This window comes from Malus domestica, chromosome 16 (genome assembly GCF_042453785.1).
Source record: "Malus domestica chromosome 16, GDT2T_hap1".
In the NCBI taxonomy this organism is placed as follows: Eukaryota; Viridiplantae; Streptophyta; class Magnoliopsida; order Rosales; family Rosaceae; genus Malus; species Malus domestica.
The window spans coordinates 3,354,893-3,415,840 of NC_091676.1; the positions used below are offsets into that span (position 1 = coordinate 3,354,893).

The window sequence follows — 60,948 nt, forward strand, 5'->3', positions numbered from 1 at the left end:
CTTATAACATTATGTAATCGTGGCATGATATGCATAAATCAATTCAAAAGAATTTGTGGAAACTATAAAGTTTATATATATACACACACACACACACACGAAAACAAATGCCCACTCACCGATACGTCGATGGATCGTGGCCCCTAGCCTCACTTGTCCTCAGGATAAGTCTCCCCTATATGCGAAACAACTAATAATAATTAATTAATTAACACATACACTAAAAGCTAGGAAAAATTCTCCATAGTTTGCTCAAACAGAAGGTTTAAATATGTGAAAAACACTGTACTCGACTTCACGAACACGTACATGTTAAGCACTCGTCGGCTGGTGGCCGGACGTGCCCTCACGTGCCTGTTAGCCCACGACCACACGCGTCCCCATGCGCAGGTCAGTGGCTAACAGACGTTAGGAATATTTCGTCAGACTTAAAGGAATATTTCATTAAACAGTTAATAGAGTTTAACGGCGCTACCTGACACTGTTAGAATATTCTGTCAACTTTGACAGAATATTCGTCGTCTTTTCCGGTGGACCTTCGTCGCGTCTGGTTTCGCCGAGAACTGGAAAACTTCACAAGTTTCTGGGGAAAAATTCAAATCTTTATAACTTGCTGATTTCTCAACCATTTTTTATGAAATTTATATGGAAATGAAGCTCTTGAGGAGTAGAACAAGTCTATACCTTTTGGAAGTCCAGAAATGGATAGGAAAATGCCTTGAAAGTCTCAGCCAAAAACGCGACTCCTTGAAACTGTGTGTTTCGACATGGTCTCCACACCAAACTTAGCCTGGGGATTCCAGGAAGTTATGTGGATGCTTCCACAACCTTCAAAACTTCATAACTCGGCCGAGATCACGTCGTTGTAAACTCATCCAAGTCGGAGCTTCCGAGTTGACTAGTCAAAACTTAACCATTTGAGAATCGGTTTATACGGTTGGGTTCGTGACGATGAGAAGATCACGATGGTGGTTGTTTTATGCTCGATCTGTGAGGTTTTGATGATGATCCTTGGTGTTGTATAGAAGAGATAATCTTGGGATAGAGAGAGAATGAGAAGATGAGAGAAAGTGAGATAATGTTTTCTGATTGGTGGAAAAAGGAAGATAGGGTGAGTCTGATTGGTAGAGAGATGTGAAGGATGGATTTGATTGGTGGGTGCACAACAAGTCACGATTCCAATTTGAAAGAAGAAAAATGATAGGATTTTGTACAAATGAAGTCAAAAGAAATCTAACATAATCGAACGTACCCTATTGAAAACAATGTTTCCAACACTGTAATATTAGTACTCACGTGTACAAATTTACCCGTTGTTAACACACTTTAACGTAACGTAACTTTTTCGTACAAATCCGATTCGAGCCTAACTCGCGCCCAAGCATTCGTAACAACGAGTACTATTTAATTATGATAACGAGAAAAATAATTTAAAGCCAAAAAACCATGCGTGAGTTAGGCTCGAATCGGACTTGTAACGAAAAAGTTATGTTACGTTAAAGTGTGTTAACAACGGGTAAATTTAATTACGATAACGAGAAAAATAATTTAAAGCCTAAATACCATGTCCATGTCACTTTGCCAATAAGGGCACAAATGTCAATTCACATACACGGGGAGAAAATTACATAAAAAATTAGGGATAGGTCGTCACAACTTGGGCAGTTACTGTTCACTTAAAAGTCATTACTATTCACTTAGTTGGATTGAATTGGCTATTGCCCGAGGCTTTTTAGAGGTGGAAATGCTCTAATGCAATTAATAGGCCATCGCCATTAAATTGTGACAAGAACTCGCATGTCCCTTTCTTTAAAAAAAAAAAGAAAATAAAAAATCCCAAGTTTGAAAAATTAAGAATGAGTGAAGGGAGTTTAAAACATTGTATTTGTGCATAATGAGATTTTGAAGTGCTAATAACAATTCATTTTCTTGATACCAGTAATAATTAAGCTTCCACATAATTTCTCGGAAACCTTGTATTAGTACATAGCTTCCATATAATTTTTTACCAGCCCTTGAAAATTCTTAGTTCTATTTGATATTGTATGTGACTTGTGATCCTCAAATTATTATTCATTTTTAATAAACATATTGTGAACGCTCAAAATTTGCAGGTTAACAAACTAGAATACTAAATCTTTGATGGGCTTGAGATGTGAATTGTAATGAAATGGACATAAAGATTTAAGTGGTTCACTCCTCAAAACTGGGCTACATCCACTGTGTAGCACAAATTCTATTAATTACAAGACTAAAATCGCGCTCGGCTAATACATTAATTCTCTCACTTTTTTTTTCGTCCAACCCCCATGTTAGAGGGTTTCACCCCCTTTACATAGGCCCTTGGTGAATCCCTCACCCTTGGGTTCTTCCTACTTGGCATTCAATGTGCCGCCTATATACGTAGACTAGTTTACTAACACCTTTACACTTGCCAACCAAACATTCAGCGATTAAGTGATGGGTGTCCAATGAAGATAGCACGCATTCCCAATGAAAACTTCACGGTCGACCTCGGTTATCGAACCCAGTCTGTTTGAGTGTGTTCTGGCCCACTTTATGTCCTTATCCTGGGTCCCTATTGCTAACTTTGGGTCGCCAAGTGGCTTGATTGATGTATTAGAGACTTGTGCCATAAAGTTGTCAGTCTGCCCACATGCTTTTGGCAGTCAACAAGCCCTTCATAAACCCTGGTCAGTCGGTGTTTTCCAGGCAGTTGACTTTCGATGCTCGAACATATTCTTTTCTAAGCCCCTTGGACTTTGGCCTCTTGTATCTCTTAAGCTTTGACTTTGCTTTGGGCTCTTCGTGGCTTCTTTCCAGGCCATCACCTGTATGTGCGCCTAAAAGTGTCCAACATTAACAAATACGATAACTAGAAGAGATAACTTTAAATTACTGATATTCTCTCGATATTTTTTTTTTTATGAAAGTACTCATGATAGAAATAAAAAAATAATAATGGTTTGGGGTTTAGTTAGTTTTTTTTTAGGGGTTTAGTTAGTTAACTTGAAAAAGAAATGCAAAACAATGTAAGATGAAAAGATTACTTTAAGCTACGTGCACACTCCTAACACAAATTTTAGGGATAACAAGACCACGCAAGTGTTTTCTAAAAGAACAAGGGTTGCAAAAACTTGTTATTCAACTTTGATTTTTAGTGAAAAATAGACAGAAATAAAAAGCTGTTCTTTTATTTACGTGACATGAAGAAGATTAATTGGAGTAGTAACAAGCGATTTTTCTTGTTTATTGAAAATGGAAAGAAATTATGGTTTAATATGTTACACCACAAAGTTTGGAAGTCATTTGAAAAATTAGTCATGATGTTTCAATTTTTGTATTACACCATGTGATTTCTGAATTGCATCAATTTAACCTCTTTGTAAATTTAATCGTCTAATTAGAATTTAAGTGCTCATGTGACCTAGACTGGGCTCACATTTTAAGCACACGTTAATATTTTTTTTAGTATATCGATATTTTTACACTAAGGGGATGAGAAGTTTGGCAAAGGCACACAATGGTGTTAGATCCCACATCGCCTAGGGGAGTGGATCCTCTATGCCATATATGTATATGCCTACCTTCATTAGCACGAGGCCTTTTGGGAACTCACTGGCTTCGGGTTCCGTAGGAACTCCAAAGTTAAGCGAGAAGGGGGCCAGAGCATTCATAGGATGGGTGACTCATTGGGAAGTTCTGCTCGCGTGAGTTCCCAGAAACAAAACCGTGAGGGCGTGCTCAGGGCCCAAAGCGGACAATATCGTGCTACGGCGGAGTCTAACACATCACCTTGGGGAGTGGATCATCTATGCCTTATATGTACATGCCCACCTCTATTAGCACGAGGCATTTTGGGAGCTCATTGGCTTCGAGTTCCATAAGAACTCTGAAGTTAAGCGAGAAAGGGGCAAGAGCATTCCCAAGATGGGTGACCCACTAAGAATTCTGCTCGCGTGAGTTCCCATAAACAAAACCGTGAGGGTGTGATCGGGGCCCAAAGTGGACAATATCGTCATACGGCGGAGTCGAGCCCAGGATGTGGTGGACCCCGGGTCAGGATGTGACAATTTGGTATCAGAGCCAATCCTTGGTCGAAAGTGTGCCGATGAGGACGTCGGGCCCCTAAGGGTGGTGGATTATTAGATCCCACATCGCCCAGGGGAGTGGATCCTCTATGCCTTATATGTACATGCACACCTTCATTAGCACGAGGCTTTTTAGGAGCTCGCTGGTTTTGGGTTCCGTAGGAACTCCGAAGTTAAGCGAGAAATGTGCTAGAGCATTCCCAATATGGGTGATCCATTGGGAAGTTCTGCTCGCATGAGTTCCAAGAAACAAAACCGTAAGGGCGTGGTCGGGGCCTAAAGCGGACAATATTGCGCTACGACGGAGTCAAGCCCGGGATATGGTGGACCCGGGGTTGGGATGTGACCAATGGGCAGCTTAATTTGATATCGAATTCGTCATTTACAAGATTCAAACCTAAGATCTCTCATTTCTAAGCTAAGAGGAATATCATTAGACCATAGTACTGAGTGGCAAGCACACGTTAATATTAATGTCTAAAAAGAATTGAAAGAGTAAAATGCTAAACATTCAAATTGACGGTCAATGAGTACTTAAAATGTGGGTCATGTTTATGCTACTTCAGCACTAACTGTCTAATTAGACAATGAAATTGATGAAGATGTTAAATTAGTGCAATTAAAAAACTAAGTGGTGTAAGACACAAATATTGAAACGTCGTGATTCATTTTGCAAATAATCTCCAAACATTATGGTGTAAAATGCAATTAATCCTATTGTTTTAACATTGAAAGAACATTGTATATAGATTTGGTTGTTAAAACATTGTATATAGATGTTAAATCAAGTCAGATAATGATAGGGGACAAGGATTGTCTGCCCTCCCACTTCCGATGCGCTTTCATGCCCTCCTGTTTGTGTGGTCACGGTTAAGCCACGTCAACATTTTATATTACTATGCATTTTTGTCTTATTATCTCTATAAAAAAATAATATAAAATGTTGACGTGGCTTAACCGTGACCACATAAAATAGAAGGACACGGGAAAACATTAGAAGTAAAAAGGCAGACAATCCTTGTCCAATGATAGGGACATTTGGTAAGCCAGTCAAGGCAAGAGTTGCCTTCCATGGTGGTAATTAAAAGAAGCTGGCTCTAAATATGGTACAATACCTGTAGCCTATTAGCCTATAGCCTCTCCTCTCTGTGTTTACTGTTACATTCATCATAATTGTCCTCTTTTCCATCGATCTCTCTTTTTCTCTCTTTCTAGGGCACCTATACATAGCCCTCAAAAAATTCGCATAGAGGTATGAATAAGTTTTTGAAGAATATCAAAATCTTCAAAACAACTTACATAAAACGTATTTAACAACTTACAAGCTACAGAATTGAAAGTTAATTTCTTTTCATATATTTCTCATCGAAAACCATACAATTATATACACACAAACACAGAGGATTCTGAAAAAGGATAGCTAGGTTAGGTCGCTTTCTTGCTCCCACCCCTGCACTCACCCACGTGATGTGTCACCGTTCACTTACATGTTCAAATTAAGACTCAAGAGATATCATCAGTTGCACAACTAGCTAGATGTCTACCTTATATGTATGTGTCTGTGTGTATATATAGCTTTACCTAGCTATCATCTTAACTATGCTCTTCCTCTGTCCCCCGTCTTCTTTCCGGTCATTCATTTCCACTCACTTTCTTTCTTCTTTCTCAACCCAGTGCTTCAACTGTTGAGGAGGTCACCATTTGTTGGTTGAATATGTAGTGATTAATGGTGAAGCAAATACCAGTTTCCAGGTCTTGTTTTAGCTCTAAACCAACAACAAAACACCACCATCGCTATCATCAGGTTGTGCACCTTGTGTTTTTTCTTTATGGCTTTTCATATCTAGCTGCGTCCTTTCCTTTTAGGCTCTCTTAATATACATGTAGAAGAACAGTAACCCTCCAGGGCTTCCGCACAGTAGTCGATTTATTTCTTGCCCTTTCTCTTTACTACTACTGTTTGTGTTGTTTTTCCGGCGGTCAAAGCAGCGCGGTCAAAGCAGCACCGAATTAAATGAGACTTGTCATGCATCATCACAACCTTTAGGGTTTTGTGGAGCTAAAGACTTGTCATAGCCAATTATCCATGGTTTCTTCTAGCAGCACCACAAGTAATTTCCAGCTACCTTTTCTATGTGATGACAACCAGACAAATGCTATTATTGATGATTTTCATCAAAACCCTAATTCAATATTATCACATGGTGGCCATCATCAATACTATTCACAGTACTACTACTCTGAAGACCAGCAGCAGCAGGCACCTGAGTTTCTTGAGCATGATGGAATGCTCTTGAGCTACTTGCTATCTCAACAGCAGCTCTTGCTTGGCAACTCCAGTACTACTACTAATGTAGCGACTGATTACAACCCCACTCGAGCTCACGAGAGCACTGAAATTAGCATCGCGGCTTCAAATTCAAACAAAGCAATGGAGGTTATCCATCGTGACGATGAAGATGGTCGCAATGAGCTCACCATTAACACGGCTGCAGCTTCAAAGATTAAGATAAATAATGTGAAGATTAATGGAGGAGGAGGAGGAGGAGAGAAAAAGGCAAATGTTGCTCGAAAGAGAGCGAGTGGGAAAAAAGACAGACACAGCAAGATCTACACAGCTCAAGGCCCGAGAGACCGGAGAATGAGGCTGTCCGTCCAAATTGCCCGTAAGTTCTTTGATCTTCAAGACACGTTGGGATTTGACAAAGCCAGCAAAACAATTGAGTGGCTTTTCACAAAGTCCAAGAGCGCCATCAAGGACCTCAAGCAGCACCTCCTCGTCTCACCCAAGGAAGATTACAACAGCACAAATGGTGGTGCAACTGCAAAGGTGAATTCATCTGAAAATACTACCGGTGAAGTCGTATCGAGAATTATGGAGCCTAGTAGTAGTGCTGCAAACGGTGACATTTCCGTTGGGTTCGGTAGAGAGAAAAGGCACAGGAAGTTGTGCGTGGTTGCGAGGGAATCAAGGGTGGAGGCAAGAGCAAGGGCAAGGGAGAGAACAAGGGAGAAGATGATGAGGATCAGAGGGTTTGATCAAGATCATCAACATTTAACAAAGCAAAGTCCTAAGCATCAAGAACAACAAAACCCTAATGAATTGTTTGAAACAGCTGGAATGATGAACTCAACGATGATGAGCACTAATTGTCGCAACGGTGGTCAGAAAATTGTGGGCAGAACAAGTAGTGGTTGTGGTGGTGCACAAAGATCGTTGTTGAATTTTGATTTTTGGCGACATGTTTCAGAGGCAAGTGGAGCAAATTCCGAGGATTGTGGTTTTCCAGGGAATTGGGGAGCAATCAACTACACCAAGAATATTATTACAGGTAACGTGCTGCAAGTAGAGCAAAACCCTACCTCATACCCAAAACAACAGAACCCTAGATCAATTTTTGGGGCAGGTACCCAAGAGCAAAACCCTAATTCAATTTTTCTCACCACCTTTATCAAGGCTCAAGACCCATAACTCCACCACCTATTCAATTTCGTGATCAATTCAATTACTCTGCAGCCCCAGTTTAATGGAAATTAACGAATCTTCTTGCACCTCCTCCTCTTCCTCCTGCTATATATAGCTAATCAAGCTCAGTATCCGAATTCACTGGTAATTTGTATTGAAGTAGTGTATTAGTATCTTTGAAAGTGCGAGAAAAATGATTTCAGGAGTTCCTTTAAACTTTATTCGAATGCATTGTTGGCAAATGTAATGTGGAGATGTCGTGATTTTCTTGAAATTATAAAAAAAAAAAAAAATCAGTGCAATACAGTGTCAGGTACTATAATAATTTGATTGGAGATTTTATAGTATGCCTAGCATCGTTGTGATTTTATATTTTCTGACCATCTACTTGATTTTCCGTAATATAAATTCTCCTGAATTATTATGCTAGCATATATAGTACATATTAATTGATCATTAACATACAAGTATCCAATCACTGGAAAATAGTGTTGCAACAATTCAGTTTTTCCTAAAATTTCAAAGGAACAAACACATAAACATATAACTTATAAGATGAAACTGGAAAACAAGAGTAAACTGTACCATATGCATGCCACATTTCAAATATTATTTTGCATTAGATATGTATTTCTCTATGTATAGCAAACCTGCAGCAAATAACAATCATTAGGATGATAATAGGCATATATTCCTTTCCCAGCTCATAGATCTCCTATGCAATATATAACCTACCCACCCACAGATACTGTAATGAAAACCATAAGCTTCCGGAGAGAATTTATAAATCACAGGTTGATGAGTGCTTTCTGCTTGGATGGACGCCATACCATGATGATAGTTTTTCTTGCATACACGGAATAAGAGCCAACTGTTCTAGGTAGTCATGAAAACAACTTGATTAGATATTCATTTGTTCTAGTAGCTAGGTTTCAGTAATATAGTTTATCACCCTATTTTATCAAGTTAAAGGTCTAAACGTTATTATGTTTTTGGGAATGATTTTAGGGCAACTAAATAACATGCCAGCCTAACTTTGGTTGCATATGTTTAATTACAGTGCTGCAAATTCAAAGGAATCCAGTATAATGTTCTGTTTATGCTAACTTTTTCTTGTTTGCTGGGTAGCCTAGCTAGATTGAAAAGCATTATATATGTACATAATTTATTTACTATAAATTAAATGTGCGTATCTACCCATATATTTCTTTTGTTTGTGTTTTCAAGCTTTCACAAAGTATAAATTTTGTTTCAGCATTTTCATGACCTAGCTATTCTAGGAAATATTTAGACTGCTGTACAAATTGTGATATGCTATATCTCCTACAAATTAATTTTTTAGTGGATATTGGTTGGATTAAATTATAGTAATGGTTCCTCAACTTTAATCAAATTGGAGGAATGGTCCCTCAACTAAAAATCCATTACCATTGGTCCCTCAACTCATCAAAATATGTAGCTATAGTCATTTTCGTCAAATTTGTCAAAATTTTGTCAAAATGAGTTATGTTGGAAGGACCATTGCTACAATTAGGTTAAAATTGAGGGACAATTTCTCCAATTTGATTAAAGTTGAGGAATCACTTCTCCAGTTGGACTAAAGTTGAGGGACCATTGGTAATGAATTTTTAGTTGAGGGATTATAGCTGCACGTTTTGATGAGTTGATGGACCAATACTAATGGATTTTTAGTTGAAGAACCATTGCTTCAATTGAGTTAAAATTAAGGGACCGTTGCTACAATTTACTCTACTAGTAACCATCAATCAATGAAGAAGTCTGCATATTACTATTTTCGGCCCTTGATGATGAGCACAATAAAAAAATTTAGTATCATTTCTTCTTGGAACCTTCATATTTTTACGCTGGAACTTATTTGCGCAGTTAAATGATAGTTTAGATCGTTCATATTTCAACGAATGATCACTATATTCACATGATTTCTGTGTGCTTTTGTATCTCTGGAAGAGTCCTGAGATAATTGTTCTTTCCACAGAGAGCATTGAGGCTAAATTCTCTTGAGATGATCCACTATTCTGTGGAATTTCATGTATGCCTGTGTTTTCCACTTTGGGAGTTATATTCTCTTTTTCTGGTGAGCTTGAATTTTACAATATTCTTAACTTTCAGTACATCATGTACCCCAAACAAATGAATGTAAAGCGAGGGGTTAGCATATACTATCTTCTTTTTTTCTCTCTCACCTCCTTTTTCTAGCTAATCTTCATTTGGGATCTTGATCTTTCTTGTGATAATTTAGCTTTCAGATTCCTGACCTACCCATGAATTAAACTTGCCTCTCCACCAAAGCTAAGCTTATTGAGAACCTCTTAGATCGTAAATGTTACTTTTCATCTTTCTTTGTTACATGAAAAGTGAATTTCACACGTCATTTTTCTCCTCCTACACACCTTTGTTTATTTATGGTCTTCAGATTGAAGAAACCATAAGAGAATTAAAATGTGTACGGAAATCATTTCCCTTATTATACACATTCATCCTAACAATTAATTTGTATTCTTGTGACAATATTGAGTGTTTATGGGTGGTTAGTTCTGCTGCCTAGACTCCCCCTAGCTATATACTACCTGCTATATATATATATATGGTCTGGATCAGGAGATAAGAATTTTACCCTCTAAGCCAACATGTTACCACTGCTTTTTCGTTCAATTCATTTAAACCCAGCTGCCTTGACTACTACTACTTTCATCCAGAGCTACTACTGCATCTGCATGAATTTCGGATCCAAAAACAACAAACAGTAATCGATGACAAATTAAGACAATAAAGCTCACAAAAGTAATCGATGACAAATTGAAGACAAATTGTCTCTCTTCAGCAACCTAACCTAAACGGTATACCGTTTATTTTACTCTAGTCTTGACAGAATTTATCTGTTAATTAATTAACAGCTAACACGTATTTGTTTTTTAATTAACAGTCATCAATATCTTATCATTATGTCGGCGGTTTTTTATCGCATGGATATTAGCTTTCACTAGTCCAGCAATTGGGATTTGAAGCAAATTCCCATTCTTAATTTATCACATGCATATCTATTGCTAAATCTATCTTTCAAACAAGACAAAAGAAACGTACGATTGAATGTATAACAATACAAACAGTATATCGGGTTGTAATAAAGGTAATGACGAAAAATATAAACTCAATAATTAAATTTTAGAGGGGCGCAGCATATAGAATGAGCTAAAGCATTAACATCCAAGAAAGACAGTCTGCAGGATGATTAGGGTTCTAGTACACTGACCTAGCTACAAAACTTGCAATGATCTCTTTGCCTGATCCAAACCAGGCAGTTCCTCCATCTCCAACTAATCAAGCAAACGCCATGAGCATAAAACAAAAAATGGGTACAGTGAAAGAGACTGTATGTACTTATAATTATCTAGCTGCACTTCTGCACAAAGTGAGAGAGAGAGAGAGAGAGAGAGAGAGAGAGAGAGAGAGAAAAGAACCCTAAAAGATGGCTTTGTGGTAATAGAGAGCTGCCACTCCTGTCTCTCTTTTTCTGCATATATAGGATTTATTTTATTGTATCTTGGATTGGATTTGGTTTTACAAAACTCATCTGTTTGCGTGATTTTATGGCAGTGTTTGGTGGACTTAGGCCCGTGTAGGCTCTACGTTCGTAGTTGTTTTAGATTAAACAGTTGTCCATCAATGGCCTCAGAGGAGAAGACTCTGAAACTTCTATTGTATGTTGGTGTATAAAATAGTTTGTTAAATTTAACGGTTGGATGTTCACTGAAAAATGCAAGAGGATTAAAGTTAACATACTATACGTTGATAGACTTGGGATAAACAAGAAAATATTGTAAACACGAAAATCCTATAACAAATGAGACACGAACATGTGTACAAAGTAAATGTTTTTATTAATGAATTTGTAGGGTTACAATCTCTTTACAACTTGATCCTCTGATTCGATCTCCAAAATGTGTAGATGTGTAGTGTTGTTGATCCAAGGTTCGCGATGACTCGATCTTGGATGAACAAATGCCGCAAGGTTTTGGCTCTTGGCAATGGAGGAACCAGCACGTATAAGGGTGCTTGGTGGTTCTTCATGGGATTTGACAAAGAACACGAAGGAATTTCCGAGTCTTCTTTAGTGTTTGAGTGTTTAGGGGGTTTGAGTGCATGAGAGCTGCAGAGTTTCAAAGTTTCAGCGTTTGAGTGTGAATGATTTTCTGGATCATTTTCTTTGTCTTAGAGCCTCCTATTTATAGACTTTTCAAGCCTGGACTATAGATGGATTTGGCCTTGATTGTGGATTTGATTAATTGACGAAAGAACCAAGAATTGATTTGTTATCGGTTCGTGATTTGACTCCATCAGTTAACATTTGATTTAATTAAATTAAAATTAAATAATTCACTTCCGTCAAGGGTTGACATGTGTCCTTCTTGATGACTCGTCTGATTTTGTTAAGTCACACGCTATGTGTACAATTTGTGCGACACATGTCACATACTACATATGTCTTGGTATATTGAAACTTTAATGCGTTAGCGAATATTTATTTTATCAATTTTGATGTCTACAAAGATATCCTCAAAAGATAGGAGTAGAAAAATGGCGTGCCCATGAAAAAGAGGAGTGAGTCTAGGGAATCCAAACAAGATCTTGGCATTACCAACTACACACAGTGACAGTTAGATACACATTTAATCATACCGGATTATTGGTTTCTTCTTTCTTTCTGTATATATATACAACTTACTCTGCCACACAGTTGTACTGCACCAAACCATGCTTGTGTTTCTCTTTTACTACAAATTACAGAAGCAGAAAATGCTTTTAAGTTCTTGTGCACATTTCTTAATGTAAGCAAATTAAAGTTACCTTAGCTCACGATGATTAAAGTCATTTGCCTTTTTACAAACGATTCCTGTACAGGAACTGCAGCTTATGTCAACCGAATAATGAACAACAATGCATGCATGAACACCTCGATCGATGATCAGTGGATTTATTTTCAAAGGGTCTTTTAGGTTAAGCTCTCACATAAATTAGTCAGACTTTTCGAGCACCGATCATCAAAATATATGATAAGTCTAGCAGACAGATTTTCAATACTACATTTACACCGAGTTTTCTGTCCTAGTTTTAGCTAAGGCAACGTTCCGTATGTAAGTGTTTATGGGAGGGGTCGGAATCAAATTTCCGAAAAGAAACACATAAGAGGCGCTTCTCCATTAATCACCTAAAGTGATTTCCCAAGTAATTTAATGGAAAAGCACATTCCAGAATCACTTCTCGTATGAAAATTATCAACCAAATTCCTCAACAGAAAATGTATGCTTGATTTAATTAGTTATTTTACCCGAGATAAAAAGGTTATCTTTAACAAATCACTGTCAGTAGGAGAAAATGCATCCTAGCAGCCGTTTCACTTCATTACTTAAAATATGATTATTTACAACACCAAATACACGCATACACTATCGAAACCGAGCCAGATCTCCTGCACAGAGGAGAAGAACGAAGGCCAGGGACATGGTAACAAGAAAAACCAAAACAAAAGAATCTGAAAAGACAAGGGCGTTCATATTTTACATGCTCCATTGCCCATATCAACGAGGCAAACCAAAAGTAGAAATCACATATGGTGTTCGATGACTAGAAGCGTCTCACTCTGACTGACGTTCCATTTTGCTTGCCTGAAGAAACCGAATTCTGAGACCATGATGATGGCTTGAACCCCCCTGTAAGTAAGTTGGACGCAGCACCAGCACTTATTCTTCTTCTCTTAGATTGTAGTTCCAAACTCTTCTTATTCGACATAGAACTCCCAGATGAGCCAGGAAAAATTGAAGCAGCGTTGATTAGTGCTTGCTTATTCTTCCGATTCTTTTCAAACTTGGAAACGAACTTCACACGTGACGCAGCAGCAGCATCCTCCTCTGCCACTGGAAGCAGTCGTATACCGAGACCCATCTTCCTTGAAGTAGCCTCTTCTTCCGCAACTCTTTTCTTTTGAGACTGAAATAAAACAATAGTAAATAGTGAGGAAACCCTTTATGTAATGCCAAATTCAACACTCAAGTTCAGTTCATCCGCACTTCACTTGTGAGGCAGAAAAGGACATAAGAGAATCACACACACACACACACACACACAAACACACACAGAAGAAGAGAGATTTCTAATCATATTTAGATCTAAATACTTTATAAGGAAATATGGGTAGGGCAGACTAAAAACTTCTAATCATCTCTCCATGTATTCATTTTTCATCTCTCTGTTAGATAAATCATAAAGGTGAAGTAAAACGTAATAATTTTGACTTTTTTAATATCAACCAATGTATGCTGTGTGAGAAAAACATTTAAGTGAAGAACTAAATATGATCAGGTGACATACTCTAAGTTTGGCTCTGAGGGCCTTGTTGAGGGAGTAGTCATCTAAATGCCTGTCATCAGAAATTCGCTGTAGGCGAACAAGTACTGGCTCGGCTTCTTTCTTCTTTTGCAAATCCTCTTCTTGGTGTTCAAGTCGATAAAATGGATCTGCAAGCTTTCCTCTTTCTGGAGAACAAAAAAAAAACACTTCTGCTAAGAGAGCGAAAAAGGAAACATCAAAAGAATCCAGCAAGTGGTCCAACATCTCTAGAAGAATAATTGAACCCTTTTGATCACACAACTGACATTAACAAAGAGCGGTGAATGTACTCCATTCACTCCCTTTCTTTTACTTCCCTTTTTGGTTGAGTTCAAGTTAACTTAATTAGAGAACAATAAGCTCAAAATTTCAATAAGCCATTATAAAAGTCACCAAAGAGAACACTATTTGCATCGACTTCTAAACCAACCTTCATCAGCAGGAAGTTCAAAGGTTTCCGCATCCTCAACGTCGAATTCCTCATTCTTCTGCGTGGCCCCACTAATAATCACATATTTGCAATTCTTTGGATCTGTCTGAATAACAATCTCTTGTTTGCAGCATGGAGACTTCATGGTAAAGCTCCATATCTGGCAGGAAGTAAACCCTGATCGTTAATAAATGCATTTAACTAAAACCGGAAAGAAAGAACGAAGAAGAAAGTTGTAAGAAAAGACATTATGCGTGTTAAAATGATGAATACATGGATTTCCATTGATCAAAGGGTAGCAAAACTAATAATAGCCAAGTAAATTCTGAATGAAAAAGTCAGAAGGATCGGCACCAGTTGGATGGAATACATACCTTTGTAGAATAGTAATTTCCAACTTGCTTTTTTTCTGCATTAAAACGAACACCCTTTGCAATCATAGAATTGCAACCACCGCACCATATATGGTAAGGCATCTCGAACCTGAATGTATGACAATCAATTATCAGAATGACGCACATATATTAGCCAAGATTTCATTAAATTTCCCATTTTCCACCCAAACTACCGAATATCATTCAACCTAGTTTGCACGAAACAGCACATAACTGCAAATGCTTAAAGTAGAGTACAGTACAAACCACAGATTTCACATACAAGTGTGTCTGGACATATTACAAACAGTGAAACAGTAGGCACTATACCAAAAAAACACTATTCCAAATAGATTAATTCCGACAGAGTATAATATACCAGCAGAAGTAATTAATAGTTCAAACAAATCCTAAGTAAAGTTATCAGTAAAACGAAGTAACTAAGTTTCCATGTTCCATTTAGAGCTTGTCAGAGCCATAAATTGGAAAATGACATAAGTGAAACTATCATCACAATAATCAAATCACTTATGAAACTAAAACAAGAAGGAATAAAGAATTCAGTTTGTTAAAAAGGCTTTAATCTCACAAAAGGTATCCCATAGAATCTTCTCACTGGTGAACAGTTTAGTAAGATAATAACAAAGAAACGAAAAAAGATCTCATCTCTCGTTATTAGCTATTACGAGGAAGTCACTCAACCACATTAAAACTTTACAGTACAAAATGCTTCTTGAGACACATTTAGACTATCTAACAAACAGGTAACTTACGAGCTTGAATTGTTACCTTATAATCAAAATCCCCTGATCCAATTTCCTTGCTCTCTCCCTCAGAGCATGTTGACCATTGAACTTGTTCAAGGAACCCTGAAGCAAAAAGCAACGTTAGAACTCCATAGACCAACCACCACACCATGGCATACTCTAACAGGAGTACAACAGAAGCATACCTTCTTTGGCGACCATTCTGGGGGATAATAAAAGTTGTCTGCCCTAGCAGCTGCAAGTGTAGACTGCAGAGAACCAGGTAAAATATTAGCAGATTGAATAAATCAACAAGCAGAAAGAAAAAAAAAATCCTAAATATTACAAAAATACAAATTGCCAAAATACAAAAGATTCATCTCAAGCCCAAGTATTTGTATCCGTCCTTTCATAACGATCACATACATTAGAAAAAAACACAACATCCCAATTTTTCTTTCCTGAAGAACCATATTTTTATATATAGCCTATACATTTAAAAATCGAAATAGCATCGCCACAAAATCCTCTTGAGCTCATTGGGTCACCTAAAATCTTAGACGAGCAACATTGTAGATTAATTTTTAAACTATCAGTAATGAATCAATGCGATCGTAGGTTCTCAAATAATCACAATCGAAAGCAGAATCAAAATGTGCACAATTAAAAATTAAAATCCAAACACTCCAACAATTGTATATATTCAATGTGAAAATTCAAACTTTAGAACCCTAATCTTACATTGAAAACTTCGTTTGACAGTAAGTTAACAAAATTCAGATTAATTAACTCGAAAAGAAACCCCGAGAAAAGCTGATATTGCAATAGCTTCAATAGCGAATAAAAAAAACCCTAATTTAATAGAGATTGGGGAAAAGAGATGAACTTTGCATACCATTTTCTCTTTCCTGAATTGCTACTCGGTCGCCGGAGAGGTTCCGCTCGATTCAATCGCTATGTTTTTTTTTAAAACCGATTCAATCGCTCTGTTGAAGTTTTGGTTCTTGAAATTTTCTTATGCCCCTTTTCCTAGTCGGTTCTCAATTTTTTCCTATTGGACATACGCGGCCTTTTTTCTTCACAATCCTACAAGAATATGGAAACCCAAAGTCCTACAGGCCCACCAAGACCAATAAAAAAAGTTGATGTTATCCACGTCTATTTTTACTTCTCATACAGTTTTTTTAATTTTTGGCATTCAGATTGAACGAATTAAGATCAATGGATAAAAATTAACAAGAATGCATGGAAGGTAAGAGGACCTTGTGAATTGCACTATCCTAAAAAGATCGTCAAACAATTTGAGTTAGTCGTATAATTATCAAACTCAACATTTATATCAGTTGAATTTAAGACTTTTTATTTATTAGTATCTACGAGTGTGTTATGTTACATATTAAACATAAATTAAATATAAAATACTCACTAATAAATTAAATATAAAATACTCCCTTTTCATTTTATTTTATTTTTTCTCAGTTTTTACAAAGAAAAATAGATGTTGAAATGGGGAGAGAAAATTTGAACTTAAAACTTTTTAAAACTATTTTTTTCCCAATAGAAAGAAAGATTCAAATAAATTAATTCATTAAATTGAAATTAACATTATAACTGTGGAAAATCACTTCATATACACAATGGAGAGAAGGTACATTTGAGTGGCATGTGCATGGATCATATATTTCATGATGAATTCTTTTCTTACAAAAGATAAGTAATAGGTAGGGATGACATGATTTAAACTCGTGACATTTTATTTAAAGAAATGGCATGGTATTATCTAGGGCATTTGTCATATATGTGCAAATTCAAAAGCGGGTGGATATTTACTTGTTTGAGTGATCAATGGTTGCATGTCAAAATTAGATGACTTCTAAAGCGCCTTCAAATGAGATGTTAAATTGTAAACATAAAATATAATTTTGACAACCTATGCGACACTTTGACATCTTTCAAGGTTTTGCTCTCCACCAAATATGTTAAATTAAATTATTAATTTATTACATTAAACTATTATAATAAATGTTAAAAAAAACAATAATAAAATTAATAAAATGCATTTGATAATTAATTAAAGAAATTGGAGATGCAGACAAATATTGGCCACAAGGGCGAGGGCTGCCAATTCATGTCATACCATATTATATTTGGCTTTTTTATTAGAAAACATTATTACTGTCTTTTTTATACTGTTAATACTGATTTGGACATTTTGATATCGAGATGCTATGAAACCCTTGCCTATAGTTAACATTTTTCACCCTGCAACTAATTATTATAGTTAGGCTAAAATCCTAAAAGTGTGATGCACAGATCAATCAGTTGGCCGGGGGTAAACAAACTCCATGATGATTTTTTATAAGAAATTATAGTTTTACATAATTGCGAATCCCTTATATAAACAGTCAAAATCAATGAAAAGTTGTGTCTGTCAATCATGGGTTCAATTTATTTTAAATGTAATTTTTTATGTTCAATCACAAATTCACAAACTAAATGTTACCATCCCTTAACTATCCTCATCGTGGCCTCACATATGATTATTTAATTAGTGAATTATTTCTAAAGTATAGAGTTTAAATTTTTTTTTTTTAATTGTGATGTTATAAAAAATTTATAGAGCACATTTAACCGACAAAGCACTTACTTTTCGCTCTTTCTGAGGTTTGGACTACTTCATCTTGATTTTGAACATGAAATTTCCTCTTTTGAGGTAGCAGAAGAAAGAAAGAAGAATTAATTCAAGACATTCATATGTGGATGGAAAGAGTACCACTGTCCTAACGACTCAAAACTCGTTATTTGTTAATTAAGCAGGGCAGTACCAAACTCTTTTTGGTATATGAAAAAATCAGATCAAAATTTGCAAAGTATTGCCTTTTCCACGTCCCACTTTTTGTAGCAGTTCAGGAAACATTGTTTTGTCCCTCACTTTTTCTAAACAGTAGATCCCACATTGCTTTGACAGTAGATAATGTGGATTGCATATCCCCCACTCTTTTACTTAGTTGCAATCCACTCAACTAATTAACCTACGGAGTTTTACTTAGCAACCATTAATTGAGAGAAGTTGACATTAATCCCCACACTAATGACATATTCTGCCTATGCATCAAGTATATTCTAGAAACAAAATTTAAGCTTAAATAATAATTTAACATATGATTTAGGGTTTGACAAAGAGATATTATAACCTTTTTTTTGCCTTTATTTCTAAGGAACTTTATTTGGGAAAAGGGTCTACCGCCAGGCGAGCCCTCTCCTTTTCTTTATTAGCATAAAAAGTGGCAAGTTTCACATGAAAGGCAGGAGCACCAGGATTTTCAAACACACTTTTTTTTTTTTTTGTTACACAGGAAAGCCTAAATATAAAAACAACTAAATAAATCTGCCTCTAGCGACCTCCCATAAATCTTTCTGAACTAATCTAACAACACTATTGTGATTAGCCACAAAAATATGAGTCATACTCCAAAGAAGGACCAATTCCTGCTAATTTATCCGCAACATAGTTTTCTTCCTTATAAGTGTGTTGAATTCTACGTCTGCCACCACATTAAAGATTACAAGAAGCTACCAAGTTAAAGAGAAGGTGCAGAGGATCACAAGCTAACTCACCAAGTATATCCACTGCACTTTTAGAATCAGACTCAATAATTTTCTAGAAATTTTTTGTGTAACTGAAACACTGTTACATGATATATTATTCTATTAAATAAACATGTGCGAATTTTTTTTTTTAATATACCTCAGAAGTTGAACATGTTAATTATATTATTTACTCATATTATAACATGTGAAATGATACACCACATAATATATGTTTCAAGTACATAAATTTTCTTTTTCTCTCTCTCATCTCCTAAATATATATATATATATATATATATATATCTCTCTCTCTCTCTCTCTCTCTCTTTAGCAGATTAAATTTGATCAACCTAAGCTGTCAAGAAAAATTGGGAAATCTTTATCTCTATTGGGTTCCTCCTCATTTAACTGATCCATGCTTCCCCTTCTCACCCTTCTCCTCTATCTCCTCCTCTTATTCCACCATGCCCTTGAGAATTTCTCATCATCTTCTCCTTTCCACCTTTCTTTGCCTCTCTCTCATCTTCTTGATCTTGTTTCATGAATATTTCCACAACTACTCCAAGATTTCCACCATTAATATTCACAAACAAAGCATAAGGTCTTATTCGTTGTCATCGTTTTCTCATCATGATCAGCGTCGCCCTATTACGATCAGCAGAAAAGTGTTGGCAAGCAAAATTGACTTCACTTCATTTGTACATCCTCACCAACAACGCCAAAGGTCATCAAAAACTTCACCGGATGATCACCATCACATGCAAGCACTATCGAAGGCCCCGAGCGATGATCTGACGGAGATTGATCCACGTTACGGTGTTGAAAAGCGACGTGTTCCCACCGGTCCAAACCCTTTGCACCATTGATCATCTCAGCATTCATTTCTCAGGTGATCAAGTACTTCGCATGAAGTGAAGAAAAGATAAATAGAGAAAAAAAATATATGTATATTAATGTTATTAGAGCGTTTATTATCACCTACATAATGATGTTATTCCAACTCTTTTAATTTTTTTTTTCTTGTTGATAAAAACATCATCTAGGAGTTTGAGAAGTAATTTTTTTGGTGATATGGTCAAGTGATGTTATTATTTTATTTAAATTATAGTACCTAAAAATTTATAGATTTTTTATGCAATTTTTAAAAAATATATCCATCTAGTTTTTTAGGGGTGTTGTATGAAGGGATGGTAGATTGTCAACATTATAGAGAGTTTTTCATTGTGTTCGTAACACGATCTGAAAAATGTTATTTGAACATCAATTTTATATCATATTTCTATACTATCTTAGGTGGCAGATGAGCTGGACAAGCTACATCATTTAATTTCAATCTTTTTATTAATTAAAACACTTAAATAATCTTAGGTGGAAGAATGAGACTTCTCGTATACCACAATCATCATTTAATTAACAATATTTTTATTAATTATTGATTAACATTTTGAAATTAAATGCTAATTAATTTAAATGATGTGGCTATCCACATCAGATGCCACCTAAGATAGTATGCAATTGTAGTACAAAAATAATATTATTGGTCATAATATAAATGATTGAAATTTTTTCTTAAAGTATCAAATCACTTGTATTATGACATGATGTGTTAGCCGTATTCTCGGCATATTGAAAAATCTATAAACACTATAATTGTTTTCGTAATGAAAAAGAAGAATTAATTAATACTCCAACTGTTAGGTTCCAGGGCATGATTACTATGATATCTATATAAACGTTATTACAATTTTTGGTAAATGATCGATTGCAAGGAAACATGAGTAGCTGTGACGGCACGGCAGACTTTGAGAAGATTTTTTACTAGCTTTTCTATGAGATCAAATCTTCTATATTTATTTTGTATGTTGTCTTTATGTGATTTCTATCATTAATTCACACGTGTTAAGTTTATGATAACAAAGTTAAGAGAGTTAAGTTTATTAACACATGTCAATTTAATGATAGAGACCATAAAGAAACTACACACAAATATGTCCAGAAAATTTGATCCGTTTTCATAACCATAAATTAAGATATAAATTAATTAATAAATGAGGTTGGTTAGAGTAAAAGCCTTTTCTTTCTTTGCATTGCAGATTGATTAACCTCTGTATTGTAGGTCGACAACATGTGATGGGTTTGGTGCCACTTAATTCACCACCTCTTTTGGAATTTGGATGAACCGATTCATCACAATACATTAATGTCGTCAGGAATACTGAATATATTCAGTTTTGAGAAAATACTAAGGAAGCTCTTTTAAAGTGGGATTTTTTAAAATTATATGTCATTTCACGATTACATTAATTGTCACATCCCAGCCCAATCCTCCACCACATCTTAGGCTCGACTCCGTCGTAGCATGATATTGTCTGTTTTGGGCCCCGACCACGCCCTCACGGTTTTGTTTCTGAGAACTCACACGAGAACTTCCCAGTGGGTCACCAATCATGAGATTACTCTAGCGCGAACTCGCTTATTTTCGGAGTTCTGATGGGACCTGAAGCCAGTGAGCTCCCAAAAGGCCTCGTGCTATTGGAGGTGAGCATGTGCATATAAGGCATAGAGGATCCACTCCCCTGGGCGATGTGGGATGTTACATTCATTTTCATGCCAACCTTATAAAATATGATACCAAAAAATAAGGTGAGAACGAGTCCATAGAAAATCTCACTTTTGAGAAAGTCTTTTTAACATTACTCATCAACTTTTTTTATTGATTCAAAGTAGAATTTGTGTAGGAGCTTCTAAGATAACTTTTGACTCTTTTTAATTAACTTTTAACTTGAAAGAGAGCATGATTGGTCCAACAGTATATCTAAATGAGGTTTTTTTTGGCTACTATGCAAAAAAAAAAAAAAAAAAAAAAGAGCTCCAACAGGCTAGCTAAATGACTAGCTATCTTAATTTTGCGAATAGTATTTAGCTAAATATAACTAGGAGTATAGAAAAAGGAGTTAAATTTTGCTAAACATTAAAAACTATAAAATTGCATTGTTTGTAGGTTTCAAGAGAGGAAAAAGTGAATGGGTTGTTAAATTTAAGAAAAATTAAAAAAAAAATATTTTAACTTAAGCTAAAATAGTTAGTATTGTTGAAAGTGATGGCTATCTAAATTAATATTTGAGTCATTTTCGACTAGCTAAAAAAACAGACTAGTAATTAATATTAGGAGTCCTTTGGAGTTCCTCTCTATGACTATCTAAATTTTGTATGTTCCTCGTTCTTGTAATGGAGTGGCACAATGCTTCGCCAAGTTAAGTTTAAGTTTTAGCTCTGATGTAGTTTGGTTTGAGGAACCCCAGGTGATATCCTCTAGAGCTTATTGTTGATGTGCTCTTGGAGGATGTCTTATCATTGTAATGGACTGAGCTTTTGCTCATCTTTTGTAATGCTCTCTTTCTATGAAATGAAATCTATTGCTTTTTCTCCAAAAAAAAAAAAAAAAAAAAACAAAACCCCGATGCTATTCGGGACATACTCAACTAAGATATGTTACCCCCTTGAGTTTATGAAATAAAAGCTATCATATTCCACTCAAAAAAGAAAAAAAGGTAAGGAGTGTAAATGAAGATCAATTTCTCCCTAAATTTAAGTTAAAATATCATTTAAAGAGCCCACTAAAGATATATATTAAAATTTGACGTTAAGTTCATCATCAAATGGTTTGACGAATCCACTTTTATATGTGTTGGGGTAAAAGAACAATTATTCTCTCATGCTATCAAAACTCCTATTTGCCATTATTATTTGGGGTTGGACGAAACTATATATTAAAACAAATTATTAAGGAGAGAGAAAAATTTCGAACACTCGAGATACATAAGAAAAGCAATATATGATATTAAATTATACTTCTTTCGTGCTAGCCTGTAGCTAGGTATATTTTTCAATCATCGCACCTACAAGGCTGCAACTAAAATGCTATGTGCCAACTTATGAATATTGTCGCGCAATATTGTTTTCCATTAAAACCATGCATGCAAATGCAATATTGGCCTCCCACTCGTAACTCACTCGCCCACGTCTTAGGCGTACCAATTCAAAGGGTTTGCCGAATTTTGCTTGCATTTCTTTACCTATTTTCTCAACTTAATTTTTCAGCGTTGCCCTAATTATAATAGTTTTTAATTGTCAAACGATTAAGAGATTTTTTAGTGTGTTCGGAACATAAGACAAAATACCACATAAATTCATATAAATAAATAGTTTACTAAGAAATTTTAAAATGATAGAAATTAAAATGACGAGATTTTATTTTTTAGAATTTGTGAATTTTCTTGTTTGGTTAACTTAAAAGAACAATGGAATTGAATAGGGAATTTGTTATTTTTAAACTCTCAATCATAGAAATTGGGAAACGACACATATTTACATGGAATTTAAACTTGGGAATTTGAGGTCCCAAATTCCAAGTTTTTTTTTCACGCATAAATTCTAAATTTCTACGTTTATGAATCCAAACAAGGGAATTGGTGTATGTCAACTTAAAAATTCTGATTTTTATCTAAATTTCAAATTTATTTCCCTCATCCAAACATAGTGTAAGGAATAAGAAATAAATGGGTCCACATTAATTTTGAATATCCCATACCATTTCATATATGAAAATGAAAATGCCAGGAAGATCATGTTTTCAAAACATATTTTGTAAACCACATGATTCGCTGGTTGATAGTTGAATTCCTTCTTTAATGATTTAAAACAGGAATAAATTATCAACAGTCACATTCATGTGTTTTAATTACAAAATATAGTTCAAATAGATCACATATGTAGCATTATCACTGAAAACCTAGGTAAGGATTAGCACAAGAAGAGTTGTTTATCACATATCAAATCCTTCATATTCTCATTATCCCCATATTCTTTCTCATCGTAAGTAAACATGCTCGTGTATATGCATGTTTTGCAAACCTAATCCTAATTAAGTCAGCATACAAGATCCAACTAATAACAATACAAATTAATAAATTACATCTCCTGAGACTGACACATAACAATATTGTTAGCACTCTACAATATTGTCAGCACTTGACAGAGACTATATGGTTTTCTGCATGTACTACAGAAGATAAACCACAACTAAATTAATCAATAATTAAAACAGAAACACACAATTAAGAGAATAGTAGAGGAAGCATACAAATTATAATTAAACAAGTTCCCCCCCCCCCCCCTCTCTCCCACCGGCCACAACTAATTCAAACAAAATAATTAAAGGAAAACTAATGAAAAAAAAATTTAAAACTTTAAGTTTTAACGATAAGGACAAAATAAAGGGTAAAGTGAATGGTAACATGTTTGACTTTTTAATGTAAAAATGTGGTTTTTCGTTAAAGTGAACAGTACCGAAAGCTTTTCGTTATAACTCCGAATAATTAAACCTATATCCCATCTCTATATAAACCCAAGGTGGAGCAGGTTTAGTTTTAATTATCTTAAAATATCAATTATATTTCACAACAGGTTAGTCCAATATCAGAGGTTATTGCAGCCAACAACTTCGCCTCAATGCCACTAGCAATTGTTAGGTACCGTTTGGTACGCAGACGGGACAGAACGAAATGGAGGTTCGTGTTATATTTGGTATGCATAAGACGGAATGGTTCAGATTTCGTGTTAAATGACTAACTTAGCCTTGTTTGTACACCTTCTTCCCTCCGACCCACCAAACTGTTTCACTCTCTCTCTCCCCAACCTCTTTCTCCAAATTGGGCGACTCCGTCCTAATCCAATGGTCCGACATCGACTCGCCCTCCCGACGCGACTGGCCCGGCATCTACTCGCCCCCTTCCTCCCACCACGACAACTTTATAGGATACAAGTTCCTCTCCTCCGCCCCCACATGGAAATCTGGGTCGGGCTCCATTTCCCTCCCTCTGGTCAATCTCCGATTCAACTACTCATTCCAGATTTTCCGCTGGAACGAGTCCGAGGTCGACCCTAACCACCTCGATCAGGACCACAACCCCCTCCCCGGCACCGCCCACCTGCTCGCCACCTCAGATGACGAGCTTAGCTTCAAATCGGGTCGTGTTCCGGATCAGATCCACCTCGCTTACACGGACGGAGATGACGAGATGCGGGTCATGTTTGTGACGCCAGACGGCGCCGGAGAAGAAGAGGGTTTGCTATGGTGACGTCGTCGTCGTCTGATGGGTTTGCTAGGATTGGGTTAACAGTTGGGTTACTGGGTTTGTGGTGGAGGAAGATGAGGGCTACGAGAGAGACGAGGGTAGAAGAGATGGAGGTTACGGGAGAGAAAATGAGGTAGACAATGTAATTAATGAAAAATAAGAGGGGTATTGTTGTCCAAAAAAATATAATTTTGTGTTCCACGGGATGGAAAAACCCGTTCCGGGGGGGGGGGGAGGGGGAACCAAAATCTAACCCATTTTCGTTCCGTGGGATACGCGTTCCACATAATTTTAGCGCACCAAGCGTGGGACGGAACGCGTTTGTCCCACTCTGTTCCGTCCCATCCCACGTACCAAACACACCCTTAAAGTCCCACATCAGTGGGTGGGTGCAAGAAAATCAAAGGTTTTAAATATGATTATCTCACTCTAATTAATATTGAGATTTTTTGTGGTAAAACTATACATTTGACGAATTGGACATGTGGTAAAGTTAGGATGGGTCTGGCGATCCAAAAATCCAATATGGTATCAGAGCCCATGGTTTGGGCCCGTGCAAGCCAATGAGCTTGTCACCAAGAAAGAAACAAGTCTGAACTCTTAACATAAAGACGATCAAAGGGGTTTAAATATGATTACCTCACTCTAACAAATACCGAAGCCTTTTGTGGTAAAACCCCACACCTGACTGACGGATTAGACAGGTGGCAAAGTGGTAAAGTTGGGGACAATATTGGTAAAACCCCCACACCTGACGGATTAGGCAGGTGGTAAAGTGGTAAAGTTGAGGACAATATCGGTGCCGTTAGAGTAGGCCTTTTGTGGTAAAACTCTACACCTGACGGATTGGACATGTGGTAAAGTTGGGGATAGTATCAATGTCGTTAGAGTGGGGCGGACCTGACGATCCAAAAATCCAACAACAATCGTAGGCAAAACCCCACAACTAACGAATTAGGCAGGTGGTAATGTTGGGGACAGTATCGATGCCATTAAAGTATGCATTTTGTGGTAAAATTCCACACCTGAAGGATTTGACAGATGGTAAAGTTGAGAATAGTATCGGTGTTATTAAAGTGGAACGGGCCCGACGATCCAAAAATCCAACAGCAATCGCCTTGGTCGTCTCGATCTCCGCCATTGTAGCTCTATGCGCCAAAGCCAACCATGCACGCCGCTGTGCACTGCCCGGAAAACAAACTAGTGACACTAATAAACCGCCCTCGGCGGCCTCTAAGCAACTTGCGGGCAGCCTCAGCAACAAGGCAATTACATTCGTCTATAAAACTAAATTGCAAGGAATTGAAGTTGAAGAAGGGTTTGGAGAAGGAGGGGTATGGCAGAGGTCAATTTTGATGGGTGAGAAGTGCCAGCCACCTGAATTTTCAGGTGTGATATATTGTGATGAATGTGGGATACAGCTTTCTGAGCTGCCACCAAGGTCGCCTAGGGTCGCCAGTCCATTGCCAAGCTTTTTCTCTCCTGTGGCTAGAGATATGCAACCTTGCTAGCTAGCTAGTTGATCAATTTATACGCATGAGATCGATGCTTTAGACTATGATTTTGTGCAAATTCCAACAGCCAATTCAGTGTGTTCATCAACTTCATATTTGCACATTTTGATGTCAAGTTGTGAACTACTAGTTTAGACCTTAAATCTTGGGGTGTGATATCCACACACCCCTTTTTACTTCTCCCACACCTTTTTGGTTTTCGACCGTCGGATCGGAAGAATTGAAGAAAATCAACGGACAGAAATTAACAAGGGGTGTGTGAGAAGTAAAAATGGGTGTGTGGATAGCACATCCCTAAATCTTTAGTTAACATGTGGACCATTTCATATCGGTTTGATCATCGACAATATCGAAATGCTATGACATGTAATAAAACCACTTATTATAGTAAAAATATTTTTATTTTCTTTAAATTTTATGAAAGTTCCCATACACTCCAAATAAATCAATTCACACTTTTTCGGAGAAAATGGAAAAAAAATACCTTTCAAAAAAAAAACAAAAAAGTAAGCCCTGTTTGTGCCACATCATGAAAATAAATGGTCATATACTGACAGACAAATTAACTGCTCCACCTAATTGAGCGAATTTCGTAAGATCATGACACTAAATTGGTGAAACTAAAAGTGCATGTGGGATACACGTGCCCAAAGGAGCAAAGACGCTTTTTTTAGTCTTTTATACACTCATGCTTAATTATGTACGTAAATTCTGTTTGACTTACTTAATTAGATGTCCATAAATAAAAAAGCTAAACGTAAAAATTACCTCCCAAATGTTAATTAACCCAATAGAAAAAAAAAAAAACTTAACATCACTGGAATATTTGTCAGTTAAAAGGAAAGAACTGTATGATGAGTTTGATAATAAAAACCATCCCCCACCCTTGCATAATTAAAGGGCCGTAAAATGTGAGGGCTTACTTACAGACATCATATATTGACATGAATCACACGATCTGTGCATAGGTTGTACTTGAAATATCTGCGGAACGTGGCTGAGAAAACCGGCATTGGGAGGTTTGCCGGCTCTTCAGTTCTAAGACTTGTGAACGAAGCCATGAGTATAAGCAGCAGTACACCCCATCTCAATGGGAAAATGAGTGCAGAAATATGGGACAGTCTGGAGCAAGTGTTGAAGGTAATTTTCATTCCAACTTCCTGCGACTACAGTTTGTCAATCCAATGAGATCCTGCAATTGTTAGTATGTGTGACCATTATTCTAAAAATTTCTGCCTATGGGACTCGCTTAGGTGCTAGGCGACTAGTCACAGCACACATTAATCCTTAGGCGTTTGAAGTTAGGAAAATGCTGCTAGACCTGCCTAGACTCACATAGTTCGCGACTCTCACTTAAACAGAAAATAAAAAACTTCATTTTGCATTTTATTGTTTTAATAAATTGCAAGAGACTTGTTTAATATTTGGATGAACATTCATTATACGCTTGTTCCTTATGTTTTCAATATGTTCTAGTACTTTATAATTTATATTTCATTCCATTTTACAACTTATGTATCTCAATACAATATAAATAGACATTATTTATGTATTTATTGTTGTAAAATTGACGGTGTGTGCAGTTGAATAAATAAAACAAGACACAAAATTTACGAGGTTCCTCTACAGTCAGTGTGACTGGAGTACGTCTTCGGGGCAGCGGTGGTGCTTTCATTATAATTTGGAATAATAGGAGTACAAAGATAACTCTCCATATTATCTCTCTATTCTTCCTCTCTTCTCAGCCATGTTGCTTCTATCCTCTTTCGTATCTCTCCTCCTTCTTCACCTCTCATTCATTTTACAAGCAAAGAGAACACTATTCACTTTACAAAATTTCCACAAATGAATAGTGAAAATACTGTACATAAATAGTAACAAACTATTCATGTGAACCATCCACGTATTATTCACTAAATAATTTAATTAAAATTAAAAAAAGGGCTAAACGGAGGCCGCTTTTAAAACCTTGTGTGTGTCGTAGATGAAAATTTGGCTGCTTCCAGACAACCCAGCATCTGTTTATGCTGCATTAAGCTATTGGGGTTGCATAAAAACACAGAATCGGAGAAACACTCGAGAAAAACTTTGCACCCCTGGCTTTTGCTTCAGTGAAAGTGCTCGAAATCTGCTTTCTTTGCCAGCAAGTGGCATCAGCAGCCTAACGTCCTCGGTAAAGTTGGACAAGAATTGTCTGCCCTCCACTTCCGATGCCCTCCCCATGCCCTTCTGTTTTATGCGATCACGGTTAAGTCACGTCAACATTTTATATTGTTTTTTTTATAGATAAAATAAGATAAAAATAAATAGTAATATAAAATGTTGATGTAATTTAACCATGACCACACAAACAGGAGGACACGGGAAGGGCACCGAAAGTGGAGGGCAGACAATCCTTGTCTGGTAAAGTTGGATGCAGCCAGAGAAAATCAGTAACCCTTTTCTTGCTAGGTTTTGACAAGACAGAGGTCGAGCTATACCAAGTATGCTAAACTATACCTTCTTGCTGACAATTTTATTTCTGGTTTTTGGCGCACATTTTTGGCATCTTTGGTGTGATATTGAACATACAAATATCTGTGAAATGCAGTATAGGGGAGGATCTTAGGTGTGATATTTTACGACATTAAGCGGCAACGATGAAATTTAACAGCAGATAAAAGAGACAAGAGGACAGATAAAGAAAAAATTTCAAATAAATCAAGATTCCTGATTAGTTTCTTCTGTTTGTCCATGGACACGTCCCCTTAGCTCTTCGAACGCCTTCATGCTCTCTGCATCAAATCCTCCAGCAAACTGGAAACAGTTCCAATTTAGCATTCCAGTTCTATGTATTTTAATCTAAGATTTCAAATCCTTCACATTTGAATTCTCTGAGTAATGGGAATTTCTACTTCTACTGTCTATTTTTACCTAAAGAACGAGAAAAAATCTGTTATACCTGATGAACTCGGAAAGCAAAACGCACGCCTTGAAGTAGTGTAAACTCTCTGTTTGGTTCCTTCTCAGGTCCACTCAATGCATCAAGTTCCGAAGCTACACGTTTCATGTACTTTCTTGCCAATTGCACAGATGAGAGCTTGATCTGCAATGGTAAAACTCTTACATGAGCTCAATTTTGCCAGACAATGCATAACATAATCATACAAAATATTAACAGCAACTAAGCACAGTAAAGTTTTTTTCTGAGTTTTGAAGCATACCTTGCCGACAACCCCTGAATCCAATAACCAATCAACTGGAATTCCAAACTCCTTGCACCGAGAAATAGCCATGTCCCTTGTACGCAAGAGAGCATATACACTCTGTTCCACCCTGGAAGCATATTAACAGAACACTTGAGAATAAAGAAAAAATTCGAAAAAGCATTTCCTCTAACCAGCACTTCAATGCATGAAAACAAAGTTCGTACCTCTCAAGCAACGAATACATCTTCTTCAGAGCAGCTTCACATGGGAGTTTGGGATCATCAACAAAAGTGGAGACTCGTTTCTCCAATTTCGTCAAGTCTTGGTACTCAAAAGCTGCTTCTCTTAGTGCATCCACTTTTCCTTCAGGCCAATCAAAGTGCTTGAGGACAGCCCTTTCGTCAACCTACCAAGGGCAGCAAGAGATAGCTAAGTGAGTCTGGTAGGAGGGTTTGTGAGTATACAATATCGAAAAGAATGCAATACAAAAGGAGTTCAGATTTAACGGTTTAGCAGTTGAGTCTGCTAGCCATCTGAGGAACCTTTGAGTGCAATATATGATCAGGTGGATATGTAATGGCATACCAAAAAGGAGAGCTCTTCATCTAGCCAGTTCACAAATGCTACAAGATCTTCTATGTTTGTGAAGGAAGCTGCTCGAACTTCAGCTGCCAAAGACATGACAAAATCACCTTGAGCTTCTACATCAGCTTTCACCTGTATCCAACACATAAAATTTCAATCTTTGAAACATTTGGGTACTGGGCCCCATAGTTCATGCCTCATATAACAAGATAAATGAAATACAAAACAAAGTTCTACTCACAGCTAAAAGGAATGATGATTTGTTCTCAATCTCCCCAATCATATTGCTCCTCGCATCAGATACATTAGATGATGAAGATATTAAAGACGATGTATCCTTCTTGGCTTCACGTTTCATCAATGACTGATAGAATTCAACCAGCTCAGGCGCACGGTGTACTTTATCACCACTGCTTCCCCCCTTAGGCAGGCTTCCTGGCGGAGGCGGTGGACGAGGTGGTCCACCAGGTGGTGGTGGTGGTGGTGGTGGGCCACCAGGTGGAGTAGGTGGTACTCCACTTGGCGGACCGGAAGTTATACCAACAGGGGTACCTCCAGATGCTTTAGGAGGCGGGCGAGGTACCCTAGGAGGCCTCTTCTCAATTTGGGCAAGTTTCATCTTGGTTATTGATTGAGGATCAACAGCATTACCATCATTAGTTTGGTTGCTTGAATCGCTGGAAATAACTGCCTTCTCCTTGATATGGGCAAGTTTTGGTGGTAAAGCTACTGATCTCTCCTTTTCAGCCTTGGGTCTAGGCTCGTAGCTCAAATTTACACTTGATTTGTCACCAAACTTCTCTACTCTTGCTTGCTCTGCCCTTTCCTTAATTTGCTTCTCTCTCTCTAAGGCCAACTTATGCCGGTCTTTGTAAGCAGGATACTTCTCATCTAGAACTCCTTCAACTGACTTTGACATCAACTGGAAAGATGCTGCCACAGAATTAGGTGAGTCGCTTGAAGATATCTGTGTTCTAATGTTCGGCAGAGTGGGAGTTTGAGGGGAGTCATTAAGTTCCGGATCCACCTTCCCAAATGTAGTGATGGCCACACCATCACTTGCATTCCTTATCATCAAGGATTCCAGTGGGCCCCTTGGTCGAACGCTCGTACTTGGTCTGCTTGGAGAGCCTCCAGAGAGAGATCTAGCCGGTGATGAAAGAACGCTAGAATCATCTTTGCTTTTTCCCCACCTTTTCAGCTTTTGCATTATACTAGGTTTCTTGCTGAGACTACTATATCGACTCGTAGAACTATCAATAGAAACATTGTCAAAATCCTCACTTCCAGGGGAGGATGGATGAGAGAAGTTGCTCTCAAGATCTGTATCCCCTTGCCCACGTTCTGATCCTGCATACTCCAACATCAGTTGTTTGGCCTTCTCCTGCGATTTGGGGCTCAGATTCTTGTTTAGATCACGAGCTGATACCTTTCCTTGAGGTGTCTGATAGTTCCGGAGCTCATACCTCAAGCATGCGTTCACCCAACGAAGGTACACTAGCTCTTCAACTTCACTGAACCTGTTCAACTGAAGACCTTCCACTTGCCTTGATAGGTCCTCATTCACATGCTTTAAATTATTGACCTCCTCTCTTACATTAGCAACCATTTCAGTCTGAAGAAAGCGTCAGAAAAACTAGTGTAACTATTGTTTCGTTCATAATACTTGTTAAACAGCCTGTGCGTTTTCCACCAGCTTGCTGAATTATTTTCGATAAACAAAGAAATCATTCAATTTTTGCATCTCTAGGTTCTAGTCTCAAGTATCATTCTAGTCTCAATTATCAGTATCAACCCGTAACAGTCAGGGGCTACAGCCTAAACCAAAATAGCCGAAGCTAGAAGAAAAACTATATATCTGGTCAAGAAAAAAACGAGAAACTTACATGCCAATGTTTTAAATCTTCTCTTTGTCCCATACACACACACACACACACACACACACACAAAAAAAAGAGAAAAGAAAGACGTGCACATAATGCAATGCAAGAAAGCAGTAAGACTAACCTCCGTCATGTTGGAGAGCATTGCTACTCTTGCTTCAGCAGCATCCAACTTGATGATTAGTTCTCTCTTTTCGATTTGAAGTTCTTTGTTCTTTCTCTTAAGCTCCACGACTTCCACCTCTAATTGATTCACAGCTTTCAGCTTCTTTTCAATTTCAGCATCTTTTTTCACCGCTTCTTCTTCTTTTGCCTGTAAATTAGTTACTTGTTGTTTGAGCAACAGTAACTGGCCTTTTGTCTGGTTAGCATCAAGCTGAATCTGCCTCTGCAATTCCTTGATTTTGTACCGAGCTGCCTCTAGCTCCTTCTTGGCGGAAGCTCCCTGTGTAAGCTCTTCTTGAAGCTTCTTCCTCTCCGCCTGCAGAGAGTTAATAGTAATATTGAGCATGCCAATCTCCACTGTCTTAATCTTGAGTTGTCGTTGTAATTCATCAACGTCTGATTCTTGTTCCTTCAATCCATAGTACTCAAGTAATTCACCTTCAAGCTTTACTTCTCTTTCCTCCAATTCCTTTACCAGATTACGCAAATGTTCCAGCTCACTTGCATTGTTTGCCATCTCAGTTTCATATATGTCCTTCTCTTTTGTATCTGTCTTGTTAACAAGTAATGGGATTTCAATCTCCCCAGATAAAAGATCTTCAAATTCAGGTAAAATATCTTCATCTTGGATATCACCAGGTGAGATATCACTAGCACGGTTAAAAACACTGCTAATCAACTTAACCTCTTCCTCGTCTTCCTCCTCCTCCTCTTCTTTCTGCAATACGTACCACTCTTAGTTAACTAAAAACAGATTTTTTTTTTCAAAGTAAAACAAATTCCAAAACCGACAGGTAAAGGAAGGGAACATAAAATTTACTGTCGATGTTATGATGTTGCAAAAGAGATGGGACTTTGATAAAAGTTTTTTTGTACATACATGCTTTTCTCTGAGGCTATCATTAGAATATGTAAGTCGCTCTTCGTCTTCCTTCTCGCTTTGATGGTTACTGTTTGCTTCACCATTTTCTAAGTCACAATATCACCATAAGAATTAAGATTATTAAAAATTTGCAATAAGAAAGGGAAGTAAAACTTAACTTGTCTTCAAAACAATATTTACTAAATATGGCTCAGTTGCAAACAATATTTACATAATATAATTTGTTTTTCCAAAATTTTTAATAAAGAAGTGACATTTATGGAACTCATAGAGATGAATACCTGAATGCCTGCCTGTTGAGGCTGATGAACCAGAGTTTTTTATGCTGTGCTGCCTTGCTGCAATCGCTGCAATGGTAGCAGCAACCAGGAGGCTTAACCTGACTATCATGAAGGTATTGCAAATGTGGAAAGCTCAAGCTCTCACTCATCTATAAAGATAACCAACTTCCAAAACACCAAACTGCCGGCTTCTCCCCCAACACACAGAATCTGTAATTCCCAAGAGAGATTAAGAAAACAATCCCTTTCCTATATACATATCCAACTGCACACATCCCAGACCGTTCGCATAAATAAGTATATTAGTAGCCAAATCTAATTATGAAGTATAAACATTGCTGACACCATCAGCTATCACCTTCTGAGGTTTGTAGACCAAACATTAAAGAACGCTTGCTTGGGCCGGGAAGTTCCAGATAAGTAAACAATCCAGCACAACTCTTAATGCTAAGAGCTACAGCAACCACCAATAACTAGTGGCCAATCTTCTCCAAAAGGATTGAAAGTTCACAATTTGGTGGGTCCAAACATGTCACTGTAAAGATTTTAAGGAACGTTAGCAGTTAAACAAGCCAAAAACCAAAGCTGAAAAGTTAGAAAATGTAAATTTTAACTGCAGTTACATGCATTCCTTACTTGTTTTAGGTAATATCAAGATACCATTTTTATTTGGGTGGTCGTATTGTCTCAAATGCCCAATGAATCAAGCTTTAGATTTATCTGAAGCTCGAAAGACAAAATATGGCCAATCAGTGCCCTCTGATCCATTTGACAAACTTGGTATCTGCAGAAATCAAACATTGATAAATGGAATCCCAAATCAAAGGATATTTCAAGTAAGCAATGTTTTGTTTGACTGAAATTTTAATTCTCAGAGGTAGCTTAACACAAAGCAAAACAAACCCAACTTTTGGGGGTGATTGACCTGCAAACCCACTTGCTTCCCTTTTTGGCATTTCCCTAAAAGCTTGTATCTTTGTGGTTGGTTTTGTGTGTAATCGGTAAGCAAGTGTTGCATATGATGGGTTGAGCATGCAAGACATGATTTTTACCAATAAGTATGTTCACATAGCGTAAAATTCTACTCTTTTAGTGGAATGTTCGGGATTTGCTTCTGAAAAGGCTAAAAACATTTCTTCTGACTGCGTTTGACAGAAAACGTTAGAAGTGCTTCTGAGCCCCATGGAAGATTACAAGGAAAATCGTTTTCTGGGTTATAAATCATGTGGGCTCCACAACCCACAGCAGAAGCCAAATTCCCATTATCTAAACATGGGTTTTTGGGGCTCGAGTTTCTCCATATGCTGGCTCTCAGAGAAGAGGAAACTGCAACATACGCGAAAATTCTACCATGCTCCGGTGTATTTCTATGCACCAGGATTTTTGGCCGTTTAATATTGGTCAATGGATCAATGACGAAGAATTTAACGGCCAAAAACTCCGGTGCATACAGGAAAATTTCACAAAGTACAACTACGAGATGCGTTTTCACCAGATGAAACAAACTGTGGTCACTTTCGGATTATCCAGTAGATAAGAAACAAGATGAAAAGGAAAAAGTAGGTAAATTTGGAGGTGGGTGAAAATGCATACCATCCGGGCTTCTGAGAGACTCTAACAGCGGGCGAAAATACTGCTGCTTGTGGCCGGAGCTGGGATTTTTGACCGGAGAGACAGAGCAAGTGCAGTAAACGGGAGGAAGTAAACAACCGAGTGGGCATAACTTTTTCACCGCCTTGCGTTCCTACTTTTGTCACAGAAAACGGCCGACTGAATTTTGACCGCGACGCATATGAAGTTACCCTTTTACCCCATCTCGGATGTGATTTTTTTTTTTGGCTTTTTAGCCAAATTGTCCCTGATTAGGGATGGGCAAATACCCATCGGTTATAGGTAATCGCGGTTACCCGTCCATTTAAATTTTACGGTTACGGTTATGTGTATAACCGTTTACCCACGAAATTTAAATGAGCGGTTATGGGTATTAACCGCGGTTATAAACGGGTAACCATTTACCCATTTATTTTATATATGTAAAATTAACACAAACCATGTTCCCTATCAGACAAAACTTAGATCAATACTATTGACTATAGTGCATGATTTCTATAGCTAATATAATATAGTTTTCCTTAACCACTTTAAATTTCTTAGTCCATTATATATATTATGTTAATATTTCACTTTCCGAGTCAAATAACCCAAGAATATTGTCTTTTAACAGTTTTTGTAACCCAAGAATACTTAGCAAATTTTATATTACCTTCATTGCTAACAGTTAAAAATATCGTCTGTAAATTATTATTTCAATTATTGGAATGGTATACGGACTTAAAAAATTAAAATGCAGAAATGTATAATGAATGTACCTATAATAGTGTTTAATTGTTAGAAAAATAAAAGTATGACAAATTTTTCTTTTTTAATTTTCAAGTTGTTAAAAAAACACGTAGACGGGTAAAAAATGAGTAAATGGTAAAAAAAGAAAGGATAAACGGGTTTAAAAATGATAAGTAGGTAAACGGGTACTAAATTGTTACGGTTAAATGGGTACACTGTTATAAGTATAGTTAACCATTTGGACAATTACCCAACGGGTAAACGGTTATGCGGGTATGAGAATAAACGGTTATGGATAAATAACCGCGGTTACCCGTCCGCCATAACCGTTGCCCATCCCTATCCCTGATATTGATATAACTTCTTACTGTAGTTTTTGAGATTTAAAATCGATAGGAGCAGTCATGAGTTTGTCTACCAACAATTATTTTGCGAGTTTGTTTACCAACAATTATTTTGCTCATTCCGTGAAAAATCTCTGTTGAATTGAGAGCATTTTTCACGGAAGTTGAGGGGTTGATTTGACAAAAATATCTTTAATTCAACGAAAACTTTTCACGAAATGATCCAAATAGTTGACGGTGAACAAACACAGGAACTACTTCTATCCATTTTAAAGCCTAAGAATCAAAGTAAAGAGTTATGTCAATTTTAATGACTACTTTGGCTAAAGAATCATTTCTTGTAGTGGTGAACGATGCGATTTTCTCTGAATGAATCTTTGTCTCATTGCCAATTCTATGTCATCGTGTCGTGTGGTATGAAAATTAAACACATAATTATGTACAACAAGTGACATCTCAAATCTCTCCCATCCGAAAGTAGTTAATATTATTGTCAATAAAAGATATTTTTGACTAGTAAGTATTCCAAAAAAAACTAACAATTCGGCGGCAAAACCGCTCATGCCGGGTAATGCAAGAGAAGCCATTGATAAAATACTAAAAATCATAAATATTTTTGAAATTGCGATAGTCATTCCATCCAATTACGTCAAGATAAACAAGACGTATTCTATCATAACTCGTTATGGCCAAGAAATAAGACGCAGCGCCAACAAATCCGTGAGAGATTATGGCATATTGGGATTGATTGTTTGGTCAAAAACTTTACACTTCAAAGAGTTTTATGAAACATCACCAAAAGCTTCAGATATCACATTTCAACTGCGTTACTCAAAAGCACAACTGCCATAATAAATATCACATTATTTTCCTGATTGATTTTTCTGGATACACATAATGGACAAATCATTCAGATTGCTCATGCCAATGGCATTCAGATTGCTCAACTCGTGATCTTAAAAAAAGAAAAAGGAGGATTAAATATCTCTACATCCCGTCAAGGGGCCTGGTCATCCCATTTCCACCTTCGTCCTACCTCCTCAAGTACCTTGGCACGAGCTTGGCTTCTTCTCGCTTCATCCTCCACCCACGACCTGCATCATTTTGTAAAATTATGAGGAATTGTATATCGTATATCCATGCCATGATTAAAGTTTTCGGTTTTTTATGAAGCTTCATAACAATTTCCTGTTGTATGTTTCAGAAAAGTTGAAGCTACTAGATGCAGAACGTGCTTTAGAAAGAAAAAAATCGAGAGCAATAACTAAACCTAAGCTCGAAATGTTCCTAATTATGACTACATTTTAACACGCTCTCAAGTAAAATATGTGTCCATGCATTATTATGAATAGCCGCAGAGATGAGTGATACCTAAGGATCCGGATAGCTTCTATCTCAGCTTCAAGTATAGATTTCCTATCAAGCATACTTTCCTGCTTTGTCTCTAAATCGTTGAGCGTATTCTGCAAATCACAATTCTCAGCAACATAAGTTGACCTCTCAGATGCAAGCTTTTCGGACATCTCGTTGACCTCTTCCTTGAGACTGAGAAGTAATTGCCTCTGGCAGTCCATAGCTGCCTTCTCCTTTAAAATCTCGGAAAAATTCTTTTCTTGGATAATCTTCTCCTGTTCCAAATCACTAAGGGCAGCAAGATAAGCCTTCTCCACCTCAAGACCACGGGTTTTCTCTGCATTCCTTCTCTCATCCCAAAACTTTTGTATCTCTTCCCTATCGAGCAATTCGGTCCTGATAACTTCCATCTCAGCCTTCCTTGCAGAATTTTCAGCCTTTATTCTCAACAATTCACAAGAAATTGATTCCGCAATCCTGCCACTTGTCAATGCCACTGCTGCTTGTGCTTTTGTTGAAGGTTTGTTTGGCTGAAGCCGCTTGCACTGTCCTGCAAGATAATACGACATGGGGTTCTTAGAATAGACCTCGTACATACAGAGAAACATAAACATTCATGTGATCCTATATATCTGCCTGTTAGTTTTCAAAAGTAAACATAAGTAATTCATCAAGTTTGATAGCAACTAACAGATCTTCCTTCTCTCAGTTTAGTGCCTTTTATCAAATCCTCACACTTGCTTTTCTTCTACCTTTAAAGACCAAAGCAACCTAACTTCCCTAGATTGTACTTCAAATGACAGCAGTAGCAAAAGCTCACCAAAATGTACAAATAACAACTCAAACACATGATATATGCGTGTTTAATTTTATGCATATTTCTTTACTCGTGCGCGATGTGTGCATGCTTGAAATTGTTAAATTAATTTATGGACAAAGAAACTGGGAAATACCAAAAACTTTTCTGAGTATGCTATTTTCCTCTGTCAGCATGTCTGCATATAGTCCTGCTGGTGCATCTGAACTGATCTCTTTCACATCCATAAAACCTACTGTTGCTGTGGTTGATATCTGGACTGTAAATAAGTCAGGTTTTAAAACCAATGAAGAGGCATACTTTACTCTTGGGGGAAAAATCAGAAAAATCACCCATTGATGATAATGTTTGATGCCTTCTTTACCTTCTGTATTACTCCGGGCAAAAAGTCATACTCTAAATGGGCCTTCCAATCAATTAGATCTTGTCGAGAGATAAACCTGCAGCACAATGTACTGTTTGAGTATACATTATAAAAGGAAACTCAAGATATTAAACAAAAATCAAGCATATTTTCTACCTCTCAGGTGAAAAATTGATGTTTCCATGGTCATTTAGACCATCATTACTAAAGCTCTTCTGTGATAACTTGCTAGGAATGACACCAGCTTCCGCCAGGGCTTAGGGACACGATGCAGAAGCAAAGTTTCAAACTTCAATCTCTAAAGAACAAAGACCTATCAATTGCAGGTAAATGAATCAATCCTTACCTTGAATGGACCCAAAATCTGGGTCTTCGATATTCACATCATCAAATGCAGAAACTATGGATCCAGCAAGTGAAACTGATGGGACAAGCCTGTGCTTTGCATTCCTACAAAGTAAATAAAAAATATCTAAGGAAAGACCACCCTTAAGATCTCATCAAAACAAATAAAATATATTTCAAGGAGTGTATGTATAAATTACTACCTTTCCAGTGATGAGCTTAATTGAACTAGCCATCTTGCATATTCCCTTCTAGCACACAATTCATCAGCCTTGACATCATCATCAATAATCTGTGTACCTTAATTACAGTTGACAAAATCATGCTCAGAACTCAACCCATAGCCTCAGTGATATAGAACATTAAGGACAAGAAATTGTCGCAGGTCCAAAATTTCAAGAACGTAAAAACGTCACTGATAGTGAAAAGTAAAATAATCCTCCTTTACAAATAACAATTGTAAGTTCCATGGGTATTCAAAATTATTATTTAAACACTGTTCCAATAAACTTGTTATTAGTGACTATGCCACTCATATCTCAGCACCGTTTTGGTTTTTAAGCTTCTGTTCCTTGGTCATTACTTCAAAAATGCAGACAAGACTAAGAAATATCAGCACCTTAAAGGCCCTACTTAGATGCACTTAGGCATTGAAATGGACAAAAGCTAAGAAGAAAAAGCAGAGAGACTCAGTACAGACTTGACAGCGCTCAATAAAGAAGCACACCTTCAATTTCTTCAAAACTGCCAGAGCTTCCTGTTGAGTAGAATCCACAGCAACTGGGATTATAATGCGTTCAAGCTTCTTCACGGATGCTGAATTAGACAAAAGACAAGAAAATCTCCCGGAATTCATTAATATAAAGATAATTCAGATATTGAAAAGGAAGTTGAATTGTTAAAGAAACGTTCAATTTGATGTACCTGAAGTAACATTTCCGCTATCAGCTATAGGAACAGTCTGTGGACTTGCCTCAGGGACCGTGGCATCCTCATCCAATGCTCCTTGGTTTGCAGTTTCAGTATCAGAGTCCCGACTCAAGATCCCGTGAAAAGCATGCAACGGACTCGTAATTTGAAACTTAAAACCTACAAAAGGAAAGCAATGTAGTATGCCCAACACACAATTTAGCAAATGCCTGATCATTCAAAACTACTAGAGCTGTTACCCCAACATCAAGTAACCAAATTAACCTGATTGAACAATAATTCACTAAATGGGAACTTAATATCACTAGTAACTCATCAAAAGAACCAATACATGGAAACGCAGACCTTTCTTAGGCAGCGAGAAGTAAGCAATGGCGGCGACTACTACCGCCAGTGAAGCCCCAATGCCCCCAATTACAAATTTAGGCAACCCTGCAACAACCCAACAAATTAAAACAAAAGTCTCAATCTTTATGTGCAATTTTACGAAAGTAATTAAATTTATGAGTAATCAAGACCTGGGTTTTTACGGGGAACCGGAGAATCGACGATTGCCCAACCGCCATAGTCGCCGTTGGCGGATTGGTCCGAGGGGAACCATGAAATGTCGAGGTTTCGCTGGGCGAGCGAAGCAGAGAAGCGCGGTCTGGGCCTTGTGGATTTGGGTTTCAGGAGAATTAAGTTCGGGGAGAGAGTGCGGCGTCGTAGGAGGAAGGAAGTGTATGTGGGAAGGAAAAGGGAGGAAGAAGGTGGCGCACAAGATGAGCACATGATTATTGATTGCTTTTTAGTTGAACGAGATTTGGGGATTAGGGTTTTGGATTTACGGTGGGAACTGGGAACGTGAGAAATGCCGAAATTTGTAATTGCAGAGAGAGAGAGGGGGAGAGGGTTTTAGGGTCGGGGAAAGGGAGGTGGGAAGTAGCAGGTGGCAATGGCATCTGTTTGGTCAAAAAATGTGCACCTATCTCGGCCACAACTTCCGTCAAAATTACTCATGGAAGAATCATTACTGCAGGTTAAATTTGTCCTTTAATTCAACCTCACGTGCGGGGCACGTGACTCATTTGACGGAGTTGACGATAGCTAGATTGCATTTTTATTAAGATGACTAGATGCGTAAAAAATAGAACAAAATATGATTAAGAATAAGAAGACATGATCCCTTGATTCAGTATGCGTGGCACGTGACTCATTTACCGAAAATTTTTCCGGAGTTGACAATGACTAAATTGCATTCTTACAAAGATGACTAGATGAGTAAAAAATCAGAAAAATTGTTTAGACACATTCCTCTTTATTTGTAAGAATGTCAACTTCTCCAAAAGTCCCGTTTCTACCGTTGCCACCGCCAGACCGTACATGTAGAGTCCGATGAAGACGTGCCACGGCAACACCCTTACCCTCACCGCGCGAACTTCCCCTCGATGCCAGAAGCTCAGGAATCCCATCAACCACTGCAAATCGGAAATCTAACAAGGTTGAGGGCAGTTTGCGACTTCTATAAGAAACATTTATGCTCATAAGCGTGTCGGAAATTTCCATTGAAAATTCAAGTGCTTTCTGATGTAGCACCACCATAAAACACTTTTACTGAAAAGGTTTTTAGCTTAAGCTAATTAATTGTGGCTTAAGCTTATTCCATTTCGTCAAGTTAATTGAAAAAAAAAAAAATTGGTAACTTGACTGTTGCGGAATTTCAGCCACAACAAAGAAAATGCCAAGTTTTGAGCAGGCCGGCAATTCCATATCAACCAAGTTAACGATGTCAAATTAATAGTTTTATGACCAACTTGACGAGACACAAAAATGAAAACACAGAGCAAAATCACACAGTTGCAAGTTGTGTTTTTGTGAATATAACAAATTACATTTGTGTATTTGTTGCATTGTTATTTACAGATAAAGAGAAACAATTTCTTACGTATAACGCAAGATGCGTCTTACTAATTCGTTGTTTAGATTCGGAAATATTTTTGGTCCTCGGAATACGACTTTAACCATAACCATAACACAACCACAACGATATCCGCTGGCCATCGACATCCCCATGGCAAAAATTATCACGACTTCAGTCAGAAAGAATGCCGGTAAGGCGGTCAGTTCTAAAACCCGAATGCCAACGGGCGCCATGAATCCATCAAGAAGAAATTAAACAGAAAGTTTCTTTCACTAAACTCTCTGCTTCTTGATCAGGTGTCAATAAAAAGGAATGTTAAAAGTCAGGGAAGAAACACATACAGACCGACGGTCAAATTCGATACTGAAAAAGGCATTTACTTCTATTTATTTTCTGGACAAGCAGAAATGAAGAGGGGAAAAAACACAACACTAGCATAGCCCTATATCTGTTTGCTGTTCTGAAAGGCAGACGAGGCTTTGGATTTTACCAATATTAACTCTCATAGTTAGCACGAGCGGGCATGGCCCTGCCACGGCCCCTTGGGACATAGCCGCCGCCGCCACCACCTCCATAGCCACTACCACTTCCATAACCCCTTCCATAGTAGCCACCACGACCACGACCACCACGCCCAGGACCACGGCCGCCTCTTCCACCCCGATACCTTGAAAAAGTGCCGAAAGTCTGCACCCATATACAAGCATCCGCATTATTAAAATAAATAAATAAATAAATAAAACTTCCCAAAACTAAGATGGCAAAAACAAAAAGGACACTACCTCCGTATCTATCTTTATTTGCTCAGAGTATCTAGTCCTTCCATTCTGGTCATGACTCATAGAGTTGCACGAGATGGTATCAAAGAAATCATCCTTATTGTAGACGGGCTGTGGCACAAAAACAAAATTAAACAAAATCAGGTGATAGAAGTAATAAGATTATTACTAATAGTAGAACTCATCTAGCTACAATGATAAACAAGATAGCCAATGCCACCTTGATCTCAACCTTCGATAACTCAGCCTCGTCTTCATCTTCAATATCATCTTCATCAGTGTCATTTCCATCACCCTCTTTGTGAGCTTTGTTACTCTTACCAAGATGACCCCAAACCTCATCCTTGTTGAACTTCTCATTCATTGCCGTGAAATCAAATTCTTCAGTGAATTTTGTTATGGGACGTGAACTCTGCACACCAAATGTTAATTATTTGGCACTGTCAGTGTCAGTGATGCTGAGAAAAATAATATTGCAACAAATTAATTCGTAGGAGTAAAGTTAATTCGTGGGGGAAAAGAGCTTCCTTACCCCAGTTGCTTGTCCTCTTTCACGCCCTCTATAAGTATAACCCTGGCGATTTTGATTTTGGTATGGAGCTCCATTTGGCTGAGAACGCACATATTCCTATTTACGGAAAGAGGGAGAAGCCCATGTCAGAACTCCTTCCAACCGGACCAGAGAACACATAATAAAATTCAAAACAGGAACTTTAGTCCTAAACCCTGACCACTAGACAAAACTGAGTTGGTAGGAATAAGAGAAACCATCAAGCTAAAAATCTCTATAACCATTCAGTGATTTAAAAAACTGAATCAAACAAAAATATGTAACAAAAAGAAACTCAAACAAAGAGGCTGGCCCACAATTCAGATTCTCATTGGGAGTGGTAACCAACACCATCTAATCCTGATTAATAGCAACATCTAACAAGCCTGTTGACGAATCGAAAATCGCCCCATTGAATAACAATCTTTTTTTTTTTTTGGTGCACCCACCCACATATGAACAGACATACAAGCATAAATCACAATAAAACAGAATAGTCCAGGAGCATGCAAGCATTTGTGTGTGTGTGCACGTGTAACACATGCATGTATGACAAAACAACCTTTTGACCAGCCCGCGCAGGTTGTTGAGGTAGTGGCAGTATTGGTGGCTGCGGTTCTGCGGAAACTGGGACCGATGTTTCTGATGAGGTTGGTGGTGAAACTTGAACAACCTCCACATCCTTGTGAGGTGTTTGCAAAGATTGAGATGAAGGGACTGTAGATCCAAACTGCAACAGCTGGCCTGGGGTTACCAAAGAAGGCACTAGTGTTTCCGAGCGCAAAGAATTAGATGTCCCAGCAACAGAAGAAGTAGTCTGAGTTACGCTTGGATAAGGCAAGGTGGGACCAGAAATTGCATGAGGTTTGTTTGAGATTGGTGGCACAACAGTACTTATATCTGGGCTTGAATTAGCCAGAGAAGAAAGTGCTGGCAAGCTTGCACCAAGCATGGTTGCAGAAGGTGCAGAGGGGGCAGAACTAGGTGCCTTGTTAGGCATTGAGCTTGGCAGAGTTTCAAGAGATAGTGTTGTTGAAGGCACTGGTGGCAGATTTGTTGGCAATGTTGACGTGGATAAAGAAGTAGCAGTCAAACTAGAGGAACTAACACTAGCAGCAGGAAGCAAAGGCGCTGGAACTTCAGGCAAGTTTGAGGGCAAGTTTGAAGCTCCTGTGGGTAGGGAGGGATTAAAATTGGGGTACTGCAGTGGCTGCTGCAGCGAAGAAGGCATTGACAGCCCAGGTGGAGGTCGAAGCAATGACTGCTGGTGTAAATGTGGTAGCCCATTTGGAGGGCCATAGTATCCTTGCCAATACATTGGCATAAGTGCGCCACCATTTGCACTTGGAGGAGGAGGCGTAGCCCCCCATGATGCTAAATTGCCTCCGGGTTGATATAATGGCAAACTACCTTGGAAGTTTGGACCAGGGAGTCCCATCTGTGGAGCATGGGAATTAATATCCGTCAAAGATCCACTAGCTGGAGCAGGCAAGCTCGATGTTGAAGGAGCTGGGCGGGAATAATGAGACTGCAAGAGAGGAAAGAGAGTTACAGAGAGAGAGAGATAATAAATTAGTAGAGGTTAGCAAGATGCAAAAGTTAAAATTCCTTCTCTTACCTGGATAATAGCTGGATCATTGTTTATAGGTGGTGTAGGCTGAACAGGTGGAGAAGACTTAACCTGTAAATCCTGGAAACAAAAATAATAATGGAAGACTTAGGGTCTGGAAAATTACATGAAAATATAACCAGTAGTGAATCCAGGCTACATAGTTCAAAACTGGTCACCACATTACAGAATCTATCTTTACTATTACTAAACAACTAAAGTCTGCTACAATTGAAGAAAACTATCATTGCTGAGTAATTTAAACTCATAAAGTCGAGATTTTGGGGTTTATTTTTGTAAACTATCAGATATAAATATAGAACACTCGTTGTGCAGTCCTACAATCTCAGGCATCTCAGTACCAACCTTGATATCACTCCCGCGAAATAAAATATACTCATAGACTTTGTCTCCCGGTGGGATTTGTGGTCCATCCTTTTTCCTTCCTTCTGTTCCAAAAGATCGTACTGCCAGTGCCATGTAAAAAGTAACAAATTAACATCAATTCATGTACCCATATTTCAACAATAACACTTAATGATATATTATGATCATGAGACAAACAATTCATACAAGTATTCCATAACCCTGTGAAGCAATGCTTTTTCAAAAAAAAAAAATCAAAGTGAAACAATTTTATGAAGAAAACCATGTAACCCTTCTATAAATACAGAACAGATAAACCATTTAGAATCAAAGATTGTACTTTTTTTACACCCCAAAGCTCAAGGAGTTATGCAATATATACATAGAAGTGTATTGAGCCACACCAATTCATAACAATATCGTACTTTCTAACTCAATTCAAAGAACACGCTAGTTCCTGAATCTTATACTTTACATACCCAAGCACACATGCATGTTTCCCAATTCACAATTGAGTAAAATTTCAAAAATCCGGAATCGAAATCAAGAATAATTAAATCAAAATGCCAATCTAGACGACAGAACTAGTAATAAACTAATAAATCAATTCAATTTAATCAAATGGTACATACAGAAAAATGAATGATTCAATCAAAGCAAAACGAAACAATTTCACAAAAACAAAAACCAACATAGAAAAGATAAACTATTTAGAATCACAAAGGCCTACATTTTCACAGGAGCCACAAAATTTTGCAATAGAATACAAAGATGCACATTGAGCCACTGACAGTCAGTTTTAATAGCAAATTCACAGTTGCCGAAAATTCAAAAAATCGGAAATCAATAATAATTAAACCCTAGAAAATGCCAATCTCGACGAATTAACTAGGAATAAACTAACAAATCAAATTAGACCTAGGTAACAAGACCTAAACGGAACCCAGAGAACGAAAAATAAAGATTAAACTCAGGGGAGTTAAACGGTACCGTTTCTGAGTCCAATACTGGACTCCTCGGTGTTGATGTTATATAGAACGCCTTCGTATCTGATCTCACTCTTGGAAGTCAAACTAATCAAGCTCCCTATGTACGAATCCGCCGCCGAGCTCGATCTCGCAGCAGTCTCCGTAGCCATGGCTCCGATTTCGAAACCCTAGCGCGAGAGGGAGGAGGAGGAAGAAAGAGGGGAGAGAGAGAGAGAGAGAGAGAGAGAGAGAGTAGGGTTTTGGTTTTGGGGGTGGCTTTTGAGATTATCTGGTTCTCTCTCTGTTCGTGGGAGAGAGGGATTCGTGGGGGAGAGGGAGAGATCTGTCTGCCTGTTTTAACCCCTGTGATTTTTCGCTTTGACGATAATGACAGGTTGGCCAATGAGAATGCGACACGTGGTGATTGTGACTCATCGGTCTTTTTCGTCGGAATCTGAGGAGAAGTCGGTCCAATGGGTACTGAGTCTAGTAAACGACGAATTGGCAGTGGTTTTCTTTTTTTTTGCTTTCTCGAAAAAAATAAAAAAAAGTAATCAGTGGGTAGTTTTGTCGTAACAAATTTTTTTCGATGTTAAAAAGGTTTATAGAGATATTTTAATCTTTTTTTTGCTATTATTATACGGTTTACTTGCATCAGGAATCAACCGATGCCGTGTTGGCAGCGTGTTCATTGTGGGTGCGTTTGGTACGCAGACGGGACGGAACGGAACGGGACGGGACGGAACGAAGGTGTAATTTTTGAAAAATACATGGGGTATATTTGTCTTAAAATGGTAAAACAGTGTGTTCCACAGATGTGGAACAAACCCGTTCCAGGGGGGAGGTGGGACGCAAAAACACCCAAAATCTATCCCGTGGAACAGCCCGTTTCACCCATTTTTGACGTACCAAACGCGGGACGGAACGTCTCGTCCCGTTCCGTCTCGTCCCGTCCCACGTACCAAACGCACCCTGTACGATTTATTTACGTTAGGAATCGACCGGTGCATGTTGGCAGTGGGTTTTGAGACCTGCGGGGGTGAGAATCGTCTCGACAATGAAATGACGGTTATGCCCATGGTAGTTTGGCAAAGGATGATAAAGTCTGTGACAATGATGTGGTAATTTCGTCATTTTGCCTAAAAATGTTCTTCTCTGGTTTTTTTGGTAAACAAATGTTCTTCACCGTTTGGTATGCATAATTGTACATTACCTTTGCCGTGGGCCCACCAATTGACAACATGTTGGTACGGACATTCCCAATTAGGGTTTTCAAGAATTCACCCAATTCAATTTCTTGTATTGCAAGTGCAGCCCACTGTAACTCGATTATTAGTAATACGGAGTTTGGGTTTCGTAGTGGCGTACGATGTTCACGCCGCAGAGGAAGGCGTCGACGGCGGCTCTGTCGCTGACGCCGAGGAGCGGCGGCGGCGTTGTTTCGAACCCTAGGAATACTGAGAAGGGTAAAGCGGTGGTACTTGTGGACGGTCCGCCTCCGCCATTGGGCTCGCTGAGTGAGAGCGGACCTTATACGACTGTGGGATTTGATAGCGGTGATATGGACGATTGGAGGGCGTTCAAGGAGGCCGGGTTACTTGATGAGGCGGCCATGGACCGCAAGGACCGCCAAGCTCTCGCCGAGAAGGTCTCTAAGCTTCAAACAGAGGTCAGCCACTAGATTTTGATTATATTAACATTGTTAATTTTTGGGTTTATCAAAAATGATTAAGAGAATTGTTATCGATTACAGAACAAATATTTAAACTTTCTGAATAAATTCTGAAGTATTTGTTGTTGGGCAGCTTTTTAGTTACCAGTATAATATGGGGCTTCTTCTGATTGAGAAGAAAGAGTGGGCTTCGAAGCACGAAGAATTGACCGAAGCTTTGGTTGAAACCCAAGAGATTCTTAACCGTGAAAAGTCTGCGCACTTGATTGCAGTATCTGAGGTTGAGAAACGGGAGGAGAATTTACGGAGAGTCTTGTTCGCTGAGAAGCAGTGTGTAGCTCAGGTATACTGCCTTTTGTTGTTTGTGAATTTGTGTAATTAAATTTTGCTTTGTCAATTTTGTAAAATAATTTTTGTTACTGCAGCTCGAAAAGGCTTTGCTTGAAATGCACGAGGAGCATGCCCAAATAAGGCACGAGGCCGAAGCAAAGATGGCTGATGCAAGTTCATTCGTTGTGGGAATTGAAGAAAAGTCTTTGGAGACAGATGCAAAGTTGTGTGCTGCTTATGCCAAGCTCGGTGAGGTCAACAGAAAGAGTTCAGAGTTGGACATGAGATTGCAAGAGGTGGAGGCCCGCGAAAGTGTGCTTCGAAGAGAGCAATTTTCCTTAAGTGCGGAGTATGCTTTTACAACCATGACACTTGCATTTAGGATATGCATTCTCCATATATATATATATAGCTCCTCCGTTCTTTGCTGAATTGACATCTTGTCATTTATGATGTAGTCTGTTTTTGGATCATTCGACTTTTAAATTAAATCTGACTTGTTCTTAATCTTATTAGGCAAGAGGCTCACAAGACAACTTTTTACAAACAAAGGGAAGAATTGAAAGAATGGGAGAGGAAGTTAGAAGAAGGGGAAGAGAGGTTATGCAAGCTTCAGAGAACTTTAAATGAGAAGGAGGAAAAGTCAAATCAAAATGATATGATTATGAAGCAAAGAGAGAAGGACATTGAAGAAGCACAAAGGAAGATTGAAGCTTTGAACACTATGTTGAAAGAAATGGAAGCTGATGTGAATAAACGGCTAGATGACTTAGTATCAAAGGAAAAGGTGCGTGACTAGTGTAGATTAGTTTATTTTGTTCTTTTTCTAGAAAAGTATAATTGCACTTTTGTCCATTTGACTGATGTCAATTTGGTTGCAGGAAGCTAATTCTGTGAGGAACGTCTTAGGGTTGAAGGAGAAAGATTTACAGGAATTTGAGCAAAAACTAAGTTTGCAAGAAAATGTGAGTCCCAACTGATATTTAAGCTATGTAACTTATGACACATAAAATTGTATTCTCTGTTTTCTAAAATGTTATATTTGTGTTTTCTAAATGGGTAAATTGGTGTTTGGGTTATATTTCTGTTTTCCAAAGGGGTACATTTGTGTTTTTTTCTGAAGGAGTACATTTTTGTAAAATGTATTGGATGTACGCCAATGTAAATGTTGGCTAACTGAAAATTAGAAATCATGTTTCTCGAAGGTGTTGGTATTCGAAGCATTAACAGATTATATAATAGAGGAAAGGTGAGGAACAAAATAAGAGCGGATGCATATCTTTTGTTTTTAATCTCAAACTAAAAGTACAAAAAGAAGATAAAAAGGTCGTACCCAGTGCACAAGGCTCCCGCTTTACGCAGGGTCTAGGAGAGGTGAATGTCGGCTAGCCTTACCCCCATTTATGGAGAGGCTGCTCCCAATAAAAGTACAAAAAGAAGATGGATTGCAAAAATTCATGTGGTGCAATTTTCTGTTTAATAAGGCTCGAATGTTTTATATTCATACAACTTGTCTAGAAGTCTGATATGGTCTGTTCAGGTGGAGATTCAAGAGGTGCTTGACAAGCACAGAGCTATTCTCAATACGGAAATACAGGAGTTTGAGTTGGAAATGGAAGAAAGGAGGGAGACTCTGAACAAGGAACTTAGGAGCAAGGTTGATGGGGTGGAACAGAAGGAATTGGAAATCAGCCACAGGGAAGAAAAGTTGTCGAAGAGGAAACAAGCACTGCATGAGAAATCAGAGAGGTTGAGTGAGAAAAATAATGAACTTGAAACAAAGCTGAAAACTTTGAAGGAGAACGAGAAAGCCATCAAAGCTAATGAGAAAATGTTAGAGGTGGAAAAGCAACAATTACTTGCTGATATAGAGTGTCTTCAGAATCTTAGAGATGAAATTCAGAAGATAAAGGATGAAAACCTTCAACTGGAGCTCCAGATTCGTGAAGAGAGAGAGAAGCAGGTAATTACTCAGGAAGAGAGGTCAGAGCACCTCCGTTTGCTGTCGGAATTGCAGCAGGAATTAAGGACTTATAGACTTCAAAATGAGTTGCTTTTGAAGGAAACTGAAGATTTGAAGCAGCAGAGGGAAAAGTTTGAGGAAGAGTGGGAGGAATTGGATGAGAGAAAAGCTGAAATTAGCAGAGATCTTGAGAAAATTGTTGAAGAGAAAGAAAATTTAGAAAAATTACAGGGCATGGAGGAAGAAAGGCTGAAAAAAGAGAAACATGCAATGCAAGATTACATACAGAGCGAGCAGGACAGTCTCAAGCTTGAGAAAGAATCATTTGTGTCTAAGATGAGAAATGAGCAGTTAGCCTTAGCTGAAAAGGCCCAATTCGAGCATAGTCAAATGGTTCAAGATTTTGAGTCACGGAATAGAGATCTTGAGGCTGATATGCAGAATAGGGAGCAGGAAATGAAGAAAGGCCTGCAGGAAATGGAGAGAGCATTTGAGGAGGAGAAGGATAGAGAACATTCTAATATTAATTACTTGAAGGGAGTCACTAATGAGCAAATGGAAGAATTAAGATCTGAAAGGCATAGAATGGAAAGGGAAAGGGAAGAACTTGCTCTGAACAAGAAGCAGCAAGAAGTTATCCAACTTGAAATGCGCAAAGACATTGGTCAGCTTGATATCCTTAGCAAGGGGATCAAGCAGCAGCGGGAACAACTTATTGAGGAAAGACGACACTTCCTTTCTTGTGTTGAGAAGCTGAAAAGTTGCAAGGACTGTGGAGAAATGACAAGGGAATTTGTACTTTCTGATCTCCAGGTATCGGCAGTGTTCCAAGTTGAGGCTGTTCCTCTGCCGAGGGTCAATGTTGATTTTTTAAAGAACTCTCCAGCTGATTCAGGTGTTCCTGAATTGGAATACACAGAATCAGGATGGGGAACATCTTTGCTGCGCAAATGCAAGTCAATTGTTTCTAAAGTATCTCCAATTAAAAAACTGGAGCATATTACTGATGCAGGGTCTTCAGAGTTGCCCCCAGTATCAACTATTCAAGTTAATACTGAAGAGAAAAGAAACGAGTCTAATATGCTTATTAATGAGGGAGCAAGAGGGCACATCGGTCATGAAGATGAAGCTGGGGCATCCTTTAGGATGCCTAATGACTCTAGTGCTCAACCACTACCATCTGATAACACCACCAAGGAAGTGGATGATGGGTGTGCTCCATCAATTGATGATCATAGCTTCATTGACAGTAAGGTGAAAGATGTTCCTGATGATTCTGAGCAATCCGAGCTGAAGAGTGGTCGGCAAAAACCGGCTAGGGGACGCAAGTCCAGACTGTCTAGGACACGCACCGTGAAGGCAACAGTTGAAGAGGCAAAGAAATTTCTAGGAGATACTCCAGAAGAACCATCAAATGCAAGTATGCTGCCTAATGATAGTAGTTACAATCATGAAGAAAGTCGGGGTGATTCCAGTTTTTCTGAGAAAGCTAATAGTAGCATTGGGAGGAAACGAATGCATGCTCAGACCTCTAGGATTACTGAAAGTGAGCAAGATAATTGTGACAGCGAAGGATGTTCTGGCAGTGTCGCAACAGCTGGTGGGCGCAGGAAGAGGCGACAACCCATTGCTTCCTCCGTGCAAACACCTGGAGAGCAGCGATATAATCTCAGACATCGCAAGACGTAAGTTGCTTAATGTGTCTATGAATTTATATGGCACAGTGGAAGCTAATATGGAAGTAAATAACAAATTAATGTTTGCAGTTTCTATGGCGTGATACATAATATTAGGGCCAACTTGGGTTAAGGTTGTCTATCTATATAGACTTCTTGTCGGTCTGTTATTCTTCATGCATTGTTGCATTTGTCTCCAATCAACTTAAGCTTTTAAGGACAATTGGATTTCAATACAGTATTAATTTTGGATTGTTTATTAATTTCTGGTTGAACTCTGGGTGTATCTTTTTGCTTTCAGTAGTTATGTTTATATAAAATTGTTGGGCTCCTTTTTTCCCTTATCAATTTTAGTTTTGAGATTAGTGATATTCTGATGCATACACCAAGTACGGATTTGAATGTCAAACTTGTGCTCAATCTTATCACTGTAGTCCATTTGATCCTTTTTCCTTTTTGGGCTGAGAAGAACGATTCTTTGACCCATTTCTGTTCTTGCAAGGGAATATTAACTGAGCACTTAATTTGTCCAGGTCCTTTCAGTCAATGCATGAAATAGAATGTTTGTTAGAACCCAGAATAATCTATTCCATAGTCTCCAGTAGGTGCCAAACAAATAATTTCCTAACCAGCTTCGGATTAGTCCTGGAGTGACACTTTTACTGACCGTTATTCTGAAATATTGCTCCTTGATCAATTAAAGCATTCGGTATGTTCTGTCTAAAAAGAGAAATTGCTTATTAAGTTACTTGTTGCTAAATTGTTACTGATATGGAGAATAATTTGGTTCTTTCTGATGGTTTGGGAAAATGTAAACATAGAAAAACAAGTAAAGGAAGATTAAATGATAAACAGGGATAAACTTATGTAGTTAATAATTGAATTAACAAAGTGTCTGTATTGGAAGACGTGAATTTTTACGGTTTTACATATGACCTCATCTGTCGTAAACTGTCCAAATTAAGTGATCTTGCATGAGGTGTAGAGTGTTTGGCATTTTCTATGCTCTACCATGTCAGGAAATGTTCGGGTTTTTTTTTTTTTTTTTTAAATTGGTCTATGAACGTTGATCAGTACAGGATCAGTCACAGCAGCACCAGCCGCGGCTGACCTGAAGAAGAGAAATAAGGAAGAAACTGGAGGTGGTGGTGTAGAACCAATTCCTGAATCTGTTTCTGTATCGTCGTTGGGGACGGCTGGTGAGAATGGGCGGACTACACAGTTGATGCAGGTCACCACATTGAAAAGTGTGGAATTCTCACAGGAGCGGGTTGTGAGGGTAATGTCCCTCTTACCTTTTTCGGTGCTTTGTAATTTGTGACGGTTTTAGCCGAAACGTCTAAAACTATGTGGATAAGGTCTGGTAACCTGTGTTTCATGTACTGCAGTTTAGAACACCAAAAGAAACCGTTGATGACAATGCCGAAGCTGATGCAGCAAAATCAGTTGAAAATACAGAGTTGAGTGCAGAAGATAATGGTACACCGGAATCTGGTGGCGGCAACAATACAAATGGCGAGAGCGACGATGATTACGATGACGAGGACGTTGAAGAGCGTCCGGGCGAGAAGTCAATAGGAAAGAAGATCTGGACTTTCTTGACAACGTGATGGCGAACACCCACTCTCTCAGTACCATCTTGTAAACGTTGTAATGGCTAGCTTCAGTGTGATTTCTTAGCTGTTTTTCGTTCTCATTTTGTAACTCTAATGTCGAAATGGCGATTTCGTCACTCTTTTAGTCTTTTTAGATTGTCATATATTGAAGCACTCTTGGAATTTTCTTAAATTTGAGATTAAATGATACATAGCATTAAATGCTGCGGAAAATGAATGGTTTAGATTAAAACTAAAAGTTTTAAAGGTTGTGGAAATCAAATCTAGCGGTTAAAACACTTTTAGTAATGAGTGCTAAGTAGCATCGAAGCCACAACTATGGAGTCATAACTCAATGAGATTATCGAAAACATGAAACTGCAAACTTAAGACCCATATCTTTCAACCGATCTTAAAAGTGTTCACAGCTAGCTACAGAAGCTTATGTAGAAAAGGACTTATCATCCTATTGTACTAGGCCTGCCCAGAAAACAATTAAGTAGAGCTGGGGCTATGCCTTCTGATAGCCCTCCATCTCTCTCCCTCCCCATGTCCCCAGCCTCCACTGAGACACTGTGGTCCTCTTCCTCCGTCCTCCCCATCAAAAACTCCAAAAGTGCTTTATTTGTTTGATTTTTCCACAGCTGCTTCTGCTTCTTAACCTTTCTTTCCTTCATCCTGTGGACATAACTTTTTCCCCAACCTTCTTAGAGAGAGAGAGAGAGAGAGAGAGAGAGAGAACATCTTGGAAGGTTGGATTGGACCATTACTCTTTGTCCTGTCTTTTATTATCTTCCCTACTTAATTATTAGACTATAGATTCAACGATGGCCTTAATCCTGTCCACAAAAATTAAGGTCATAAGCAATTAACAACAATAATCAAGCTTTATTCTATTAAATAAAGTCGGCTATGAATCTTAAAACACTACTACGCTTCTTTTGTTTAGGCAAATGAGAATGGTGAGCTAGGAATTGTCCAAATTCGGTTATGTTGCTAGGTATATGTTTAGTAGTACGAGAACAATTTTAAACATGAGATGTCATTGTAGTTGTATTCAATGGCGAATTTATAAAATTTTCACAAAAAAAAAATTTCATGTAAAATATTCCTTTTTTTTTGTTAGACAAAACATACGTCAAAAGTTAATAATACTATTATCATTCAGGATTCACAAAACATGCAACAATACAAACTCCAAATGTCTACGACGAGTTTTATCCCACAAGTGTCTCATTATAATGTTATCAAAATAGGTAAAAATATGAAAAGTGATCATTTCAACTATTGAGATTTGATACAATCAGATCCTCATAAGTTTTGGAGTTAGGGCCTATTCGAAATAGAATCCAGCTTTCTATCAACTTAGACATGAGTGCTTTTCCTTGCTAAAAATACACTTCTAGCCCTCGCTCAATGTAAAGACGTCGCTCAACCATTAATCTCCATTATACTAGAGAGTGAACTTTTAACAAAACTCACAATAAAAATCCCTAAAAACACAAAAATGTCCATACAAATTGATTTCGTATAATTCCATGAAGGAAAGTCAAATTAATTTATATTTTGGTATGGAAAATACTGAGCATTGACGGTATTTTAAATCAATTATCAACTGCTATGCTAGAAAGTTAATAAACGTGACAATGTTTGTTTAGTTTGAAATTTTATTACAGTTTCGTTTTTCTCATATTTTGTGTATAATTACATCTTTCAAACAAAGGAAGGATGTTGTTTTATTGCTCTTGGTCATGAAGAAAGGAATAGGCGGAACAATTGGTATTTGGTAACTATGGTTCAATTCCAAGATACACCATAGCAGTATGAACTTGAAGCGTATTTCTCAAACCCATCTGGAGCCACACAGTCATTTTTTTCTTTTGGAGATTCAATGCAGTTTTTGTCGTGTTCCTCTCCATGTTTCAGAAAGCACTTAAAACCCCAAAAGCAGAAAAGCCCCAACCTAGAGAAGAAGGCAGCATTGAGAGATAAAAACACGTCTGTTTGTCTTGCATGTACTTGCATGCACCCCCACCTCTCTCTCTCTCTCTCTCTCTCTCTCTGTTTTTGCATGGAAATATGGTCCCCTATTCCCTCTACCCCAAATCCTGCAAAACCCTAGAAATCCTTATCCCTTTAACATAACTAATCTCACAATCTTAACAACCCACCTCCAACTACCACACCCATTTAACTGGCTAAAGTAACCATTTTTACTGAACATAATGATGATACAACAGCAACTAACTTTCATTTTGACTAGACATAACTTTGAATTTGAGTGCAATGAGACGAGTGTCTCAACCGCACAAGTAAAATCAGTGTAGAATTGATCGTGTAACTAAGTTATTAAAGTAGACTTAAAAATGCGTCTAGCTGACTAAACTAGTGTTCTCTCTCTAAACTCAAGTTTAAACCTGATTTTTCGTAATTTTATTTATATCAGATTAAAATATCGTTCGAATTAACAGATAACGATAATCAATAACAATAAATTAAAAGTTTGATAAGACTATCACGAGATTGAAAGCAGCGCCGAATCCTTTCGCTTTCACCTTCTAGTCCTTACAGTTACTACTCTATTCTGATCTTAATGATAGTCGTTATTACTTTGTTGCTCTTCGAGAACTGTGCTTTTGATCCTCTCTCTCTCTCTCTCTCTGCTCTATATACTTTCTTAGCTTTTCCATAAGCATAACAAGTAGACCAGAGAGCTCAGCTTTCTTGCTTCCGCTTGTGTATTTTTCCTCTTCTCTTCTTCCCTTTTTCCTTCAAACACCTTTGGATCTTTCTCAAATTCTGCTTGGGCCCCAAACCACTCGTGATTTTCCTCATATAAACATATATATAGATATATATACAAGGGGCCCATGTCGATATTTCTCATGAATATCACATCCATGATTGTAGTTTCTGCTTCCTAAATCCATTTCTCTTTTGGGTCAGTGTCTCATGGTTTTCTTCTTCCCATAAACTCCCATCTCTCAATTCCTTTTTTTATAACTCTGTGTTAATCAAATTCCCCTCTGGATTTACCCATTTTTATTGACTTTTACTTAAAATCCATGAAGGGTTTTGCTCCTATCAGTCTTGTGATTTTGGTAATCTTTCTGTTCCCTGTGGGTGTTTGGAGTTCTGAGGAAGCAGATGAAGGTGTAGCTCCGATGGAGAAAACAGAGCAGGAAGCTCTGTACTCTGCAGTACAAGGCTTTGTGGGTAAATGGTGGAATGGTTCAGACCTCTATCCGGATCCTTGTGGGTGGACTCCTATACAGGTACTTTTTTTTTTTTACCCCCACCACTCTCTGTACTGTCTCTCTGCAACATTGCTTCAATCCAAAGTTACCAACTATATATTCCTTTTTGGTTTTTACTTGTACTCGCCAAGAGGTTAAATGCCAATGTTGCATTTAACGCTTTGCTGGCAGCTTAGAATCACTAGAGTTTCGAGAAATTTAACGGGTGAATCTGAGTCACTTAAATGACACGGGTTTTTCATTTGAAGTCGATGTGTATTTTTTATGTTAGGGTTCAGTCAGTTAACATGTTGCGTGTTCGTAATAGGTCAAAAGTTGTAACCTTTCTAGTGTTTGATATGGGTTTTTCAATTTCTACTGCAGGGGGTGTCTTGTGATTTGTATGATGGGGTTTGGTATGTGACCACCATGAATATTGGACCTATTCTTGACAACTCCCTAAATTGTTCCCCAAGTGCAAAATTTAGACCACAACTGTTTGATTTGAAGCACCTAAAATCCCTATCCATTTTCAATTGCTTCCTCTCACCCCACAAACATCCAGTTCCAATCCCCTCAGAGAACTGGTGGAACCTTGCTGGCAGCTTAGAATCACTAGAGTTTCGATCGAATCCGGGCCTCACCGGACAAATTCCTACAACCTTTGGCAGCCTTACAAAGCTCCAATCATTAGTGCTAGTAGAGAATGGATTAAGTGGTGGACTACCAACAAATATCGGTGAATTAGTCCGATTGAAACGGCTAGTTCTAGCCGGCAACTGGTTTACGGGCCAAATCCCTGATGGGTTTGGTGGATTGAATCAGCTGTTAATCCTTGATTTAAGTAGGAACTCACTATCCGGGCCTTTGCCAATCACCATTGGAAGCTTGACTTCACTCTTGAAGCTTGACTTGAGCAGCAATCAACTGGAAGGGCAGCTACCATTGGGGTTTGGTAATCTAAAGATGTTGACTTTATTGGACCTCAGGAGCAACAATTTCTCAGGTGGGTTGACCAAATCACTTGAAGAAATGCATTCCTTGGAAGTGTTGGTCTTGTCCAAAAACCCAATTGGTGGAGACATCAAAACCCTAGAGTGGCAAAACATGGAGAAATTGGTAATTTTAGACCTCTCTGGATTAGGTCTAATTGGTGAGATTCCAGATTCAATTTCAAACCTAAAAAAATTGAGATTTTTGGGTCTGAGTGACAACAAGCTCACAGGCAACCTCTTGCCAAAGATTGCAACTTTGCCCTGCCTCAGTGCACTCTACCTCCATGGCAACAACCTCACAGGGGAGCTTAAATTCTCTGAGTCGTTTTATCACAAAATGGGGAGTCGTTTTGGGGCTTGGAACAACCCTAATCTCTGTTACGTCAGTGGAATGGTGCCAGCAGGCCATGTCCCATTCGGGGTGAGGCCATGTCAGCAGGGGGAGGAGGAGGTCACATTGGTTGAAAAACCCAATTCAAAAACAGAGTTGGGTGATGAGATTTTGAATCAGAATTCACATTACACTACTTCTTTGGGAATCTCAAGCTTTGGCATTGATGGGTTCTGGTGGCTTAGTGGATTTCTGCAATTACTGATGTTTCTGTTATTGACTTGATCCCTAAAGATCCCTTCTTTTTAGAGCTTTACAACATAACTTCTCTAGTTAGGAGCAATTGTAACTTAGAATGTTATTGCTTACTTTGTTATGCTTTCTTTTGCCTCTTAACATGAACTCACTCAATATATATGCTTTCCTTTTCCTTTTCTCAATCAATCAAATTTAGGGGTGGACACAAAGCTGACCGAATCAGACCACTCTAAGTGGTATGGTTTGCTTTTAACATTGAAATGTTTAATCTTGGAACAAAGCAAATCGCATTGCTTAACTGTTAGTAAATTTGGTAAAAAAAATGGCCAAACTTGGGGATGGACACTAAACCAAGTGAATCAAACCACTATGATGGGTTTGACTTGCGTTTAACATAAAAATGTGTGTTTTTAGACCAAACCAACCGTTTCGCTTAATAGTTAGTAGATTTGGTGGTGAAACTAATCCAAACCGAATAGTGGTCATTTTTTACATACGAAGTGGAACGCAACTCTACTGCACATGTGACATGGATAATAATGGTACCATAGAAAATAAGAACATAGGATTGGGCAGTCGCTTTGCAAACCACTATACAGCTAGCAAAATTCATTTGGGTTTCTTGCTAAACAGAGCAACCCCAACTAACTATAAATGCTGGGAATTTTTGCCAGCGGTGGGAAGTGACTTCAATGGAATTTGGGTAAGAGTGCGATCCTTTTATTGCTTTTTTCCCTTCGAAAAAAGGTGCAAATAATGGCTTGGCTTTAATACATTGAAAGTGAAATTTGGGTCACTATTGCTTGGTAGCTTCATGCATGGCTTTTTACTTTGGTGGCAATTGGTAGACTTTTGTAGGTTGTGGAAGCACTGTCGACATAAGTGCTTAGGTGGAGCTCGTGTTTTAAAGAAGACTGGTATGAAGGATGATTAGGTTGGATCCATAAATACAATTCCAGATCCAATTGAAGTTAAATGCTGTGTCCTAGGACCTATGTCAGTTTCTTTAATTTTCTTGGGTTTGATTGATTGGGTTCTGAATATTCCGTTTGGGAAAAGATATGGTTTGCATGATTCCAAGTCATTGTATACACCCTTTAGTTTATCTCTCGTTTGTGAGCGTATACAACTTCTAGTAGCTAAGAATCTCTCTCATTTGCGAGCATATACAACCTTTGGTAGGTAAGAATCTTGTTGTTTCAAACGTTATTATCACAGTTGAAAGTATCAATCTCACATCTAAGAAATGATAAACCTTGAATGTGCTTATAAGAGGTTAGGCTACTCTCCATATTTTCAATTGGTTTTATAGTGAAACCCCAACTTTCTTCACAATATAGAGAGTAACCCAACCTCATATAAGCCCTTGCAGGTTTGGTCCCTCACCGATGTGGGACTTTGTCCTCACATTCTCACATGTTCACTCACGCATGGTGAATTTTCAAGCCTAACACGTGAACAACACAAGCGAAGTGACGTGGAGCACGTGTAGCCGTTGGGCTTCACACGTGGGCCAATATGTTCTAATACCATGAAGAAAGTTGGGGTTCCACCATAAAACCAATTGATGTTATGGTGGAATCTCTGCTTTCTTCAATTACTCTTTCTTCCGTTTGCCCTAATGCTACTACGTAATGCTTTTCTGATGCTTTTGCCGCAATAATTGAATGGATTTTTGTTAAACAAGATCATCATTTATATACAAGAGTTCATATGGTTCAGTTAACATGTCATGTTAGCCAAAGTATACTAACTACAAAAGATTACATGGTGGCGATTTTTACGCTCCCGTACTTTTCTCCGACACTATTTTCATTGTATTTTATTTGATTCATTCAACCGAAGAGACAAAATATTAGGAAATGTGAGTGTGATTAGGTAACACGTCGGTGTTATTAAAGCCTATTGATGTGGCTTTCCATAAAGTTTTGATTCCTTATCATCATACAAGTCCCATAAAAGGCTATGTTTCCAGATTGGAAATATTAAATATTATTAAAGGAGCCACACTTTCCACCTTAACTTGGATAATGTGGTGACTGATTGGCAGTTGCTAGTCATGCAATGGTTTCGTGTTTTGGTAGAACAATGCATTGTATATTGTTGACTTTTGCATGTCTAATCACGTAGTAGTGTTTTGATTCAATAATACAATAGCATAAGAAGACAATGTTGCATATAATATTGTAATATTGTATTATTAAACTGGTAAGTCATTTTTGTCTTTACACATCAACATAAATAATTCTCTTAACTTGCAGATGATAGGAAAATCTCTCTGCACTTTCATTAATCTCATTCTCTCTTAGTTTAGCCTTTAGAGTATCATTTTGCCCTAGAATTAGGAGGCTACTAATAATTACGGCTGTTTGATCATTGTGCACTGACACAAGGTACATAGGTAATCTAGCTGGACTAGATGCAATCGAATCTTTCTTTACGCTCTTGTTTTTTTATTCGTGCAATGATTCTTAGGAACGTGACGGTG

At 38.0% G+C, this 60,948-nt stretch overlaps 7 protein-coding genes across 11 annotated transcripts; 3 read left to right on the plus strand and 4 right to left on the minus strand.

Annotated features, from left to right (window-relative positions):
* Positions 1–6,177: 6,177 nt before the first annotated feature.
* On the plus strand, positions 6,178–7,563 carry LOC103416466 (uncharacterized). Its single transcript, XM_008354707.4, has one exon. It carries the CDS (start codon positions 6,178–6,180, stop codon positions 7,561–7,563), a length of 1,386 nt encoding a protein of 461 aa, XP_008352929.3.
* Positions 7,564–12,942: 5,379 nt separating this feature from the next.
* Positions 12,943–16,618, minus strand: LOC103416467 (uncharacterized). The gene is made up of 7 exons (XM_008354708.4): positions 16,408–16,618; positions 15,719–15,781; positions 15,556–15,635; positions 14,767–14,875; positions 14,393–14,552; positions 13,945–14,108; positions 12,943–13,563 (listed from the first exon to the last, which is right to left on the minus strand). The coding sequence occupies exons 1-7, from the start codon at positions 16,408–16,410 to the stop codon at positions 13,201–13,203; spliced, it is 942 nt and encodes a 313-aa protein (XP_008352930.3). The 5' UTR covers positions 16,411–16,618; the 3' UTR covers positions 12,943–13,200.
* A 12,620-nt stretch (positions 16,619–29,238) lies between these two features.
* LOC103416468 (protein CHUP1, chloroplastic-like) lies at positions 29,239–35,511 on the minus strand. 3 transcript variants are annotated; one of them, XM_029095856.2, is made up of 12 exons: positions 35,333–35,511; positions 34,376–34,523; positions 34,098–34,274; positions 33,740–33,949; positions 33,456–33,544; positions 32,535–33,293; positions 30,769–32,142; positions 30,528–30,659; positions 30,167–30,348; positions 29,958–30,069; positions 29,696–29,839; positions 29,239–29,550 (listed from the first exon to the last, which is right to left on the minus strand). In XM_029095856.2, exons 4-12 carry the CDS (start codon positions 33,846–33,848, stop codon positions 29,455–29,457), a joined length of 2,997 nt encoding a protein of 998 aa, XP_028951689.2. In that variant the 5' UTR covers positions 33,849–33,949; positions 34,098–34,274; positions 34,376–34,523; positions 35,333–35,511; the 3' UTR covers positions 29,239–29,454. The 3 variants fall into 3 exon arrangements, with proteins under 3 accessions (XP_028951689.2, XP_028951687.2, XP_028951686.2); XM_029095854.2 differs by having other exon boundaries at positions 33,740–34,004; positions 35,333–35,491; XM_029095853.2 differs by having other exon boundaries at positions 33,740–34,274; positions 35,333–35,485.
* A 1,756-nt stretch (positions 35,512–37,267) lies between these two features.
* LOC103402735 (uncharacterized) lies at positions 37,268–41,209 on the minus strand. Its single transcript, XM_008341493.4, has 11 exons — positions 40,751–41,209; positions 40,578–40,664; positions 40,227–40,391; positions 40,030–40,118; positions 39,506–39,594; positions 39,304–39,407; positions 39,114–39,213; positions 38,958–39,033; positions 38,730–38,847; positions 37,795–38,326; positions 37,268–37,517 (listed from the first exon to the last, which is right to left on the minus strand). The coding sequence occupies exons 1-11, from the start codon at positions 41,001–41,003 to the stop codon at positions 37,421–37,423; spliced, it is 1,710 nt and encodes a 569-aa protein (XP_008339715.3). The 5' UTR covers positions 41,004–41,209; the 3' UTR covers positions 37,268–37,420.
* A 1,174-nt stretch (positions 41,210–42,383) lies between these two features.
* Positions 42,384–46,872, minus strand: LOC103416470 (protein decapping 5). Of its 2 annotated transcripts, none has more exons than XM_008354712.4 (8): positions 46,427–46,872; positions 45,437–45,537; positions 45,080–45,151; positions 44,024–44,989; positions 43,444–43,539; positions 43,144–43,323; positions 42,915–43,022; positions 42,384–42,819 (listed from the first exon to the last, which is right to left on the minus strand). In XM_008354712.4, exons 1-8 carry the CDS (start codon positions 46,572–46,574, stop codon positions 42,628–42,630), a joined length of 1,863 nt encoding a protein of 620 aa, XP_008352934.3. In that variant the 5' UTR covers positions 46,575–46,872; the 3' UTR covers positions 42,384–42,627. The 2 variants fall into 2 exon arrangements, with proteins under 2 accessions (XP_008352934.3, XP_008352933.3); XM_008354711.4 differs by having other exon boundaries at positions 43,132–43,323; positions 46,427–46,735.
* A 661-nt stretch (positions 46,873–47,533) lies between these two features.
* LOC103402733 (nuclear matrix constituent protein 1-like) lies at positions 47,534–53,874 on the plus strand. 2 transcript variants are annotated; one of them, XR_003769825.2, is made up of 8 exons: positions 47,534–48,073; positions 48,210–48,419; positions 48,502–48,755; positions 48,923–49,193; positions 49,288–49,371; positions 49,947–52,054; positions 53,125–53,324; positions 53,434–53,874. XR_003769825.2 is itself a non-coding variant. In XM_008341489.4 (8 exons), exons 1-8 carry the CDS (start codon positions 47,774–47,776, stop codon positions 53,653–53,655), a joined length of 3,654 nt encoding a protein of 1,217 aa, XP_008339711.3. In that variant the 5' UTR covers positions 47,534–47,773; the 3' UTR covers positions 53,656–53,874. The 2 variants fall into 2 exon arrangements, 1 of the variants encoding a protein (XP_008339711.3); XM_008341489.4 differs by having other exon boundaries at positions 53,120–53,324.
* Positions 53,875–56,267: 2,393 nt separating this feature from the next.
* On the plus strand, positions 56,268–58,598 carry LOC103402736 (piriformospora indica-insensitive protein 2). The gene is made up of 2 exons (XM_008341494.4): positions 56,268–56,915; positions 57,261–58,598. The coding sequence occupies exons 1-2, from the start codon at positions 56,706–56,708 to the stop codon at positions 58,485–58,487; spliced, it is 1,437 nt and encodes a 478-aa protein (XP_008339716.3). The 5' UTR covers positions 56,268–56,705; the 3' UTR covers positions 58,488–58,598.
* The last annotated feature ends 2,350 nt before the right edge of the window (positions 58,599–60,948 follow it).

Excerpts from the sequence above, each read along its gene's own strand:
- LOC103416466 (XM_008354707.4), top strand. The coding sequence starts at position 6,178 with ATGGTTTCTTCTAGCAGCACCACAAGTAATTTCCAGCTACCTTTTCTA.
- LOC103416467 (XM_008354708.4), bottom strand. Across the intron at positions 14,876-15,555 it reads CAGGGGATTTTGATTATAAG|GTTCGAGATGCCTTACCATA; the intron begins GTAACAATTCAA and ends TCATACATTCAG. Across the intron at positions 14,109-14,392 it reads TGAACTTCCTGCTGATGAAG|AAAGAGGAAAGCTTGCAGAT; the intron begins GTTGGTTTAGAA and ends TTTGTTCTCCAG.
- LOC103416468 (XM_029095856.2), bottom strand. The coding sequence starts at position 33,848 with ATGATAGTCAGGTTAAGCCTCCTGGTTGCTGCTACCATTGCAGCGATT. Across the intron at positions 33,545-33,739 it reads CTCAACAGGCAGGCATTCAG|AAAATGGTGAAGCAAACAGT; the intron begins GTATTCATCTCT and ends ATTGTGACTTAG. Across the intron at positions 33,294-33,455 it reads ATAGCCTCAGAGAAAAGCAT|AAAGAAGAGGAGGAGGAGGA; the intron begins GTATGTACAAAA and ends TACGTATTGCAG.
- LOC103402735 (XM_008341493.4), bottom strand. The coding sequence starts at position 41,003 with ATGTGCTCATCTTGTGCGCCACCTTCTTCCTCCCTTTTCCTTCCCACA. Across the intron at positions 38,327-38,729 it reads CATACTCAGAAAAGTTTTTG|GACAGTGCAAGCGGCTTCAG; the intron begins GTATTTCCCAGT and ends ATTATCTTGCAG. Across the intron at positions 37,518-37,794 it reads GAAGCTATCCGGATCCTTAG|GTCGTGGGTGGAGGATGAAG; the intron begins GTATCACTCATC and ends AAAATGATGCAG.
- LOC103416470 (XM_008354711.4), bottom strand. The coding sequence starts at position 46,574 with ATGGCTACGGAGACTGCTGCGAGATCGAGCTCGGCGGCGGATTCGTAC. Across the intron at positions 45,152-45,436 it reads TTCGCGGGAGTGATATCAAG|GATTTACAGGTTAAGTCTTC; the intron begins GTTGGTACTGAG and ends TTTTGTTTCCAG. Across the intron at positions 43,540-44,023 it reads CTGCGCGGGCTGGTCAAAAG|GAATATGTGCGTTCTCAGCC; the intron begins GTTGTTTTGTCA and ends TTCCGTAAATAG.
- LOC103402733 (XM_008341489.4), top strand. The coding sequence starts at position 47,774 with ATGTTCACGCCGCAGAGGAAGGCGTCGACGGCGGCTCTGTCGCTGACG. Across the intron at positions 48,756-48,922 it reads CAATTTTCCTTAAGTGCGGA|GCAAGAGGCTCACAAGACAA; the intron begins GTATGCTTTTAC and ends TAATCTTATTAG. Across the intron at positions 49,372-49,946 it reads AACTAAGTTTGCAAGAAAAT|GTGGAGATTCAAGAGGTGCT; the intron begins GTGAGTCCCAAC and ends TGGTCTGTTCAG.
- LOC103402736 (XM_008341494.4), top strand. The coding sequence starts at position 56,706 with ATGAAGGGTTTTGCTCCTATCAGTCTTGTGATTTTGGTAATCTTTCTG. Across the intron at positions 56,916-57,260 it reads GTGGGTGGACTCCTATACAG|GGGGTGTCTTGTGATTTGTA; the intron begins GTACTTTTTTTT and ends TTTCTACTGCAG.